Here is a 72089-nt window from a genome sequence, read left to right as displayed (position 1 = left end):
ACGGTCAAGCCAGCCGGCCCTTTACTTATGACACAGGCGCACGCTTGGCACTACTTTGTTGATGCACGTGCGGCTACTGCGCACACAATTCACAAACACAGAAAATAATTTTTTTTTAGGTTTGGACTGGAGTGTACTTTCGGGGGTTACAGCACCCTTAACGGTCAAGCCAGCCGGCCCTTTACTTATGACACAGGCGCACGCTTGGCACTACTTTGTTGATGCACGTGCGGCTACTGCGCACACAATTCACAAACACAGAAAATAATTTTTTTTTGGTTTGGACTGGAGTGTACTTTCGGGGGTTACAGCACCCTTTAACGTTCAAGCCAGCCGGCCCTTTACTTATGACACAGGCGCACGCTTGGCACTACTTTGTTGATGCACGTGCGGCTACTGCGCACACAATTCACAAACACAGAAAATAATTTTTTTTTAGGTTTGGACTGGAGTGTACTTTCGGGGGTTACAGCACCCTTAACGGTCAAGCCAGCCGGCCCTTTACTTATGACACAGGCGCACGCTTGGCACTACTTTGTTGATGCACGTGCGGCTACTGCGCACACAATTCACAAACACAGAAAATAATTTTTTTTTTGGTTTGGACTGGAGTGTACTTTCGGGGGTTACAGCACCCTTAACGGTCAAGCCAGCCGGCCCTTTACTTATGACACAGGCGCACGCTTGGCACTACTTTGTTGATGCACGTGCGGCTACTGCGCACACAATTCACAAACACAGAAAATAATTTTTTTTTTGGTTTGGACTGGAGTGTACTTTCGGGGGTTACAGCACCCTTAACGGTCAAGCCAGCCGGCCCTTTACTTATGACACAGGCGAACGCTTGACACTACTTTGTTGATGCACGTGCGGCTACTGCGCACACAATTCACAAACACAGAAAATAATTTTTTTTTGGTTTGGACTGGAGTGTACTTTCAGGGGTTACAGCACCCTTAACGGTCAAGCCAGCCGGCCCTTTACTTATGACACAGGCGCACGCTTGGCACTACTTTGTTGATGCACGTGCGGCTACTGCGCACACAATTCACAAACACAGAAAATAATTTTTTTTTTGGTTTGGACTGGAGTGTACTTTCGGGGGTTACAGCACCCTTAACGGTCAAGCCAGCCGGCCCTTTACTTATGACACAGGCGCACGCTTGGCACTACTTTGTTGATGCACGTGCGGCTACTGCGCACACAATTCACAAACACAGAAAATAATTTTTTTTTTGGTTTGGACTGGAGTGTACTTTCGGGGGTTACAGCACCCTTAATGGTCAAGCCAGCCGGCCCTTTACTTATGACACAGGCGAACGCTTGACACTACTTTGTTGATGCACGTGCGGCTACTGCGCACACAATTCACAAACACAGAAAATAATTTTTTTTTGGTTTGGACTGGAGTGTACTTTCAGGGGTTACAGCACCCTTTAACGGTCAAGCCAGCCGGCCCTTTACTTATGACACAGGCGCACGCTTGGCACTACTTTGTTGATGCACGTGCGGCTACTGCGCACACAATTCACAAACACAGAAAATAATTTTTTTTTGGTTTGGACTGGAGTGTACTTTCGGGGGTTACAGCACCCTTTAACGGTCAAGCCAGCCGGCCCTTTACTTATGACACAGGGGCACTCTTGGCACTACTTTGTTGATGCACGTGCGGCTACTGCGCACACAATTCACAAACACAGAAAATAATTTTTTTTTAGGTTTGGACTGGAGTGTACTTTCGGGGGTTACAGCACCCTTAACGGTCAAGCCAGCCGGCCCTTTACTTATGACACAGGCGCACGCTTGGCACTACTTTGTTGATGCACGTGCGGCTACTGCGCACACAATTCACAAACACAGAAAATAATTTTTTTTTGGTTTGGACTGGAGTGTACTTTCGGGGGTTACAGCACCCTTTAATGGTCAAGCCAGCCGGCCCTTTACTTATGACACAGGCGCACGCTTGGCACTACTTTGTTGATGCACGTGCGGCTACTGCGCACACAATTCACAAACACAGAAAATAATTTTTTTTTAGGTTTGGACTGGAGTGTACTTTCGGGGGTTACAGCACCCTTAACGGTCAAGCCAGCCGGCCCTTTACTTATGACACAGGCGCACGCTTGGCACTACTTTGTTGATGCACGTGCGGCTACTGCGCACACAATTCACAAACACAGAAAATAATTTTTTTTTTGGTTTGGACTGGAGTGTACTTTCGGGGTTACAGCACCCTTAACGGTCAAGCCAGCCGGCCCTTTACTTATGACACAGGCGCACGCTTGGCACTACTTTGTTGATGCACGTGCGGCTACTGCGCACACAATTCACAAACACAGAAAATAATTTTTTTTTAGGTTTGGACTGGAGTGTACTTTCGGGGGTTACAGCACCCTTAACGGTCAAGCCAGCCGGCCCTTTACTTATGACACAGGCGCACGCTTGGCACTACTTTGTTGATGCACGTGCGGCTACTGCGCACACAATTCACAAACACAGAAAATAATTTTTTTTTTGGTTTGGACTGGAGTGTACTTTCGGGGGTTACAGCACCCTTAACGGTCAAGCCAGCCGGCCCTTTACTTATGACACAGGCGCACGCTTGGCACTACTTTGTTGATGCACGTGCGGCTACTGCGCACACAATTCACAAACACAGAAAATAATTTTTTTTTTGGTTTGGACTGGAGTGTACTTTCGGGGGTTACAGCACCCTTAACGGTCAAGCCAGCCGGCCCTTTACTTATGACACAGGCGCACGCTTGGCACTACTTTGTTGATGCACGTGCGGCTACTGCGCACACAATTCACAAACACAGAAAATATATTATTTTTTTAGCACTTGGGGGGAGCACCCCTGATGGACAGAGCACCCCCTGGACAACACTACAGCACCCCTTTAGGACTGGGACACTGCACAGGACTTTGGAGTGGACACAGCCCCTATGGAGAACTGACTGCACAACACAGTCCAGCCAGCCCCTATGGACTTTGAAGTAGTGGACACAGCCCCTATTAACAACAGCAGCACAGCACAACACAGCCAGCCCCTATGGACTTTGAAGTAGGGGTGTGCACCGGCCACTTTTCGTGTTTTGTGTTTTGGTTTTGGATCTGGATCTTTCTTCGTGTTTTGGATCTGGATTGGTTTTGCCAAAACCACCCTTCCGTGTTTTGGGTTCTGGGTTTTGTGTTTTGGATCTGTATTTTTTTGAAAAAAAGCATAAAAACAGCTAAAATCACAGAATTTGTAGGTTTTTCTGCTCCTATGCTATTATTAACCTCAATAACCTTAATTTCCACTCATTTCCAGTCTATTCTGAACACCTCACACCTCACAATAGTGTTTTTATGTCCAAAAGGTTGCACCGAGGTAGCTGGATGACTATGCTAAGCGACACGAGTGGGCGGCACAAACACGTGACCCATCTAGGAGTGACACTGCAGTGGCAGGCAGGATGGCAGTTAGAAAAACTAGGCCCCAAACTGTACATAATGCAAAGAAAAAAAGAGGTGCAAGATGGAATTGTCCTTGGGCCCTCCCACCCACCCTTATGTTGTATAAACAGGACATGCACACTTTAACAAATCAATCATTTCAGCGCCAGGGTCTGCCACACAACTGTGGCTGAAATGATTGGTTCGTTTGGGCCCCCACAAAACAAGCTGGCAATTAATGTGTCCCTGCACAAACTGGCTCTACGGAGGCAAGATGTCATCCTCATCCTCCTCATCCACCGATTCCTCACCCTCTTCAGTGTGTACATCCTCATCCTCACAAAGTATTAACTCGTCCCCACTTGAATCCACCACCACAGGTCCCTCTGTACCTTCTGGAGGCTGGTCTCCCTGGAAGAGCTGATAATTCATTTTGATGAACATCATCTTCTCCACATTCTGTGGAAGCAACCTCCTACGCCTTTCGCTGACAAGGTTCCCGGCTGCACTAAACACTCTTTCGGAGTACACACTGGAGGGGGGGCAACTCAGGTAAAATAGAGCCAGTTTGTACAGGGGCCTCCAAATTGCCTCTTTTTCCTGCCAGTACAGGTATGGACTGTCTGACATGCCTACTTGGATGCTGTCACCGATGTAATCCTCCACCATTCTGTCAATGGTGACAGTATCATATGCAGTGACAGTAGACATGTCAGAAATTGTTGCCAGGTCCTTCAGTCCGGACCAGATGTCCAAACTTGGTCCTGCCTGCCCTGCATCACCGCCAGCGGGTTGCTTAGGATACCTAAGTTTTTTCCTGGCAGCCCCAGTTGCGGGAGAAAATGAAGAAGGAGCCGTTGACGTGTCACGTTCCGCTTCAGCTGACAGTGTGTTCACCAGCAGGTCTTTGCACCTCTGCAGGCTTGTGTCGGCCGGAAAGAGAGACACCACATAGGCTTTAAACCTAGGATCGAGCACGGTGGCCAAAATGTAGTGGTCTGATTTCAACAGATTGACCACCCTGGAATCCTGGCAAAGCGAATGAAGGGCTTCATCCACAAGTCCCACATGCCGAGCGGAATCGCTCCGTCTTAGCTCCTCCTTCACTTTCTCCAGCTGCTTCTGCAAAAGCCTGATGAGGGGAATGACCTGACTCAAGCTGGCAGTGTCTGAACTGACTTCACGTGTGGCAAGTTCGAAGGGCTGAAGAACCTTGCACAACACGGAAATCATTCTCCACTGCGCTTGAGTCAGGTGCATACCCCCTCCTTTGCCTATGTCATAGGTGGATGTATAGGCTTGTATGGCCTTTTGCTGCTCCTCCATCCTCTGAAGCATATAGAGGGTTGAGTTCCACCGCGTCACAACCTCTTGCTTCAGGTGATGGCGGGGCAGGTTCAAGAGTGTTTGCTGGCGCTCCAGTCTTCGGCACGCAGTCGCTGAATGGCGAAAGTGGCCAGAAATTTTTCGGGCCACCCAAAGCGTCTCCTGCACGCCCCTGTCGCTTTTCAGAAAATTCTGCACCACCAAGTTTATTGTGTGAGCAAAACATGGGACGTGCTGGAATTTGCCCAGATGTAATGCCCGCACAATATTGGTGGCGTTGTCAGATATCACAAATCCCCAGGAGAGTCTAAGTGGGGTAAGCCACTGGGCGATGATTTCCCTCAGTTTCTCTAAGAGGTTGTCGGCGGTGTGCCTCTTACTGAAACCGGTGATACACAGCGTAGCCTGCCTTGTAACGAGCTGGCGTTTCTGAGATGCTGCTACTGGTGACGCTGCTGCTGTTGCTGCGTAAGGTGATACATCTACCCAGTGGGCTGTCACAGTCATATAGTCCTTAGTCTGCCCTGTTCCACTTGTCCACATGTCCGTGGTTAAGTGGACATTGTGTACAACGGCATTTTTCAGGACACTGAGGACACTTTTTCTGACGTTTCTGTACAGTCTCGGTATCGCCTGCCTAGTGAAGTGGAATCTAGACGGGATTTGGAACCGGGGACACACTACCTCCATCAATTGTCTAAATCCCACTGCACTAATGGCGGATACCGGACGCACGTCTAACACCAACATAGCAGTCAAGGCCTCAGTTATACGTTTTGCTTCAGGATGACTGCTGTCGTACTTCATCCTCCTCGCTAAGGACTGTTGGAGGGTCAATTGTTTAGTAAAAGTAGTGGTGTTCCTACTTCCTCTCTGGGATGATGAACGACTCCCAGCAGCAGCAACAGCAGCAGCGGCAGCAGTAGGCGTAGCAATGCAGGATCCTCCAGAGGAATCCCGGATAGGAGAGTCAGTCATGCCAGTGACATGGCCTGCAGGACTACTTCCGATCCTGACTAAGGAGGAAATTGACGAGGAGGGAGTTGATGGTGTGGTTTGCAGGCGCTTGGATACAACAGGACAACGGGATTTAGGTGTCCCTGGACTGCTTACGGTCTTAGCCAAAGTTTCTGAACTTGACAGTAACTTTTTATGAACGCGCTGCAGGTGCCGTATAAGGGAGGATGTTCCTAGGTGGTTGACGTCCCTACCCCTACTTATTTCACCTTTACATATGGTACATATGGCAAGACAGTTGTTGTCCGGATTTGGATAGAAATATTGCCAGACCAAAGAGGTGGAATGTTTGGTCTTCTGCCCAGGCATGACCGTGATGGGCTTTTTCATCCCACGGACAACAACTGTCTCCCCCGGAGCCTGATTTAAACAAACCACATCACCATCAGAATCCTCCTCGCCAACTTCCTCCTCAGCGCCAGCTACACCAGTATCCTCATCCTGTTGTACTTCAACAGTGACATCTTCAATTTGCATATCAGCAAGTGGACTGTGGGTGCTCCTTTCAGCACTTGCAGGGGGCGTGCAAATGGTGGAAAGAGCCACCTCTTCCCGTCCAGTGCTGGGAAGGTCAGGCATCGCAACCACCACCACACTTGGACTCTCCTTGGGGATTTGTGATATCTTCTTAGAAAGCACAGTTCTTCGCTGTGCTTTTGCCAGCTTAACTCTTTTGATTTTTTTAGTGGGAGGAGGGCTTCCATCATCATGTGAAGCTGAACCACTAGTCATGAACATACTAGGGATCGACCTTAGCCGTTCCTTGCCACTCCGTGTCGTAAATGGCATATTGGCAAGTTTACGTTTCTCTTCAGCTGATTTAAATGTCTTTTTCAAGGTCATTTTCCTGAACTTTGCCATTTGGGATTGTATGTGCCCTCTACTATGACATTGGGCATCGGCCTTGGCAGACGACGTTGATGGCATGTTATCGTCTATGTCATGACTAGTGGCAGCAGCTTCAGCACTAGGAGGAAGTGGTTCTTGATCTTTCTCTATTTTATTTTTATCGGAGAAAGTTTGGTCCTCCATTTATGTTATATCGATTTGATATATACGTGCGGCTAAACACAGAAAATAATTTTTTTTTTGGTTTGGACTGGAGTGTACTTTGTGGGTTACAGCACCCTTTAACGGTCAAGCCAGCCGGCCCTTTACTTATGACACAGGCGCACTCTTGGCACTACTTTGTTGATGCACGTGCGGCTACTGCGCACACAATTCACAAACACAGAAAATAATTTTTTTTTGGTTTGGACTGGAGTGTACTTTCGGGGGTTACAGCACCCTTAACGGTCAAGCCAGCCGGCCCTTTACTTATGACACGGGCGCACGCTTGGCACTACTTTGTTGATGCACGTGCGGCTACTGCGCACACAATTCACAAACACAGAAAATAATTTTTTTTTGGTTTGGACTGGAGTGTACTTTCGGGGGTTACAGCACCCTTTAACGGTCAAGCCAGCTGGCCCTTTACTTATGACACAGGCGCACGCTTGGCACTACTTTGTTGATGCACGTGCGGCTACTGCGCACACAATTCACAAACACAGAAAATAATTTTTTTTTGGTTTGGACTGGAGTGTACTTTCGGGGGTTACAGCACCCTTTAACGGTCAAGCCAGCCGGCCCTTTACTTATGACACAGGCGCACGCTTGGCACTACTTTGTTGATGCACGTGCGGCTACTGCGCACACAATTCACAAACACAGAAAATATATTATTTTTTTAGCACTTGGGGGGAGCACCCCTGATGGACAGAGCACCCCCTGGACAACACTACAGCACTCCTTTAGGACTGGGACACTGCACAGGACTTTGGAGTGGACACAGCCCCTATGGAGAACTGACTGCACAACACAGTCCAGCCAGCCCCTATGGACTTTGAAGTAGTGGACACAGCCCCTATTAACAACAGCAGCACAACACAGCCAGCCCCTATGGACTTTGAAGTAGTGGACAACAGCAGCACTACACTACACTACACTACACAGCCCTAACTCCCACCCTCCCTCTTCACTGTCCACAGCCGAGTGAGAAAATGGCGCCGACGCGGGTACCTTATATAGGATCCAAAACCCGCGAGACTCGGAAGGCGGGATGATGACGTTTTGCCTCGATTTCAGATCCGAGTCAGGCGGGAAAAGTCGAGCCTGACTCGGATCGGACTCGGATCGGGGGGGCTCGGGGGGGTTCGGATTTCAGAAATCCGAACCCGCTCACCCCTACTTTGAAGTAGTGGACAACAGCAGCACTACACTACACTACACTACACAGCACTAACTCCCACCCTCCCTCTTCACTGTCCACAGCCGAGTGAGAAAATGGCGCCGACGCGGGTACCTTATATAGGATCCAAAACCCGCGAGACTCGGAAGGCGGGATGATGACGTTTTGCCTCGATGTCAGATCCGAGTCAGGCGGGAAAAGTCGAGCCTGACTCGGATCGGACTCGGATCGGGGGGGCTCGGGGGGGTTCGGATTTCAGAAATCCGAACCCGCTCACCCCTAATTTATATACAGTATATATATATATATATATATATATAAATATATATATATATAATACACACACACATAATATATTTATATATAATGTAAATAAACTTGAAATGCCAGTTTATTACATTTTAAATCAAATGGATTAAAATATTTTTAAATATATATTATATTGTTTAGAAGTTTAAATATATATTATATTGTGCGGGACAGCAAGCATCTCAGCTCTACTCTCAGCCTCTCTTGCTTCTGGCCTGAACAGTCAGTCTTCTGAGATGATGGCGTCAACTCTTGCGAGACTGTACTGTGACAGATCCTCAGCGGCCGCTGTAACAGGTAACAGCTGAGCCGCCGAAGAGATCATGGACCAGAGCGGAGACAGCTATATGCTGTACTCCGGTTTTGTATAGTAAGTGTGAGGGACCTGGGGCTGCTGCCCCGCCTGTAATACGGCCCAGCATGACCCGGGACCCTGAAGCCACTGCAAGAGCAGGTAAGTCACTGCTGGGCCACCAGGGACGATATGTCGACATTCTAACAGGTCAACATTTCATTAATGTCTATATGATTAATGTTGCCATGGTCAACATCAACATTATGACCAAGTTGACATCATACAACACATTAACATCAGAATACATAAGTACATGGAGTATATAAATTTACAAAGATACATAAATACAGTGTAAAGTTAGCATAATTATGTAAAGAAGAAAAATGGGTCCTGCTCATACAAGCTTACAATCTATATGATCACTATAAAAACTAGAGCTTGTAAAAACCTCAGCACAAAATCCACATTGCACCTGTCCTGTACATCTGTATGCTACCATACCACATGATATCTGACATCCAGGCACCCGCCAGTCATCGGACAAGGTGACTGCATAAGGAATTTCAGAGACAATAAAGGTCACATCTATATAAAGATATATCGGACCAATAAGTAAGAAAGTGGTTTATCGAAGGATTTACAGGAGGAATCTACATCAAAGAAACCTATGAGGAGCTCGTTTACATGCCATTTAGTAAGAGCATTACCAACAGGGTGCGTTTCCTTGGGCAACCATCTTTCCTAATCTCTGTGCTGGTGATAGCACATATGTCTGCCTTACCCCTCAGATTCTACTTAACATTTATCTAGCACCTTCTAGAAGATAATAGCTAGAATCTGATTGGCTGCTATGGGCAACATTTCCACTTCTAAAACTTTCACTTTAGTAAATATACCCCCAAGAGTCAAATATTTATCTACTGTATTTTACCCTCCAGCCCCAGTCAGGACAGAAGCTGCACTGTGACATATCCATTCACATACCTGGAGAGAGACAGACAGATAAATGAGGCATATTTATCAATTATTGTGTTTTAAAACCAATGATTGTAATTTCTTATTGCAGCTATTTGCAGCAATAAGAAATTATACACTGCCTGAATGTGTAAAATACCACCCACAGGGACTCTGAAAGTAGCCCGTCCCTGTGATGTGTTCGGAGTGATGTGACCACATCAGCGCTCTCTTCGCTCATCTATTGGGAGTACTGCACATGCGTGGCTTACTGATACTTATGGGGGATGTATAGGGTAAGTAAATTGTAATCTAGATGCAGTAGAGGAGGGGGGCCCAGAATGGTATCTTGTCTGGCGACTAATGGGGTCTAAATCTGGCTAGGGTTGGGCTACTGGAGAGAAATTTAGTTACTAGAGGGAGGGTTAGGCTTGTTCACAGGCTGGAGATGCGCATCACCGATTGGGTGAACCGGGGATCCTGCCACTGTTCAGTGCCAGGCATGCCCCAGAGGGCCAACTGTATGATATCTAGCGGTAGATTCGGCCCTGGAGCTAAGAGCCACCTTCAAAACCTGGAGCTGGAATGGAGATGAAAAACAAATGGGTGCTGGAGCTTAATTTCTGCAGCTGATCCGCTTTCTGCCAGCTTCAAGTTTTGAAATGAACCATAAAAGTAGATGAATATTTCTGTCCAATTATCATTGATTAGGAAGTTCCATAAAATCTACTACATTTAAATAGACACTAAACCCATAGGTAGAGATCTCCAAGACTGGCAGTGGCATAAAGCTGGAAAACTTGTATCGCCACCATGTAGGATATATTGAGAAAACCTGACACCCCCGGTTTTAGATAAATATTTGCAAGTGCCGCTTCCTGTTTTGCAAACAGATATTGGTCGAAAATAAGGTAATCTCTGGACCCTTTGCAGAGCATTGCTACAGTGACAAAATTGTAAAACATTGCACAGTTGAACACAATCCATATATGAGACCTGTCAAGCAAAATAATACACCAACCAATTTTATAGTAAAAAACAAACATAACATTTTATTGTCAATTCTCTGGGTTCAGGAACCCTAAGGCCGGCTTCTGTATTAGGAGAGTGGATGAAGCTAGAGGTCTTGATGAAACTCCTCCTCATGCAGTTTGGTAAAAAGAATGTGGAGTAGGCTGGAGAGCCACCTTGTGGCCTGGGGTAACTGAGACAATGGCTCAGTCTCTGGGACAGTCTCTAATTCAAGTAGAATTAATTGGTACATGTAACAGATAGCACAGGCTGGATCGGACCAGTGAGTGCAGAAGACACCAGAGCCACAGGATGCATGTACAAGAGTCTTAGCAAGTATAGTATGCTGCTAAGACTTGTTAATATGATCTTGTGTATAGCCAGAGATAGATGATGGGATCTGACTGAGTGTTGAAAGAGTTAGCAGGATATAGCGAACCGTATGGCATTGGTAATAGACTCTTGCTGGGAACAGTACTGGAGCAGATATTTGAGCTTGTTATTTCAGAGCACAGTCTTGAGTTGATGGGGGGAGCTTGCTGTGTCATGCACTGCCTGGAGCTGATGGTGGAGCACTGCCTGGAGTTGATGATGGAGCTTGCCGTGTACAAGTACTATTCAAGGCTGTTTTTATATCCTCCTGTCTACCCTCAACCTTGAGATCAGCAAAGACCTGGATGAAATACAGGTGATCAGTATGGATGCAGAGCATCTTTGAGCTCATGAACTCAATAATAGATAGGCAACAGCTCCAAAAGGCTTCCTTTGAGCACTCAACTAGGAATGGCTTCATCGGATAGGAGGTCATACTACCCACGTATGTGTAGGATATGTCCAGATATTTTGACAGAAATGCCAGTAGTTCTTGCTCACTGTTCAGCTCTAATGGAATGACCTCTTGGCAGAGCATGTAGAGGAATACAACATTGGCCAGGTTGATGGAGCCTTCTTCCTGCCAGTATCCAGTGTGTCATATCTATACTTGTCATCCATAATATAATATCTGTAGGTGACAGATTGTTGAACTGGTTACACCTTCGACAGATGAACTTGGCAAAACAGCTCAGGAGCTCGCTGGCGGATGCCTGCATCATTGTGCATTTTGGACTCAAGCACACTTGGTCCTCAGCTGACTCAAAGACATTAGGCATAGGCTACTTAGCAAGGATGTTGTGTGAGACCTGTGTGAAGGTTGTTATATCAACACAGGATATAGAATTCTTCATGCTCTCACTGATGAGGTGGGTAACATTGGTTTCACCGTTTTTACCTTGTCTCCTCTTAGCCATAAATCGCCTAAACCGCCGGAATAGTGAATGTCTTTCAACAGATCTTCTTGACTCTCTTCTCAACAGCAGCACGATGGGTGCCATTTGATGAATCTTCCTCATGCTGACCCACCTTGCAGAAGCACGGGAATAGGAAGCAATTCCACATTCCTATTCAAGGTCCTATTCTTTTTCCATGGTACCTGCAAGCAGAAATGTCTGTAGGAATCAAATACAGATTTGGGCTATGATCTGTGGTGGCTCTGACTGCAGGAGACAATCAGATAGGCACAATCAGTATCCAGCACTTTGTAAAAGAAGCTGCCCATTTGTAGACTAGGCAGCAACTGAGTCCAGGAGGTTGTTGACAGAGGTGCTCTGCTTACAATGGGCATTGTGACACAGAATGATGATGATTGTGAGGTATTATTTATGCTAATGAGCTACTGATAACATCTAGGCAATTTCAAAACGTGATGTTTTGTGTGAGCACACTGAATGTCCTGGTCAAGCAGCAGCAGAAAACTATAGTAAATCAATCTAGCACTGATTATCTATGTTCAGCATGTAAATATTAAGTGTAAAATCATTGTCCGAATACGTAAGTCTGTGACACACAGATAGTAAATTCCATCTGAGTAAAACATGAAATAGGTAATTGCTATAATGAATTTCAAAAACTAACTTATTATATCTGAGGTTCTGTGTGAGAATTTTATTTAATCCTAATAAACAAAGCTTTTTTAATAAACCGGTATTAAATTAAGGACCGAGAAGGGGGAAAAAATTTACATTTCACTCACATATAGAAAATCTATTTCGACAGAGATTTGTCCTGACTGTTTTCTGTGTCTGATTTAGCTTGTACACCTGGACACTTTACCCAAGATATCAGCCAAAGGTGAAAGGTATGTAGCTCTGCTCGCTGGTTAAAACTGCATCTTCACCGTGAGTTTTAGGTCCAGAACACGGCGTGGCTTTGTCACCATAGTTGGGCAGCAAGATCACACTTCAGCAGCATCTGTTTTCACACAGCTGTAATTATACACTACGTGCCATGATGTCTTCTCATCCAGGGGCACAGCTGTAATTGTACATCTACGTGCCATGTTGTCTTCTCATCCAGGGGCACAGCTGTAATTATACATCTATGTGCCATGATGTCTTCTCATCCGGGGGCACAGCTGTAATTATACATCTACGTGCCATGATGTCTTCTCATCCGGGGGCACAGCTGTAATTATACATCTACGTGCCATGATGTCTTCTCATCCGGGGGCAGAGCTGTAAACACTTTGGGGTTGGATAGCACCCCACTGTGTGTGTGTATATATATCTATATATATATATATATTTACTTACACACATAATATGTACATATGTATACACTACTGAATCAGGAAATTAGGTTTGTGATTAGGAGGTACACTGTCTGGCATGTGACTATGGACAGGGGCTGGCTGGCAATGTTAAGCCTGAGGGGCAAACAAGCATGTGGTCCTCAATTTTCTACCAAATAACCGATGGAAAAATAGCATAATACATTTCTCAGAAGCATGGTGTATCTAATGTGGGTGTGGTCAGAAGCGTGGTGTATCTAATGTGGGTGTGGTCAGAGGTGTGGTGTATCTAATGTGGGTGTGGTCAGAGGCGTGGTGTATCTAATGTGGGTGTGGTTTAAATAGCCATAGAAATTACTTGTTATGTCAAAGAGCTATTAACGAATACATAACCTACCAGCTCCATCTGACAAAACAAACTATACTCACGGAAGCTCGGCATATGATTCAGCCCGGGCCGAAACTTCCCGGTGTCCCGATCCGCCCCGCCACAATGGCCGAGAGACAGATAGAAGCTCCTCTGTCACTCTGACTGTATGAATAAGATAAATGAAGCAGTCAGGGAGCATCTTCTCACACCGGGCATGTGATGCAGCTTGCAGCTGCAGCCAGCCGGTAGCCACTAACTTAAGAATTGTAGCAACCTGGGGAGGCAGACATCACCCCGACCCCGGTAAACATATCAGGTCATTTCTGTGAGTTATCCCATTAAGGGGTGCTTGGCCGGACAGTACATCTTTGGAATGTGGCCAGTGATCATGGTGGAGTCACCTAAGAAACGCAGAAAAGCTGGAGGGCCACAGAACCACACACAGACATGTCCTGATAAGCTGGTAACACTGGGACTCACTAACTGGCCTTCTATGCAGCGGAAACTGACTACAGGTATAGCCTTATATACAGTAGGGGTGTGCACCGGCCACTTTTCGTGTTTTGTGTTTTGGATCTGGATCTTTCTTTGGGTTTTGGATCTGGATTGGTTTTGCCAAAACCACCCTTCCGTGTTCTTGGTTTTGTGCTTTGGCTCTGTATTCTTTTTTTTTAAAAGCATAAAAACAGCTAAAATCACAGAATTTGTGGGTTTTTCTGCTCCTATGCTATTATTAACCTAAATAACCTTAATTTCCACTCATTTCCAGTCTATTCTGAACAACTCACAATAGTGTTTTTATGTCCAAAAGGTTGCACCGAGGTAGCTCGATGACTATGCTAAGCGACACGAGTGGGCGGCACAAACACTTGGCCCGTCTAGGAGTGACACTGCAGCGGCAGACAGGATGGCAGTTTGAAAAGGCCCCAAACAGTACATAATGCAAAGAAAAAAAAGGAGGTACAAGATGGAATTGTCCTTGGGCCCTCCCACCCACCCTTATGTTGTTTAAACAGGACATGCACGCTTGGCTGAAATGATTGGTTCGTTTGGGCCCCCACAAAACAAGCTGGCAATTAATCTGTCCCTGCACAAACTGGCTCTACGGAGACAAGATGTCGTCCTCGTCCACCGATTCCTCACCCTCTTCAGTGTTGTGTACATCCTCATCCTCACAGAGTATTAATTCGTCCCCGCTGGAATCCACCACCACAGGTCCCCCTGTACGTTCTGGAGGCTGATCTCCCTGGAAGAGTTGATAATTAATTTTTATGAACATCATCTTCTCCACATTTTGTGGAAGCAACCTCCTAAGCCTTTCGCTGACAAGGTTCCCGGCTGCACTAAACAGTCTTTCGGAGTACACACTGGAGGGGGGCAACTCATGTAAAATAGAACCAGTTTGTACAGGGGCCTCCAAATTGCCTCTTTTTCCTGCCAGTACAGATACGGACTGTCTGACACGCCTACTTGGATGCTGTCACCGATGTAATCCTCCACCATACTGTCAATGGTGACAGTATCATATGCAGTGACAGTAGACATGTCAGAAATTGTTGCCAGGTCCTTCAGTCTGGACCAGATGTCCAAACTTGGTCCTGCCTGCCCTGCATCACCGCCAGCGGGTTGCTTAGGATACCTAAGTTGTTTCCTGGCAGCCCCAGTTGCAGGAGAAAATGAAGAAGGAGCTGTTGACGTGTCACGTTCCGCTTCAGCTGACAGTGTTTTTACCAGCAGGTCTTTGCACCTCTGCAGGCTTGTGTCGGCCGGAAAGAGAGACACCACATAGGCTTTAAATCTAGGATCGAGCACGGTGGCCAAAATGTAGTGGTCTGATTTCAACAGATTGACCACCCTGGAATCCTGGCAAAGCGAATGAAGGGCTTCATCCACAAGTCCCACATGCCGAGCTGAATCGCTCCATCTTAGCTACTCCTTCACTTTCTCCAGCTGCTTCTACAAAAGCCTGATGAGGGGAATAACCTGACTCAAGCTGGCAGTTTCTGAACTGACTTCACGTGTGGCAAGTTCGAAGGGCTGGAGAACCTTGCACAACACGGAAGTCATTCCCCACTGTGCTTGAGTCAGGTGCATACCCCCTCCTTTGCCTATGTCATAGGTGGATGTATAGGCTTGAATGGCCTTTTGCTGCTCCTCCATCCTCTGAAGCATATAGAGGGTTGAGTTCCACCACGTAACAACCTCTTGCTTCAGGTGATGGCGGGACAGGTTCAAGAGTGTTTGCTGGTTCTCCAGTCTTCGGCACGCAGTCGCTGAATGGCGAAAGTGGCCAGAAATTTTTCGGGCCACCCAAAGTGTCTCCTGCACACCCCTGTCGCTTTTCAGAAAATTCTGCACCACAAATTTATTGTGTGAGCAAAACATGGGACATGCTGGAATTTGCCCAGATGTAATGCCCGCACAAGATTGGTGGCGTTGTCAGATATCACAAATCCCCAGGTAAGCCACTGGGCAATGATTTCCCTCAGTTTCTCTAAGAGGTTGTCGGCGGTGTGCCTCTTACTGAAACCGGTGATACACAGCGTAGCCTGCCTTGGAACGAGCTGGTGTTTCTGAGATGCTGCTACTGGTGACGCTGCTGTTGTTCCTGCGTAAGGTGATACATCTACCCAGTGGGCTGTCACAGTCATATAGTCCTTAGTCTGCCCTGTTCCACTTGTCCACATGTCTGTCGTTAAGTGGACATTGGGTACAACCGCATTTTTCAGGATGCTGAGGACACTTTTTCTGATGTTTCTGTACCCTGCCTAGTGACGTGGTATCTAGACGGGATTTGGAACCGTGGACACACTACCTCCATCAATTGTCTAAATCCCACTGCACTCATGGCGGATACTGGATGCACGTCTAACACCAACATAGCAGTCAAGGCCTCAGTTATACATTTTGCTTCAGGATGACTGCTGTCTTACTTCATCCTCCTCGCTAAGGACTGTTGGAGGGTCAATTGTTTAGTAAAAGTAGTAGTGGTATTTCTACTTCCTCTCTGGGATGATGAACGACTCCCAGCAGCAGCAGCAGCAGTAGGCGTAGCAATGCAGGATCCTCCGGAGGAATCCCGGATAGGAGAGTCAGTTATGCCAGTGACATGGCCTGCAGGACTACTTCCGATCCTGACTAAGGAGGATATTGACGAGGAGGGAGTTGACGGTGTGGTTTGCAGGCTCTTGGATACAACAGGACAAAGGGATTTAGGTGTCCCTGGAATGCTTACGGTCTTAGCAAAAGTTTGGAACTTGACAGTAACATGCTGCAGGTGACGTATAAGGGAGGATGTTCCTAGGTGGTTAACGTCCCTACCCCTACATATGGCTAGACAGTTGTCTGGATTTGGATAGAAATATTGCCAGACCAAAGAGGTGGAATGTTTGGTCTTCTGCCCAGGCATGACCATGATGGGCTTTTTCATCCCATGGACAACAACTGTCTTCCCCGGAGCCTGATTTAAACAAACCACATCACCATTAGAATCCTCCTCGCCAACTTCCTCCTCAGCGCCAGCTACACCAGAATCCTCATCCTGTTGTACTTCAACAGTGACATCTTCAATTTGCATATCAGCAAGTGGACTGTGGGTGCTCCTTTCAGCACGTGCAAATGGTGGAAAGAGCCACCTCTTACCGGCCAGTGCTGGGAAGGTCAGGCATCACAACCGCCACCACACTTGGACTCTCCTTGGGGATTTGTGATATCTTCTTAGAACACACAGTTTTTCACTGTGCTTTTGCCAGCTTAACTCATTTGATTTTTGTAGCAGAAGGAGGGCTTCCATCGTCATGTGAAGCTGAACCACTAGTCATGAACATAGGGAAAGACCTTAGCCGTTCCTCGGTGTCGCAAATGGCATATTGGCAAGTTTACGTTTCTCCTCAGAAGATTTAAATGTTTTTTTTAAGGTCATTTTCCTGAACTTTGTCATTTGGGATTGTATGTGCCCTCTACTATGACATTGGGCATCGGCCTTGGCAGACGACGTTGATGGCATGTTATCGTCTATGTCATGACTAGTGGCAGCCAGCAGCTTCAGCACTAGGAGGAAGTGGTTCTTGATCTTTCCCTATTTTATTTTTATCGGAGAAAGTTTGGTCTGCAATTTATGTTATATTGATATATACGTGCTGCTAAGGCACACACAAACACAGAAAATTATTTTTTATTTGAGTTGGAGACTAGTGCACTTTGTGGGTTACACCACCCTTTAAGAAATGAGCCAGCCGGCTCTTTACTTGTGGGACACAGGCGCACGCTTGGCGCTGCTCCTTTGTTGATGCACATGCAGATACAGTGCACACAATTCACAAAGACAGAAAAAAAATAAAAAAAAATTGTGGAACGCACTTTGGGGGTTACACCACCCTTTAACAGACAGACACACGCTTGGCGCTGCTGCTTTGAGGATGCACGTACAGTGCAGACAATTAATAAACACAGAAGAAAATATATTTTTTGGAGTCCACTTTGGGGGTTACAGCACGCCCTTTACTTATGACACAGGCACACGCTTGGCGGTACTTTGTTGATGCATGTGCGGCTACTGCGCACACAATTCACAAACACGGAAGAAAAAATTATTATTTTTTTACACGGGGAGGGGGAGCACCCCTGATGGACAGAGCACCCCCTGGACAACACTACAGCACCCCTTTAGGACGGGTCGATTTCAGATCAGAGTCAGGCGGGAAAAGTCAAGTCTGACTGATCGGGTGGGGGGGGGGCTCGGATTTCAGAAAACCGAACCCGCTCACCCCTAATATACAGAGGTATGTATCAATCACTGCACTGGACCTTGCCCCTTCTTGAAATTGCATCTGTCATCACTAGATCTCTGGGTGCTAACGCTGGTGCATCCTGCACCCAATATTTTCATTTTTAATTTTAACTTAAATTGCAAAAGCTGTGCAAATTAAGAGTGAAAATGCCTTGCCAAACCAAACTCGTTCCTAATTGAATTGATCCCAAAGACTTGGTAGCATATTGGAGCAGCTGTAACCGATAACCAGCCTAACAATAACTCAAACACTAAGCAAAGTTCTTCTAGTACCACAAACTGCGAGCAAACCTTTAATCTTCTACAAAGAGGTGGCGCTGGCTATATTGGCCACGGTATGTAGTCGTTATGTCGGCATTCAGAATGTCCACATCGTGAATGTCAGCAGTCACATTCTGGTACCACACCCATTGGCCACATATATAACTGCATTTCCGGCCCAGAATATTAACTTGTGTTTTAGTATCGATAACCGATAACCAGCCTAACAATAACTCAAACACTAAGCAAAGTTCTTCTAGTACCACAAACTGCGAGCAAACCTTTAATCTTCTACAAAGAGGTGGCGCTGGCTATATTGGCCACGGTATGTAGTCGTTATGTCGGCATTCAGAATGTCCACATCGTGAATGTCAGCAGTCACATTCTGGTACCACACCCATTGGCCACATATATAACTGCATTTCCGGCCCAGAATATTAACTTGTGTTTTAGTATCGATAACCGATAACCAGCCTAACAATAACTCAAACACTAAGCAAAGTTCTTCTAGTACCACAAACTGCGAGCAAACCTTTAATCTTCTACAAAGAGGTGGCGCTGGCTATATTGGCCACGGTATGTAGTCGTTATGTCGGCATTCAGAATGTCCACATCGTGAATGTCAGCAGTCACATTCTGGTACCACACCCATTGGCCACATATATAACTGCATTTCCGGCCCAGAATATTAACTTGTGTTTTAGTATCGATAACCGATAACCAGCCTAACAATAACTCAAACACTAAGCAAAGTTCTTCTAGTACCACAAACTGCGAGCAAACCTTTAATCTTCTACAAAGAGGTGGCGCTGGCTATATTGGCCACGGTATGTAGTCGTTATGTCGGCATTCAGAATGTCCACATCGTGAATGTCAGCAGTCACATTCTGGTACCACACCCATTGGCCACATATATAACTGCATTTCCGGCCCAGAATATTAACTTGTGTTTTAGTATCGATAACCGATAACCAGCCTAACAATAACTCAAACACTAAGCAAAGTTCTTCTAGTACCACAAACTGCGAGCAAACCTTTAATCTTCTACAAAGAGGTGGCGCTGGCTATATTGGCCACGGTATGTAGTCGTTATGTCGGCATTCAGAATGTCCACATCGTGAATGTCAGCAGTCACATTCTGGTACCACACCCATTGGCCACATATATAACTGCATTTCCGGCCCAGAATATTAACTTGTGTTTTAGTATCGATAACCGATAACCAGCCTAACAATAACTCAAACACTAAGCAAAGTTCTTCTAGTACCACAAACTGCGAGCAAACCTTTAATCTTCTACAAAGAGGTGGCGCTGGCTATATTGGCCACGGTATGTAGTCGTTATGTCGGCATTCAGAATGTCCACATCGTGAATGTCAGCAGTCACATTCTGGTACCACACCCATTGGCCACATATATAACTGCATTTCCGGCCCAGAATATTAACTTGTGTTTTAGTATCGATAACCGATAACCAGCCTAACAATAACTCAAACACTAAGCAAAGTTCTTCTAGTACCACAAACTGCGAGCAAACCTTTAATCTTCTACAAAGAGGTGGCGCTGGCTATATTGGCCACGGTATGTAGTCGTTATGTCGGCATTCAGAATGTCCACATCGTGAATGTCAGCAGTCACATTCTGGTACCACACCCATTGGCCACATATATAACTGCATTTCCGGCCCAGAATATTAACTTGTGTTTTAGTATCGATAACCGATAACCAGCCTAACAATAACTCAAACACTAAGCAAAGTTCTTCTAGTACCACAAACTGCGAGCAAACCTTTAATCTTCTACAAAGAGGTGGCGCTGGCTATATTGGCCACGGTATGTAGTCGTTATGTCGGCATTCAGAATGTCCACATCGTGAATGTCAGCAGTCACATTCTGGTACCACACCCATTGGCCACATATATAACTGCATTTCCGGCCCAGAATATTAACTTGTGTTTTAGTATCGATAACCGATAACCAGCCTAACAATAACTCAAACACTAAGCAAAGTTCTTCTAGTACCACAAACTGCGAGCAAACCTTTAATCTTCTACAAAGAGGTGGCGCTGGCTATATTGGCCACGGTATGTAGTCGTTATGTCGGCATTCAGAATGTCCACATCGTGAATGTCAGCAGTCACATTCTGGTACCACACCCATTGGCCACATATATAACTGCATTTCCGGCCCAGAATATTAACTTGTGTTTTAGTATCGATAACCGATAACCAGCCTAACAATAACTCAAACACTAAGCAAAGTTCTTCTAGTACCACAAACTGCGAGCAAACCTTTAATCTTCTACAAAGAGGTGGCGCTGGCTATATTGGCCACGGTATGTAGTCGTTATGTCGGCATTCAGAATGTCCACATCGTGAATGTCAGCAGTCACATTCTGGTACCACACCCATTGGCCACATATATAACTGCATTTCCGGCCCAGAATATTAACTTGTGTTTTAGTATCGATAACCGATAACCAGCCTAACAATAACTCAAACACTAAGCAAAGTTCTTCTAGTACCACAAACTGCGAGCAAACCTTTAATCTTCTACAAAGAGGTGGCGCTGGCTATATTGGCCACGGTATGTAGTCGTTATGTCGGCATTCAGAATGTCCACATCGTGAATGTCAGCAGTCACATTCTGGTACCACACCCATTGGCCACATATATAACTGCATTTCCGGCCCAGAATATTAACTTGTGTTTTAGTATCGATAACCGATAACCAGCCTAACAATAACTCAAACACTAAGCAAAGTTCTTCTAGTACCACAAACTGCGAGCAAACCTTTAATCTTCTACAAAGAGGTGGCGCTGGCTATATTGGCCACGGTATGTAGTCGTTATGTCGGCATTCAGAATGTCCACATCGGGAATGTCAGCAGTCACATTCTGGTACCACACCCATTGGCCACATATATAACTGCATTTCCGGCCCAGAATATTAACTTGTGTTTTAGTTTTGGAAGAGAAATTAAAATTTCAGCTTTTGCACCATCTTTATGCTGTATTACTAAAAAAATTAAACCCAAAAATTCCTTCCCAATATCTTACCAGTATAATTATGTTGCAATACATTCTCTGCTTCTGTAACAAGTCTCTATTCAAAAGAAAGTGTAGACATTAGTGTTTGTCTACTCTGTCACAAATTGGCAGAGTGGGTAACAAGCTCTCTGTACAGTTACTAAACTACTTTTTAGCTGCAAAAAAAACAACAACCTAAAATACAAAAACATTTTAGAGAAACGCTGGAATTAATTGTGAAATGATGAACATAGATGTACTGGTTGAAGACTGTGGACCAGTAGCATCAGCCATCCAGTCTTGAACAGGATTGAATAATGGGGGTCCTCCCCCACCATGGTATAATCTATAATACTGGTTGTCTGTAAACATTTTAAAAAGCAGCTTAGAATATGAAAATAAAATAGAAATGGTAATTGATACAAATACCACATAACATGCAATTAGACTGACCTCCTGTAATCTCTAAAATGTGCTACATGCCAACATAAAGCTAATTTTAGAGAAAAGAAACTCATTATAGTAAAAATATTTCTTCCTACCCAGCCAAGGTCTGTCTGTATTCACACACTCTGTAAAATGTCCCCACAAAGAGTGTTTATTCAGTGCTTAAAGTTTCTTGTGGGGACCATTTTGTCTACATTTTCACACAATTTGTTCTCAAACACCGACTGAAGGTGTTTTGTGAGGACATCATATCAGTCTATTCTGGACACTCACAACATCCCCACAAAATACCTTCAGTCAGTGTTTGAGAACAAATTGTGTGTGAAACTGTAGACCATATTGGTCCCCACAAGGAACTAACCACTTGTGCGAGATGCCCTCACAAAGCCTTATTTGTTCAATGTGTGTACACAGACAGACATCGTGAGTGATTAGAATAGAGTGATACGATGTCCCCAGAAAACACCTTCAGTCAGTGTTTGAGAACAAAGTGTGCAAAAATGTAGACATAACTGGTCCCCACAAGGATGCTCCTACCTCTGGGACTGCCAGTTCAGGCAGCCCTATAGGGCTTCTCAGGGATGCAACCAATGCAGCCCCGAGAAGATGGTGTTATGCACATGCACGGCACCACCGCCGTGCATGCGCTGTTACTGGAGCCTGCCAGATCCATTGAGCAGGTGCTGGGACCCAGGCCAGCAGCATCCCCCTCAGGTAATAGGGCAGGAGCCACTGCTGGATGCATGTCATTTGTAATACACTTGTTGCAAGGTCCCCACTAATCAAAAGGGGAATTAGTGTGACCTATGGAAATGAAAAGGAGGTCCCCATCAGCCATGTTCCCTTGAGTTTTCACAAGTCCCCATTTAGCATGGTGAGAACATTACTTCATCAATTCAGATAATTGAAGTCGTGTATAAGCTAACAAAGCTATGGTTAGAGTGCATTATTTTTTCTTTCATACCTCTAGAACAGGGGTTCCCAACCACGGTCCTCAAGGCACTCCAACAGTCCATGTTTTAAGGATAGCCATACTTGAGAACAGGTGACTCAATTAGTACCTCAGTTATCCATGTTTCAGCACAGGTGGTTAAATCAAAATATCACTAAAACCAGGACTGTTAGTGTGCCTTGAGGACAGAGGTTGGGAATCACTGCTCTAGAACCTTTACAAGGGGTGTTCCCGACAGGTGATGATCAGAAAGTTGGCCCCTATCCAATGTGTGTGCATATGTGCACACACAATCCATCATGTGTGAGAGATCTATATCTTGACACACTGCCAAAGGAGGAAAGTCAGGACAGATCTGCTGTTGCAGGGGGTGACAGGATGCATTAAGAGTCTGGAGATGGCCCACTAACATTCAGGGTTGTCATTCAATATTTGTGGTGTATTCCCTGAAAATTGATAACCGCAAATATTGAAGTATCCCCTAATGTATTGGAGGGATCGCAGCAGATATTTCCAATATCTGCCGCTGTCCCTACATTTCTGCCAGCAATACAACCCCCATAGGTAAGCCGCTGTAGCCTACAAACTGCACATTGCAAATCTGCCTGGAGAGGGTTCCCTAAACCACACATGCACAAGACATTAGTGTAGTGGCTGCTGACAGTGTCACTTCTCTCCCGGGCGGTAAGATCGCATCCTGCAATGTAATCATGGGCGCTAATATGGCACCCAGATTGCATTGCAAATGCAATCATTGATAAATAGGCTCTAGTAGCCAACAGGTACAACAACCTGAGAGGGAGGCCAACCCCAGCACCACAGTGGCTGTATAGACAGGGATTGAAGGTCAGTCAGGCAGCACCCTGGCAGGTGTCACAGGAATCTGCTTCATCAATGCACCAAAAATTGAGCCGGTGAGTAGTGGTGGCAGTGGTGGTATACATTACTAGCTGCACTGGGGGGGGGGTGGCAGTGGTGCCGCTTGTACATTGGGGGGGCGCGCTGCTGCTGGAGAAGGCATATGGTGTCTGATGTACCTGCTGCTGATCCCAGGATTTGATAACAACAGGCAGTGACACCACAGGGGTGACAGAAGAGCGAGGAACCCACAGATGCTCATCTGCTGTCCAGGCTGGAGCAAAGTGTGTAAACACTGCCGGCCAGTATCCACCTACTTATTGTTCAGTTGGGGGGAGTACAGGGGTAGTTGGAAACTTTCCCTGTACACTAGAATTAGTTAGGGAAAAAAAAAAAAAAAGCAGATTATAGTTTGTTCCCCCACACTGGGCGATTCTCGTTCCAACCAGCCAATTAGTTGGCTGGTTTGGTTGATAATCTAGTGTATGGCCAGCATTACAGCCAAGAACAAGGTACCATCAGCAACAGCTACTTTTGTTGAAGCTCTAAGGGTTAATGCAAAGGCTTTGCTAGATTTCAGTATAGAAGAAAACATGCTAATCAGGTGGAGAAAAAAAAAATCTATGAAGAAATGATTGAGGGCAGTATAGGCTTGATACACGATAAGAGCAGAGTCAAGGATAGGACAAAGCAGGGCGTTCAAAGGTAACCTGAGGAAGCAGACTAAAAAGCCATGTAGCATGAAATAATGTATTACAATTTATCCATTTGTATACCTATATTTAATTGTATAGTTTGTTCACCATTTTTAATGGTCTTATGCATTTTACACTCAACCATTAGTGAAAAATCCATTAGTTTACTACAGCTGCTCATTTTGACTGCCATAAGCAGCTAGAGTACCAGTAACTTTGCCTCAGTCCATTTGTCCATTCATATTAAACATAATAGGTAATAAAGTATTCCAGCAAACAGACAGCGTTATTACAACTATAAAAAGGTTCAAGGCTTGTTGAAAACTACAGTAATCCATTATTTTAATCAAGTGATCGCCATAGACAGATACCAGGTTGCACTTTCACATCTCACTTTAGGAGCAAAAACAGATCTTCAAATAGGAGAAATTAGAATATCCAGAAATTTATTTAACACTTTTATAAAACTCATGTGAGCTAGATGTAACCTCCGTGAGTGATTGTTTTTTTCCTGTGTGGAAAGTGGTGGTAATATGAAATGGAGAACTAGAAGAAAGTTAATTATACTGTATATACAGTAGCTCTTACTTAGGACTAACCTTAAGCATGGGTGGTCTGGCAGATTCTAAAATTTAGCAGTCATGGTTGGCTAGCTCTCAAACAGCTGGAATTTCCATGTGCAATCCTTCTCTATGATAGATGAGCCTGAATTTGCCCAAGTGTCCCACGGACTGTTAGCTTCCAAACTAGATAAAGCCTGTTTACATGCTATTCTTATGATACACATATAAAAGACAAGTTGCGCTACTTATGTAATATGGGAGTCTGATTGGTAATTTAAGCAAACCATACCCCTGAATTCCTTTCTTGTCAACAGTGGTGATATCCCCCACATAAAATGGTCTGAAGTGTCAAAAATATAAAATTTGCGTAAGTGTTCTATGATAATGTAGTACTATAGTGTAGACATAATAGTAATACCAACTCTGGACAGTTTCCTACTCCAGGAAAATACCTGGGATTACCACACTTTGTGGCACCACACATGTTGAGAATATAGAATAGAATCACTAAACATAGCATTAATTCACAAGTGTGCATGCAATCTGAAAGCATGGAACTAATGACAAACTGCAGACTAAGAGTTTATGATATTTAATGCTTCAATGATTCATCTGTAAACAGCATCAGTACAGTCTGCTAATCTGAAGAAACATTGACCAACACAAAACCATAATGTCACAAAAATTATTGCATGATAAATCCACCATGAGGTTCCTCTGGCCAGATTTATACGACTTAATGTCCAGTTTTGTAATGGATTTCTCATTGCTCTGCACAGGCAGCACACTACAAAAACAAAAATTATATATATATATATATATATATATATATATATATATGTTTTTTTTTTTTATAATTTTTTTTTTTTGGGGGTTAGTTAAGATATAGTTGAAGCTTCAGTAAGAAAAATAATAATAAAAAAATATATATATATTTTTAGAAGGTTTACTTTATAGAGTTTGTATAAGGGAAAACCCCCAAGCATAATGGGAATGCAGCTTTAAGGAACAGTTAAAATGATAGGTTGGGAGCCCACTTCTAGGCTCTGCCAGAGGCCCAATTTCATCAGTAATAACTCAGAGTTAATAGGCCTCAGGGTAACTCACTTCAGACGACAATTTTTTTTCTCTCAACATGGTTGTGTTACATCACACCACCTAACTTGTAACATCTGAGCGTAGGAGACCAGGATGAAGACATCCCAATAGCCACCAGTATCTTTTGGCCTTGTAAGACCCCAGAGGAAATAAATAAAATATGTTTTACCAGTGTGTGTATGCATACTTTGTTTAGGAGGACTTCTAACAGTAGTAATGTACTTACTCTATCTTAATCTGTTGCTTTATCAGTCCACTGCCATCTATTGTCAGAACAACATCATCAACACTCTCAGATAATGGATTGAAGAATGTGATCTCTACATGAAGAGGTTTATTAACATAGGCTTCATCAATCACCTAAAACACAAAAACTGTAAAGTTAATCTCCATGCAAGGTGTAGAAATAAGCAAGAAGGTTTGTAGCAGAAAGTTTGTTTAAAGACAGCCATTTGTATTTCATTTTATTTTTTTTGGTGTTTGAGTTCTTCTAGCACTATGGCAGGGGAACCCCATGCTCTGCCCTTCTGCTACAGCGTCAGCTGGTATTGAAAATTAGGTGATGAAAATGGCAGTCTAGGCTCAGAGGGCATGGGGTGATTGATTTCAAACCAATATTCTGCCAAAAATCTGACAAATTGGTCAGTGGTATCAATGGCAGAACCCCCCCCCCCTTTTTTATCTATACACTATGCATAGTACTGTAAATAAGAGTTATGGTATAACATACCTTGGTTAACTCTTTGTTCGAGGTCCATGGAGTCTACCTTGGGGTATGTAGTTGGAGCAATCCAATGCACCAAACAGCAATAGCTTTGGAGCTCCCATCATGCACTGGTCCTCCTCCCTAAATTCCCCACCCTCAGCCACAGGCATAGTTTGTAAACAAGCCTAATGGCAAGAGATGGAGCATGGAGAAGTGCAATGTACACAAGCAACACTAAACATATGAAGAGGGAATCAGTGTTACAAAGAGGCTAAAGAACAGATCCCAACTGCGGCCAGGTGCGTTTGAAGTCCACAGGGCACCCACCCTAAGAAAAAGTTGTTGCATAATAACCAATTTTCTTCTTCAGGATCCATAGGATCTACCTTGGGGGATGTTCTAAAGCATTTCCCTTAAGGGTGGGGATGCTCCTGCGCAGAGAGGAGAATCAGCCGCCTAAAGGAAGCATCCTGGGAGGCAAAAGTACCAAATGCATAGAATTGGATAAAGGTCTGGATGGAAGACCAAATGGCTGCCTTGCACAGCTGTTCAGCCGAGGTGCCATGTCTAACCGTCCATGATGGTCCCACAGACACTGAATTGTGCTGTTACCTTGCTAGGGACAGGGAGATCAGCTTGTGTATAGATTTGAGAAATAGTCATACGCAGCCAGTGAGCCAAAGTTTATTCGCTGACCAGCCTCGCTTGTGAAATCCATATAAACACAAAGAGCGAATCAGATTTCCTGATGGAGTTGGTACGATCCACGTAAATACGAAGGGCTCGAACCACATCCAGGGAAGCTTCACCTGTAGACAGGTCTGAAGGCTGAAAGGCCAGGACTACAATTTCCTCATTTATGTGGAAACAACCTTTGGAAGGTAACCCGCCTTAGTACGGCAGACCGCTCTATTTTGCTAAAAATTCAAATATGGAGAATGACATGACAGTGCTGCCAAGTCAGAAACTGAGCTGAAGAAATAGCAAGAATGTGTGTCTTCGCTGTCAGCCATCACAAGTCCACTGTATCTAAAGGGAGGAGATTGCAGTGCCCTGAGAACCAAGGATAAATCCCACAGTGCCACCGGTGATAGAAATGTAGGTTTGCAGCCGAAGAACCCCCTGTAAGAATGTGCCAACATCCGACAAAAAGGCAATCTTGCGCTGGAACCAAACTGTCAAAGCAGAAACCTGAACTCTCAAGGTAGCCAGGCGAAGACCTAAGTCTAATCCAGCCTGAAGAAAAGCAAGTACTCTCAATACCTTGAAAATCTTATAGTCATATTTTCTATGAGAACACCTAAAAAAAAAAAAAATAAATAGATATATGAATGCCAAATTCTGTGATAGATGCGGCTGGAAGCAGGCTTACTTGCCCTCATAGTCTGGAAAACCCTTGGCCTTTAAGACTGAAGACTCAAGAGCCATGCCATCAAAGCCAGCAGAGGTAAATCCTGGTATAGGCAGGGACCCTGCCTTAGCAGACCCAGCCGTAGAGGCAGTGGAAGTGGACTGTACATGGATAGACATGTCAGGTCAGAGAACAAATGCCTCCTGGGCCAGGCAGGGGCTAATAGTATTATCCTGCCACCTTCCTGCTTGAACTTTGACGACTCTTGGGAGGAGGGAGATTGGCAGTGAGGGGACTTCAGGTTAGCATGCATGTTTTCTCCAGAGTGTCCACAAAGGCAGCTGATGGGTCCCTTGTTCTGGACCCATACCTGGGACCTTGTGGTAGTGACATGACGCCATGAGATCTGCATCTGGTAATCCCCTACTTGTCCACCAGGGTTTGAAAGATGTCCTGATGAAGAGCATACTCTCCGGCGTGTATGTCCCGCTTCCCAGTTGAGAACACCTGGGATGAATATTGCAGAGATTGCTGGAAGATGGCAGAAATTCTGTTGTGAGCAGAATGCCACTTCCTTGGCAGCCAGACTTGGTGTGCCTCCTTGATGATTGATGTAGGCCACTGCTGTCGCATTGTTAGACAGACCCTGGACAGGCCTGCCCTGTAGGAGGTCCTGTGCTAGTATGAGCACTGCACGAAGCTCCAATATATTTATTGGTAGGTGACTTTCTTGGAAGGTGTGGTGACCCGTCACCGCTCCCCATCCTTGCCGACTTGCACCTGTGGTGAGAAGTACCCATAACAGATGACCCTTATTTAAATGAGTAGTCTCCCGCCACCAGGCGAGCGAGAGCAAAACCTCTGGCGAGATGCAAATCATCCAAGACTTTATCAGATGATACTGACCATCCCATTGAGCCAGGATCCATTGTTGCAGGGACCTGGAGTGGAACTGGGCATAGGCCACCAGGTTGAATGTGGAAGTCATGGAGTCCAGCACCTGCATTGCCAAGTGTACCAACACAGTTTGCATGCAAAGATTGTGCACACGATTCTGTAGTGCCACAATCTTGTCTTCTGGTAGAAGAATTCTCTGTCCCAGAGAGTCCAGCATCGCCCCTTGGTTGACCAAGATTTTGCCTGCAGCTTCTTCTAGGAATGACTGTCTCGAGGAAGACTTTATTTGCTCCTCCCTGTGGGCGAAAGGACAGCTGACTCCCTAACTTTAGAGGTAGCCATGGATGGCAATGCAGCTGACTGGTGTTGCCAAGGAAGTCATTATGTGATTCAGCTCTAGTCCAAACAGTACCTTCCTTGCAAAAGGCAAGGATTCAAGAGCCTTCTTAGATCCAAGAAGGATCCAGGGTCCGTGGGCTGCAACTGAGTTTGCAGACACCCTAGAAGCCAAGATACCTGCGTCAATAACAGCTTCCCCCATATACACAGCTGCTTCTTGCATTTGAATGAGTAGAGATTGTTGTTCTCTGGTTGCATCTGGCATAGTATCTTCCAGAGTGGTCCATTCTTCCACAGCTTTGTCTACCCAGGCTACAGCTATAGCTGGTCTGGTAATAGCGCCAGATACTGAAAACATTGTTTTGAAATTATTGTCAAGTTCTCCATCTGTAACCTCTTTCAAAGAGGACGCTGCCTAATAAGTCTTGTCACATGAGTATCTACCGTTGGGGGGGCGGGGACTTCCCATTTGTTACACTCACCAAGTGCAAGTGGTTATCGAGAGGTTATATTCCTTGTAGCATGGAAATGCTTACCAGGAGTGTCACGTGATCAGACTGAGGGAAATAACTCTTAGGCCACTTTGACGTCTAAAGACCAGAGTCTTAGGTTTCACTGGCATCTCTTCCTCTATACAGGAGGAGAGCCCTCACCGGACGGAACTTCCACTAAGACCCAGAACTCTGAGTATCAGAGTATGCTGAGGAGGCAGGGCCAGACTTCAGGCAATGACTGAAGAGAACCTTTTATGCCCCTGCTTTACCTAATAGGTCTATACCTGCTGAGAGGCTATAGACAGAGGATGCTGCTGACTAGAGTGAGCAGTAGAATTAACCCAACAGGAATTCATGGGGGACATACACATAGGATACACATGCTGTGAACACCCCATAGCATGAGGTAATACCACTGCAGCAGGAGCCCGTGCTTCTGCAGCCTTGGCTACCTAGTATGACAAAATCTGAGGCAACATGGCCACCCAGGGTGGCTTTGGTGCAGGTGTACCGGATGGCCCAGGTATCTGTTTACAACAGTTACTACACAATATATCCTGTATAACATCCTGCTCCGACAGGCCTGCCGCAGAGGACTTGCATGTCTTCAGCACTGGTGGTTCAACCATCTCACCTTTAGATTTGACAAATTAGTAAATGGTATACAATGCAATATGACTATCAATTAAACTCCCCACACACCTCTTCAGAGGGATGAGAAGAAACAGCGATAGATATAACTGACAGTTTAAAAAACAAAACACAGGTGGCACACACACAGCAGCTAGCATACAATGCATAAATACATACAATTGCTATTGCAAATGGACTATCAACTAAATAGCCCCGAGGGGGTTGTGGTAGGATGTAGAGTGCTATATACCAGACCCAGGGGAGAGTTATACAGAGAGACAGACCAAAACTCTGAGACCAACAGCTGCAGCCGTACAAACAAACACTTACTGCGAGAGTCTCTTTACACGAGGTGTTAGATATAGTGAACCAAATGTGGGAATCCATAGTGTCTGGCGGGGAGGAGCACCCATCTCCCCTAGGCTGCGATTTTGAGGGCCAGGTACGCTGACCTCACAGTACTAAGATGTTGACTAGTCTGCCTCTAGTGCATCTTTCCACCTGTCCCCGGCAGCAGGCAATATGGCACCGGCCGCCTTAGTGAGGACACATCACACAAGGCCTTCACCCACAGCTGCCTCTGAATCATCTACATCGGAAACCCGGATTGCCAAACACTATTCCCCGTGAAGAATCGCTTACCCATCATCTCCATGACCCGACTGCAGTCTGGACCCCAGCGAAGGCCTATAGCCAAGCCATGCTGAGGCCTGCCGAGAACCTCAGGGCATATAGCGGTACTGTGTCATCATTGGCGCTGGTACCGCTAAACTCTAAGCTTTCAATGAAACTAAGTTTTTTGTATTTGTTTTTTTTTAAATTTAAGAGGCCTGGGACTGCCTAGGCAGTCCTGCTGTATAACTGGTCGCACAATAAAAAAAAACACCACAATGCCTGTGGCTGAGGGTGGGGTATATAGGGAGAACCAGTGCATTCTGGGAGTGCCAAAGCTGCAGCTGTTTGGTGCATTGGATTGTTCCAACTAAAAACCTCAATGTGTATACTGTGGACCCTGAAGAAGAAACTGTTTTAGGCATCAATGGCAGATTGGTTTTTCTGTTAACTGGAAATTGACTGCAAACATTGTATATACTCTGAGATGGTGAAGTTTGACTCATCATCATCAAAATTGGCAACATTCAAGCTGTTCATTGCCCTTTTAAGGTTTATTTCTAGTTTATTTTATTTAGCACAATTTATATTTAGTATGTTTCCTTGACACGAAAACCCCATGTCTAACTCAGACTGCTGTTTATACAGTCACATGTACACTACTGCAGACTGCTTGATTGTGCTAAATATACTGGGTTAAACCTAAAAAAAACCATTAAATACCAGTCTTATGGTGTCAGTCACTATTGGGGTTTGGGCTTTTGGACCATTATTCTAAATCAATTCTGTAACCTGTATGAGAGGTGAGACTCAGGTTGCAAGAGATCATTTCTACTGTGAAATGTGCAGTAGATGACAAGCTTCAGCTCCCACATTCGGTAGTCTTGAAGTTTGGAATGATGCATTTCGCCAGCTTCAAATATTCACTTTGAACTCACCATTTCAAAGCCTACCATCCCTACTCCTGAATTTCCACTCCTCCCCTATAATTTGCTCCTCTACAGTTCAACCCTCCTCTTATGCAAGGACCCCCTTCCTCATGTTCACCTCTAGCACTAGCATTGCCTCCAATGCTCCTCGCATCCTAGCTAATTTCAGCAACTGTGCTCACCCTTGGTAGGACACATGCTCATTGAGTATGTAACTGCCTTCTCCAAGCAATTCACCTCCACCGGCCAATAAAAATAGTGAGTTTCCCTAACAGTCACCTCTAGGCCACATCCTTCCTAGTTTGGAACAATAGAGCAATAACCCAACAAAGATATGTCAACTTAACATTTACTGTACCATTGTCATGTTATATTGTTTTGTATACACCCTTTGCAGAGCAGGACTTTTCATACCTCTATATGAATTGGTGGGCTCTTTAGAGTGATCACTGTTCTGGTCACAAAATTCAATCCAGCATCATCTGCACATTATTATTATCTGTTGTCAGGGTGTCTTTAAACTGGGAATAAGATATAGAAAGCTCTAGGTTTTTCTCTGGAAAACAAAATTAGCAAGTCAACAACATAATAGCAATTATGTAATAAGTTTACTACAAAAAAGTTCAGAAACATAAGGGAGACCTGAGACAAAAAGGTAATGTCATTGGTTTCTATTGATTGGATAAACTGGTCAAAACATGGTTCAGACCAGAAAATGGCTGCCTCTTTAAAATTAGAGGTGTGGTTTGGTTTTCCTGAAAACCAAATACCCCCTGATCTTTGGGGTCAAATAGAGTCCGGTCTCTGATCACTTTTAAGGTTCCAAGAAGAACAGAGTCCCGGCTGGGGTTTCCTGCAAGTTCGGGATTTAAAAACAGAATGTCTGGTTTTGGATAGCATGTAAACTGGTCCAAAATACATGATTTTACCGGTTTTATCAATTTTAAAGACATCAGTAACTATAGAAGAACATGAGGGTATTTTTGCCAAAACACGGGGGTCCGCAAACATTGACTTTAAAGTCAGCACACTAAAGAACAGCAGAAAAGTTACATTGAGTTTGTCATTTATATTTGAAAAGATCTAAATTACAACATTTTTGTAGTACAGCTAATAAACTACTTTAAAGTTAGTAATAAATTATGGGTGAAACAAATCTAATGTTTACCACCTATTATTCTGAACTTTTTAATTGAATTATTGAAAATTTCAAGGAGTCTCAGGCTTCTTTAGAAGGGTGTAGTAGGTATTACCACCGGCCGCAGCCTGGCAAGAGTGAAGATCCGATCATCCCTTAGGTAAGTATCGCTAACCTAATTCTACCCCCTAACCCTCCCTTGGGGGTGCCTAACCCTAACTCAGAGTTTGACGCCTGTCATTAGTCCCATGCCGGGATTAGAGAGTCTGAAAGCCGGCGGTCAGCATTTAGACCATAGACTTCCAGACTACATCCCCTTTAGAAGTGTTAAAGTGCTCCTGGAAATTTTAAGTGTTAGTGTATAAAAACCATGGGTGGAAGCACACAGATCATACACCTCATTTATACATACCTTCATGTGGCTCCAGTGTAGCAGACTGTGCGTCAGTTAAGATTTCCTTCACTGCGGCTCTAGTGTACACAATGCCGGTTGCAGTCATTTTGATACTTATATTTTTGCTACTTGCACATTTATTTTTCAAGTTCAGGGAAAGGAGGACATCCTGACCAACCTGCGTCTCAGGGCCCTGGTTAAAAGTAGCAGAGAAGTCAGGTATTGGGGCAGAGCCTGTATGATGTACAAGGTCTTCTCCAGGTCCAGATGTTGGGCCATGTGGCCTTGTGCTGATGCTAGAATCCTTTAGTTTTTCCTGAGCCTTCTTAAATATGTCTCTCTCTTTGCCAGAGCCTGATAATGGAAGATATGGGTTAATTAGACCTATTAGGACTGAAGTTCAAAAATGTTTTTTTTTTGTGTTACTCAGATGTTTAGGGTGCTGCTAGTTTGAAGTCTCCTTTAGAAGAGGTCACATCTAAAATAATTTGCACGCATGATCTGGAGTTGAAGGCTAGAGATCAATACAGATAGCATCAGGACTGGCAGGCAAACTTGCACAAGCCCTCTTAACGCCGACAGACAATTTTACCATGGGAACAAGTATCCCTCAACTTTTTTGGTAATATTTTAATGGCAAGTTGGGGGGGGGGAACTTTGCCTTCAAAACTGCATCAATTCTTCTGTCTACACTTGCAGTTGAAGGAACCCGGCAGGAAGGTTGTCCAACAATCTTGGAGAACTAACCACAGACCTTCTTTGGATGTAGACTTGCTCAATTGTTTCTGTCACTTCATGTAATCCAAGACACTCAATGTGCAGATCAGGGCTCCATATCAATTACAGAACGTCTTTTACTTCTTTACGCTGAAGACTGTTCTTAATGACATTAGCTGTATGTTTGGGGTCGTTGCCCTGCTGCAGAATTTGAGCCAGATGCCTCCTTGATGGTATTGCATGATGGACAAGTACCTGTCTATTTCTCAGCATTGAGGATACCATTAATCCTCACCAAATCCCCAACTCCATTGGCTGAAATGCAGGACCAAATTTGTAAGGAACCTCAACCATGCTTCACCGTTGCCTGCAGTCACTCATTGTGCTGCTCTATAGTCTGTCAGCAAACCACCTTCTGTTACAGCCAAATGTTTAAAATTTTGACTCAGTCCAGAGCACCTGCTGCCATTTTTCTACACTCCAGTTCATATGTTCTTCATGCATAGTCTAGTTGGCCTTGTTTCCACATTGAAGGTATGGCTTTTCAGCAAAAGTTATTCCATGAAGGCCACTTCTGGACAGACTTCTTCAAACAGTAGATTGTGTACCTGGGTGCCACTGGTTTCTGCCAGTTCTGAGCTGATGGTACATCTCAGAGTGACTGTTCCTCACCCAGTTTTGAGCCTCCTACACAGCTGTTTCAGTTAATGACTTTCAACCTACATATGAAAAAGGATCATCACCTGTTTGGTATGATTGGTTACAAACACCTGACTATAATCCTACAAAATCCCTGACTTGGTGCAAGTGTACCTAGAAGAATTGATGCAATTTTGAAGGAAAAAAAAAAAAGGGAGGTCACATCAAATATGGATTTCATTTTGATTCCTCTTCTCTTCACTTAGAATTTTGTTTATTTTTATCAATTAAATCTTTCTTGTTTTGAAGCATTTTTTTCCCCATACCCGCCTAAAACGTTTGCACAGTAATGCAAGTATATTATATATTCCACCCAAAAAAAAAAATAATAATATTCAGAAAATTCTCACCAAGGCCTTTAAAGCCCCCCCCCCCCCCACTCCCCCATCTGGGACACTGTACTGAGCGCTGCTGCACTCTGGACTGACAGCGACATGACCAAGACAGCGATGCAGAGTCTTGGTAGACCATGCTGCAGTTTACCAGATTCTAATTTTGTTGTATTTCCAATAGTAATGTACATCATTAACCTTCATTACTAGTACTACTATTTTATATTTAGTATTGTATATAGCCCCTTTTGTGGAACCTGGTTCTGCTGCACCATATGGTCCACTGTAAATTCAGCAATGGAAATTTGTGCTCCCCCCTACCTTTCTATGATTTCCTAGGCCTGTGCTTGTTTTGCTTAAAAGGTTAATCCAGCCCTGGCCTGTATTGCAGCTGTAGTAGATGAGCCAAAGAAACTGAAAATAAGAAAGTTGTAAAACCAAAACTGACAACATTCAGCATTTTAAGTTCTAAGTGAGGGGGAGTACAATATAATAAACAAAGTTACTAGATGTGCACTATATACCTTCAGGATATTTATAATTATTAGTCACATCTACACGTTTGTTAGAGCCAACTGCCTTGGTGCTGTTGAATTGCCCAACTGATCGGGTGTTGGAGTAAACTTTTCTGGCTGATCCATCAGGATATACCATCCAGTTTACAATATCAGCATTCACTTCTGCAAATACAAATGCTGTATCAAACTGCAAATCCACATCTCCCTCTTTAACTGCATTCAGCGAACATGGTCCAAGACAGTACAAGCCAGATGTAGAGAAGAAAAAAAAAAAAGTTATATTATAATTATATATATTTATAAGAATTAGACTGAAATCTCCATTTGTAATAAAAAGGTCAACTAACACTTGTGGTGACAACTGCAGCAGCCTGCACTCTGTAAACACATACTTCTGGTGGGCTCACCTGTCATTTCCTGGCCTCACAGCCAGAGTTTGCTGCGAAATTAGGTTTCAACAAGCAAGGCCAAGATACATTGCCCACTTCTCCCAGGAACTCCATTCATCAGCTCCTTGCACCCAAACCTCCCACTCTGGTAAGCCCCAAGTCCAGTGATCACATACAATACTGTAGGTTTGTGCTTCTAACAATCAGTTACTGGAGTCTGCAAGGAACACTGCAGGGATGTAGTCAGAACGCAGACACCTGAAATTAGGGTTAGGCTAAAACATTGTCGACATTCTGATGTTTGACATTCACAATGCGGACATTAAGAGGGATGACATTAACATAATGTCATCCCTCTTATTGTCCGCATTGTGAATGTCAACATTATGGTATTGACATAAGGAATATAGACATTATAAATACCATACAAGGTGTGGTCAGTAGTAATTTCAGCTCTAAACAGCCCCAATCTGTTTGCTTGACTTTAATTCAAATAGGCTAGTCGCAAATTAGAAAAACCAGGCTTTGAAAGTTCAATACAATGAGCCAGTTTGGGAACCAAACCATAACAATCAGAAGCATAGATGCTGGAAAATTGCATCAGCCCCACTAGGTTTATATGTAAGACTGCAGAGTGAGTAGTATGCAAGTTTGTATTGCACATGCCAAGAAAGCAAATGCGTTCACAGCTATGCAGCCCTGTTCACATCCAATGGAGTCACTGGGTCAGTGACACCCAGTGCAACCAGTACACCACCAGAAAGGGGGAGTGACCTTGCAGCACACCTCTGGTTACATCACACTGGGGGCATGCCCAGCACTCCCAGAGATGCCATGTTGCCCTCAGAGGTTCCCTGCACATCAGAGCAGCACCCAGATGAATGAGGAGGAGCCAGAACTTTGATGCTTCACTGTGGGGGTTGACACCAAACTCTACAAAAAGAAAGGTGGAATGGAATAGGGTGGTGTTTTCACATACAAAGTTCAGTAGTTGTAATTTACACAGATACAGGACTAAGTAGGGGTGTGTGAGTGATGTCATTGCACAGTGCACTGGGGCCAACCCATATCAGCACCTACAGCCAGTAACGCTGCTGCAGAGCTGCCCCATTTGGCTTGCAGAGTGCTTGGACATGCATCCAGCAGAGCCACCTAAGGAGCAGTGCTCCAATTCCTGGTGGCCTGTGCCCTCTCCAGCTATGCACAAATGCAGCACAGCAAGTGCATATTCACAGATTAGGAGCAGTTTTTCTGCACCTTCTAGGCAAGTTTGTAAACCAGGCACATGTTACCAATTCAAAGACATACACCATTTTTCTGCAAACTTCTAAGCAGTAAATGCCCACATTGGTGCCATTTGTGCCTCAGCACAAGTATGTGGACTGAAGTGGTGCATAGTACAATATGACAATGCAGGGTTTTGATAATTTAAAAGTCATCCATTCAAGAACTTCTGTATGCAGTTTATACCTTCACTTTGTTCCTGTGGAGTTGCATCCAAAACCTGCCATCCATCATAGCTTGAACTGATGCTCTTTCTAACAAACCAGCCTTCATTCCACACATGGAAATTCCTGAATAGTGTACAGTGAAAAATTCAATCTATAAAACATTGGCAGACAACAGTAGGTTTTACATATTTGCTGAAGTGAACTCAGTGGTCAATACACAGACAACCTACAAAGCTTATGCACCCAGATTGACTTCCCAGTGCATGCCTACTTTCACTTCCAGGAACACCTACACTAATGAGAATTGTGCATAGCTAGGTGGAAAAGTATTAAGGTGCCCAAAAATGGTGTAAAAAAGGACATGTGTTCAAAGCAGAACCTTCAAGTATTCTAATTAAATGGATGCATCTAAATGCCTGCTCTATAGCCTCATTTATGGCTTACATTGAAGGAATACTGGCCTGCCTTTATTACAAAGTGCTTGCTTTGCTTCTCCTAAAACAAAGCCTCACATGGAAAAAAAAAAAAAAGTCAAAAGTTTAGATAGGACAGTCCTGATTTCATTAGATTGTGCCACAGAAAGTTGTTCTCATCAGCATCAATTGAGAGATAAGGATGTCCCATAAATCCTGTGCACCAGCGGCAGGATTAAGCAGCATACTTTATCCTTAAAATGTTGGCTATAAAACACCTCTAGAAGTCCCCATGTCACCTCAATTTACAGTAAATGATCAAAATAAGATCCTGGTAAAGACACCAAAGCACAGGTTACCAGAGCTAGATGGGAAAGATCTAGGGACAAATTGGCGTAGCCAACTTCATAAATAGGTGTACTATACACAAGTCTTCCACTCCATGAAAAGCACCATGTTTTGCTAAAAGTAGGTTGACTCCAGTGTCCACTGTTACATAACAGGGCTTGGCCATTGTCATAGGTCCTCTGGGTGTTGGGATAAGCCTGTCAACATATACAAGGGTCTTTAGCAAGTGGAGCTTTCCTAGAAATGAAATACACTCTGGCTGCATATTGAGAGTCAACCTGACCATGACAGGATCCTGACATTGGTGGGTATTATAACTTTAAAAATGCTGCTTACTGATATCTTTAAATTTACAAGACCACAAATTGTTAAAATGCTCCAACTTTAAACATGCTGCTTACTGGCATCTTTTCATTTAGAATACTCATGCAGTTACAATGCTCCAAGTCACAATACACCAGTGTTTGATCTCGGAGCCAGCAGGGTCAGGATGATATAGTCACTATGGGGACAGCAAGTATATCATCCTGAAACATTGCCATTTTACCTCTAGTGGTTCGGTATGAAGTAAAGTAGCAATGGAATTTTGTTTGAAGCAAAGTGTGGGTGCTTTGTAGTGATAGTTGAGTTCTAAAGAAATATGGTGCTGCAAGGACTAAGTGGTGGACTGCACATATTTGCATAGGTCAAGAAAGATCCAGAAAAGATAAGCCAAGCTGTAGAAATATTCAAAAGTCCAAACAGTGTGCCACAGAGGCAGGAGTTAGTGTGAGCCGTGAGAAGCTGCATCCAGCCAGAGCTGTAACTAGGCTTTGGTGCCCTGTGCCAGAGAGAACATTGGTCGATTCCCCCCGCCCCCCATTTTTTTAAATAGGGACGCAAGATCTGAAAAAGTCCTCATGAGGAAGGCTAAGGAAGAGAGGGATAAAAAAAAAAAAAGGAAGGAATGAGCGAGATTGATCATAAATCGGGAAAATTGATAGGCCCAAACGGCACAGATTGCACCACCCTAGTTATGGCCTGGCATCCAGCCATGTGTCTACAGTATTTGGTGAGACAAAGCCAATTGTATTTGCTAGCAACGATTTACCATAAATGTTGCCACCTACTACAGTTACAGCACTGTAATGAAGACAGCCCCAGAATACATTTATTTAAGAGTCCCAACAGTGCTCCCCTCATAATGGCCTGGGCTGCCATGGTAAAAGCTGTAACAGGTATCCAGCACTGTTAGGTTAGAGGACACCAACTGTTCGAGGATCCAGTGAGCACTGTAGTTTGGCGACTACAGTATACTTGAATGCAGCTGCATATTTCAGTTTGTAGGAAATATCACCATAATCAATAGGTCTGTAGAGTCTCAGTAAAAATAACTAATATTTGAAGAATCAGTTACGACCAGTGGTGTATTTTACCTAGGGGCTGCAACCCTCCCAGTACCATCTGCCACCTCAGTGAGCCAGTTGCTGTCTGACTGCACTGACAAGCAGTGATTTCCCTTCAGTGATTTAACCAGCAAGAGGGGGGGGGAGGGGCAGGGGTTGATGTAACCAGCTTGCCACATCCAGGAGCAGCCAATAAGTCAGATTTTTATTGGCTTCCGCACCCAGGGCGTTCCTCTGCCATTTGCCCACTGAGATTTTGTTATCAGCGGCCGGCCAGCAGCTACTTCCCTGCTGCCGGAGGCTGGAGCTCACTCCTGAGCTCTGCCTTACAGCTAGTGCAATGGGTGAACTGAGAGAAGTCATTATGTCTACCATATTGCTCAGTGAGAGGACAGAGGAAGGAGCAGTCAGATGACGGCAGGAACGGGGCTTTAGGCAAGTATAGTATTGTGTGTAAGGGGCACTGTATAAAAAGGAAATACTACTGGGGCACTGCATAAGGAGCACTACTACTGGGGGCATGAAGGTGCATATGGAATGGAAAGGAATGTTCCAAGAGTGATGAGTAATGGTGGAGTGTCATGTTGACACCCCCCCTTATTTTTCAGGGCCGCGGGCCTTGGGGCATGTGACCACTTGTTTTTTGGCATGCACACAGTTGATGGGGGATGCGCGCGTGACACTTAATCTTGCCCTGTGCTCCAAAGAACCTAGTTATGCCACCGCGTCCCACTGAAAGCGCTACCTGCCTGATACAGTACAGGCAGTCACAGGGGGAGGTGTGCTACCCTGGGACTACCAGTCCAGGCTGTGATAAGCAGAACTGTACTTCTAGTGGTAAGCCTCTCCCCTGCCTTTCAGGCAGCCCTATACAGCTTCTAGGGGCTTCAGCTGATGCAGTCCCTAGAAGCCAGTGTTATTTGCATGTGTGGCGCCATTGCCGCTTGCAGATATGCCGGTGCAGGGACAGTCTCCTTTCCTTGGGCAGTCCATCATCCAAGATGACGGAGCCGCTGCTGGTTATGACAGGTTGTCTTGTAGAGGGTGTTATTTATCATAGAGAGATAGTGTAGCAAGTCTTTATTACCACATTATTGCAATAGAATGGTGTTTGATAACTTCAGTAGCCAACTTTTTTTGCTATTATAGTGAAATAAGTTTTAATCTACCTACCAAACTTAATTGAAGGGAACCCAACCAAGTATCCTTCCTGGGTCAATAATAAAAATCTTGTATTTACCATATCCAGACTACTTACAGGACACCATTCAGTAATGCATGGCAATGAAGCCCTTACAAATACCCCTTTTACACTGCTGCGATAACCCGGGTTATTTTTGGGTCTACCTGGGTCGCAGCTCATTGTAAGTGACCTGGCAATCTAACCAAGGTAGCTACCAGGGTCAGACCCAAAACGGACCTGGGTAATGCAGTTTAAACTGCGCAACCTGGGTTATCTGACCTGGGTCATGCCTAAAATTAGCTGATTGGTGGTTGTGGAACAGTCATCTCCCACTTTATGACCTCACAAGTTTAGCAGGGCAAACCCAGGTTCAATGTGAACAGGGCTGACCAGGGAATAACCCAGATAGATGGTGCTGTGTAAACGGTATCTGACCTGGGTTGGAACCATGTCTGAAAACAAAGGTTGGACCCAGGTTTTTGGTGGGAGAGGTTTTCTTTGCATGAGGACTGGTACACAAGCAATTCCACTGAAACTGGTAGTCACTAGTCAGACACAAAAATTGTGGCCTTTCACAGGCAAAAAAATGCAAATCATGCCATATTGAGCTAGCCCAATAGGGATAGAGGCCCCAGTTCAGTAGTGCACTGCTGACTGCAGATTCCTGATTGTCGGGAATCTGCGCATGTCTAGTATAGGTCCTGCATGATCGCACACAGGGCCCGATTTAGAGATGTACGCAATGGTTAGCCCACATCTATGGTTGGAGGACTGCATGTGCAGGAGGTGTACTCAGAGCCTCACAACTGTGCATCTACCCCGTTTTCCAGGAGAAGCCAGGCAATGGTCTGCGAGGGTGCTTGCAGACTTCCTAGCCTCGCAAGCTGCCAGGACCCGCTCAGGCTGCAGTAGGCTTCAGCTACTGCAGCCTGACCGAAGGGACAGCAATCACGCAGATGTGGCAAGGAGGCCCCTGACACCTTCTGCATTTGCATTTTGAACAGACGGAATTTCAGCCACTTGTGCACGCTCAGTGTTCGACAGTCTGCTGCCACCATTTGTGGGCAGAAAGGGGTGGAGACTGCCTCAGTTTCATTAGACGGAGGCACGTCGCCGCCGAGGGGGTGGGGCGGGGGTAAGATTGCAGGATTGGCTGATTGAGATTTCCTGGCCCGTTACATTTTCGAACCAGCCAGCTGAGTGATCTGCGATCACTCAAGATCTGATAATCGGCAATCATATCAGCCAGCTGTGTACTTGCATGCATTACTTATCCAAGCTGCGTTCAAAAAGGTGTGATGCCTTCTGCTGCATTACATGATTACTACAGGTGCTGTGGTTCCTCCAATTAAAACCCCCACTAATCTATAGTTACCTACAAACACACTAGGGTCTGTTTTGTCAGAAGCCAATTAACCTAAGCTCTACTGTGGCAGGGACAGATCTGAAGAATTTACAACTGAGTGCACCCTCTGCAAATATGTCAAGTGATACAAGTCCTATTGGAGAGAATGGCTTGCTTTAAAACGCTTGTAAAGTTTAAAGGCGATTGCTTAAACACCAATGAGTGATTTTCAGCTGCACTCATTCCTAAATTTTATTGCATTAAATTTTTCTAAGAATCTTTGGTTAAAAAAACTAAATAAATTCACACCATCTAGGACATCATTGGGTGCGAGGTGCTGGAGAAATGCACAACCTCAATAGTAGATATTGCCCCCTAAAAGTGCATTTGGCAGACAACTTTGTCATAAGCCAGAGCCATCTGTTCTGAAGTGTTGCCCCTACTATAAGAATGTTTGAGCACAGTATTACAACAGGCCAACAGCTAGCAACTAAAGTTCTAAATTAAATTGTTCAAGATCAGGTTAAAATCCATCTGCATGACATCTGACTCAGATTAACAGAGGCAAGAAGTATCTTTCAATGACATGCCATCTTATAAAGTACAGAGGTTGTATGCATTTCTAAACAGTATTATAAAATATGCGATGATATTTAAGGACGACGACAGGGAATGACAGCTATAAATAGAGTAAGATAAACAAACTGATCTTGTGTTCGGTTCCTTCATAAAAGCTTGTGTACTTCTAATATATTTGGCCATAGCACTGAATAGGTTCTTGGTTTTATCCCTTTTGCTTGGTATAGTAAAAATATAAAGATTTATGTGATCTCTAATAGGTACAATCAGATGCTGATAAGTGAGGCTTGTCAAGCCAATGGCACAAAATCCAGAGGAGCATACAAAATGAAGCATGGACTATGCTACTACACAAAGATCTTACCACACACTGTCTTCTGTGTCAGATGTTTCTCTTCCATCACTATCAACATATCGATCCACAATGAGGTTCCCATCAGTGTCATGAGCAGACTCAAAGTTGGAGACTGCACGCGCAGGAATCCCTAGGCAGCGGAGCACTGAATACAGATACACATTGTTTAATGTATGGAATGCAAATGAACTAAGGGCAATAGTCATGCAATCCAAGAGATACTTTCTGCACAGCTTACATCATTGCATTCACAATATTTTGGATGCACAATGCTCACCTACTTAATGCCCATTCATATTGGGGCAGTATACTTTAAATAACCATTACACTTAATGTACAGTAAATATTCACATTCTGTAAGTATATACATGCTAACACATTTTACCTACAGTTCACTTGAAGAGTTTACCCTGAGTGATAAATTGTGTAGCAACACTGCACCTGTTAAATCAAGAGGGTGGAACTGTATTTATTATGAGAAGCTACTACATAAGTTTTGTAACTTAGGGCCTGATTCAGACCCACTCGCGAGCGGCTGTCCGCTCGCAAGTGGGTCGATGTTATGGATTGAGCATGCGCACGACGGAGGGAGCTCCGTCGTGCGCATGCGCCAGACGCGACGAGCGAAGGAAAGTCCTTCGCTCGTTGTGTCTGATCAAAGGGGGCGTGCTGTCGATGTTGATTGACAGCACGCCCCCTTTGGTAGGCGTGCCGGGGGCGTGCCTCCCTGACGGGGGCGTTCCCACGGGAACGCCTCCCGTCAGAAGCCGGCCCACTGACATCACTAGTGATGTCAGTGGGAGTGATTTTGGCTCTGATAGAGCCAAAATCACTCTGGAGCTTGCGGTTGAAAACCTCAACCGCAGGCTCCGGCTCGCAATTTCGATGGTCGCGATGGTCACGACCATCGCGGCCATCAAAATGCACGCTCGTATAGCCTGTGGGTGGTGACCCACAGCTATGCAAGCGTCCAGGAGGACTCTCCATTTTCATGGAGGCCGGCCCTCATTCAGAGCGTGCGCTCTGCTCAGAGCGTACGGCTCTGAATGAGGGCCTTAGGCCTGTACTCAATTGTCATGGAAAGGTTTTGCCTATCAGACTTTCTGCCTCCTTCAGAGCGTGTCCCTGCTTTCTGCCTAATTCAATCTGGAAATAGACATCGGCAGAAAGTGCAGGAGGATTGGGAGAACCACTCTGTACCTCAGGAAAAGATGGGCTGACAGGAAATCATTAAGGATGTGTACCAATAGCCCAACTGAACTATTTAGGGTACTTAAGTGGTGTTAATTGCTTGCTATTGAAGCATATGGAAAAGAGGTGAAGACTGGCATAGAGCAGTGTTTGTGAAAATAAGTAAGCCAGTCATATTTAGACTACTTGACAATATGCTAGCACCCATTTTCAGGTCTCTAAAGTGAGCTTTTAAAAATGTGAAAAGCCACCCTCCTACATGCACCTGCAATCCAAAAGACACTTGGCCTCTCCTTACAGCACCCCATTTTGCTAGTCTTTATACTTTTAACATTTTTGCCCCAAAAAGGACATGTGTTTTGGGGGGGTAGAGGTATTTTTATATTAACTGATTTGTCCCAAGGGTTCTGAGTAGTTTCCCCATGTTAGCACCACAAAAAGATTCTCTACCTCATCTCCTGCTATTCAAAGCAGATCCTTTTATTTCAATGCATTGAGTTTCTGCATAGGTGAAAACCTGGAATTGAATTTGGAAATCTGTTTTCAGTTGAAAAAAAATCTCTAAAAGCCAGGCAAAGATGGCCTTTTACCTGTAATTGAATATGGCCGTTCATGTTTTACAAATTCTTTACTTCAATTTGGAGACACTTTCATTCAAACAATACATTTTATTGTAGTTACAGCAGCAGTTATATGTAAATGCCATTTTCTCTTTTGTAAGACAATAGTATATTTAACTAGAAAATCAATTCCCCTAACAATTTGAAATCATTTTTCTTCAACACTTGGATTTTTTTTTACTTATTTTTATATATTGCTGTAAAACGTAGAAGTCTTAAATGGACCACCCTGATATTTTACCATAATAAAAGTTTAATTCTCATCTTAAGCATGGTTGGTGTAATGGTTAGTATTACGGCTTTACAGCACTGAGATCTTAAGGCCGTGGTGTGAATCGAACCAAACTACGGCGTTTGTACATTTAGTGCTTGCTAGGGTCTCCTCCTACACTCCAAATAAGCCTGTAAGATAATTGGCTCCCAACAAAACTGAATCCTAGTATGTGCATGTATGTGGTAGGAAATATACTGTAGATTGTAAACTCCATTGGGGAAGGTACATCTGTGGATGACTAAATCTTCTGTAAAGTGTTGCAGAATATGATTGTGCTATATAAATAACTAGTAATTTGTGAATTAGAGTCTTGGTGTATCCCTTTTCTCTGGAGTTCAGCAGGTAGTGCTGCCTGATGTCTGCCATCCGAGTTATGCAGACTTTACCCCCTCCCTCACTTTAATTCTGCCTTGAACACTATGGAGTGTAATTAGATCTGCACAAACCTGTACAAAGTACTCCTGCATAAACCCAGCACTGCCCATATTTTACTGGTCCAGCCTTATTCCATTGGCGTAGGATGGGAACACTTCCATTCCATTGTGTGGGTTCTGTGCCCCCAGAATAGTCTGCACTCCAGTTTCCAAAAACCACCCCATGGTCATCATTGCTGTTAACCTAAAAAGTGAGGAAATAAAACAAAGATCTTTTCAAATCTGGGAATAAAGTTGGATCTGTATCTGCAGTAGGAAGAGAAGGGGAAGGAAATTACACCTCCCCTCTTAAGCTAAGCCAATACTATCGATTCAGAATTAGATATATCTAGAATTTTGCAGTCATGAAGGTTTGAGTGACAGTGCAACACAGAAATTGCCATATGCAAGTCACATTTAAATAACTACTGTAGTGAAGTAGCTGCAAACTATAACAAGTTCTATTGGAAACTAATGATTTTACAAACAAAAAAGGGTCCCATAAAGCAGATAGTTGCTAAACCTCAAGTAGCAGTGCATATGTTAAAGACACAAGTAACATTTCACCAATAGTTAAACCTTTGCTAGGATGGAAACTTATGCAGAAATATCTGTAGTCTTACCAAACTCAATTTGAGAGAGATTTCAGACATAAGCAAAGAGTTAGGTTATGCAAGCAAAGGTGGAGATTCAATGGTTTTACCTGTGACTTTCTTGTGGGTGCCTGACGGAGTAATTAAATTTTTGCTCTGTTCAGCTGCAAATCACTGCTGGAGCACAAATCTGCTTGCAGCCTCTGAGGCGGTGAGCAGAAATGTGTACTTTAGACACTAATGCAGCACTTATGCCCTATGGGGAGGGGAACAATTTAATTGCTCTGATGGGCACACACAAAACTGAATCACCTCCTTAAAGTCTAACAGCCAACTACACTTCAATTGTAGTTCACAAAACATGGCATGAAATAGTGTTATTGTTAATGAGTAAACCTTAGTGGTGGTTCAAAGGAAATTTGAGGATTCCATAATAAAATCCAACAACTATTGCCACAAAACCTCACTTCCTTCATTAGTCTTACCCAGTGAAATTAATCTCCGACCCACAGTGATGAACACTCCCTTGACCTGGTCTTCCCTCACTTCTATTCTCTCGTTTCCTACTGTCCAACCACAACCTCCTTTCATACACACTTTACTGTATTTGGGCATGAGGTAACCTCAATACTCTTGACCAAATCAATAGGCCATTTTCATGAATACAATTACTCAGTGACCAACCTGTTCTGCCCAAGCAGTTCTCATTTACAAGACACTTCAGTCCTAGACAATGAAGCTCCAGCCAACAGTTTCCAATAATCTAAATCCTTAACCATGGTACACTAAATAGACCCACTACCTGCAAAAATACACACACTTTTGAGCACAACTGAAGGCAATCTCACTCCACAAAGAATTCATACTCATATTACATACTGCCAGTGATTGATTTTAGCTAGGGGCTGCATCCCACTGTAAAATAAATCACTTTCCTGTGAGCTCCTAGGCTACCACTGTGTTCCAGCAGTCCTTTGGCTGCTATAATAAAAGCAGAAGTGGCTTCTCATTGGAAGGGCTTTCTGCTAATCAGGCAGTCTTGGGTGGGGGGGGGTAGGGTAGGATTATTCCCTCCCTGGAACTGCCAGTCTGGTCTAACATTAGCAGATGAGGCACTTCAAATTTGAAGCACTTCATTTTATTACAGCAGCCCCTCGCGCCAGTGCTGCTTTTATTGTGCTTTTTTTACATGCTCAATGTATAGGGGCTGGACCACAGCCAATGGGATGCTGCAGCCCCTCCATGGTATTAAAGTTGGGAACTGCCAATAAACATCACTAATTTGAAAAGCATACATTCTTCCCTCCTCCAAAATCCACCATGTCTAACCCCCAGTGTCTTTGCAAACCTCAGCTAGCTTCTCTGCACACCTGGACTTCTTCCCTCAGACAATAGTTTGGTACCTACTAAAGACAATCATTGTCTCAAGATGTTGCATCATGTGAAATCTTACATTGTCCTACACTCCCCAATCCACTTTCAGTTAATTCTTTCCAGCAACCAAACATTAAAGGGCTGATTGGGAGTCTGAGCCATGACCCAAGAAGGAATGACTGACCATCTTCAGTAGATGTGATCATTTGATGGCCCTGGTATTCTGATACTACTACTGATAAGGGGCATCTCCTAGGTGGACAGCAAATATTCAAGGCATATTTGCTTGTACTTCTATGATTACCCAGAACTTAAGCTAGATGAGTCACATGTTACCATGGCACTAAGCACTCTTCCCACGTAAACTGGATCATGTCTGAGTGAAACATCTTTAGCAGAATTTTTCTTGTAGTTTGAATTTTTATCCAGCAATGAGAGGGTTATGTCCAATATATCATCTTCAAACTGAAAACAGAAATAGAAAATCATTACTATAAAAGCGAGAATGACCACTCAACCTATAATTAAACATTGGTTCCTAGTGTTAGGGTAAAGGTAAACTGGGAGGCACCATCCTTTTTTTCTAGAAAAAGTGACCAGGTAAGTCTACCTAGTCTATTAGATATCTGGAATGGACTAGTCTGAAATCCAAGTTCTAGAACAGTACTTGCCTGTACAGACACTTCACCGCTTATTTTTGAAGGCAGCCCAATGCGATTCCACTTTACGGTTGGTAGAAAAGCAGATTTCATGCAAATAACCATTGTTGACATAGAAAGTGCTCAAATATTAATGAGACATCAGCACCATGAACCATTTTGACCCTCTTTTTAGATTGTACACTGGCTGATCTAGAGCACACAGTGTAAAACCAGATCTGGTTTCAGGTTTGGCACTCCAGCTGGATCAGAATTTGTGTGATCAAACTACACTGATGTGTTACTGAATTAACCATTTGCCCCAGTCAAAACAGTTGATTGAAATACAAATCCATGCTCATGGAAGTTTGTGTTCAAAATATCTCAAACATTGAAACACCTAAGCCACAAAGTACATTTTTACTCTGCCCGTCTAAACCAGGGTGTCTCAACCAGTCATCAACAAGTCATTTTGTGAATTTCTTTAATCATGCACAGGTGAGCTAGTTTATTTTGCAATAAAACAGTGATTATCCCACCTGTTTCCACAGACAGAAATCCTCAAGACATGGCTACTGTAGTTGGGAAAACTTGTGGGTTGAGGTTGAGAACTCCAGGCATAAATTATCAAATCCTTTGGCCTAGTTTTTCTAGATCCCCCATAACTTAGAAACAGAACACCAGAAACTACATCTTATCAACTTTCTTGATACCATAAACCCTACCAGTTTCCTTTTTGGTTCCAGTTACAGCACAACTTTAAGACCCAAGACTATGGGGTTTATTTGTGAAGAGCAGCACTACTGACCATGTTTATGCCAGATATTTAAAAGGGTAATTCTTTTACTAGCAAGACATGGCTAGTAAAAGCATTGCCCTTTTAAATATCAGTCAAACATAATCAGAAGCATCGGGTTTTACAACTTTATGCTTTGTAAATAAACCCCTATGGCTATAAGAAGGAACCAACTTTTTAAAATTTATGGGTGGTCACACCATCTCCCTTCCTAATGACTGAAGCGTAAAATGGACATCAGCTTCCCTACAACCTTTGGACTGGAATTCACACTAGTGCACCAGAGATATTAAACAAAGGACTCTTAAAATAATTCTACCTTATATGTTTTGTACCAGTAGGGAATTATTGAATAGAAAACATAGCATTCTATTACTTTACTGTTTCCATCCAAACTGTGCAGTTTTAAATAGTTTTTTGACAGAAGTTACCTTAATATAAGTATATAACTACTACATGTTATAGGATTGACCATTTAAGACCTAAATTTAAAGACATTAAGTATGTGAATATTCATGTTTAAAACCATCTACCCATCAAGGGATCTTTTCTTTTACACTATTTGATTATTAAACTCCTGACAGCTTGGAAAGAGTCACTAGTAACCTGGGCAGCATACAGGGATGATATCCCCTAGATCATATACTCCAAACCACAAAAGCGAGTGCAGGATACACCACCAACTAGGATTTGTTGCCATAACTAACCATCATCCTCCATTGCCCTAGTTTCCTCCTATAGTCCAAAAACACTGTTGGTTAATCTTACCAAGTTAGTGTACTTTACACAGATCTGTACAACTGATTGAGAAATTTGACAGCAAGTTCCATGTAATATGTGGACACCATTAAAAAACAAAACAAAACAAAAACGACAAAGAAGTGTATAGCTTTAATATTAAGCAGCCAAAGTTACCTGGCCATAATCCCAGTAACGAGATTGTTGCTCTGTGCATTCCCAATGAAAATTAGCCCAGTCTCATTAAGAACATACTCTCTCTTCTCATGTAGACCTCATCACCTGGATCAGAAATATGCACATTAGATGTAGGCTTCAACAACATAACAGATACACATATGGGTCTATTCATTAAGCCTTGGAGAGAGAGAGATAAAGTACCAAACAATCAGCTCCTAAATGTCAGTTTACAGGCTGTGGGGTCTATTTAACAAGCCTCAGATGGAGAAAAAAAAAAAAAAAGTGAACCGAGATAAAGTACCAGCTCCCAACTGCCATGTCACAGGCAGTTTGAAAAAGTGACAGGAGCTGGTTGGTTTGTACTTTCTCCATTCACATTACCAATCAGCTCCTAACTGTAATTTTTCAAACACAGCCTGTGACATGGCAGTCAGGAGCCAATGGCTGCTACTATCTCCATCCAAGTCTTAGGGGTTATTCAATTTGGGAGCGAAAAGTCTGTGCTGGACTTTTCGCTCCGCTTCGCAGCTTTTCCTGGGAAAAAGTATCGGGGGCGTGCCCGCTTTATCCCCGTATTCAATTAGGAAGCAGTGAAAACTGGAACCTGCAGAAAGGTAAGCATTGCTAAAAATTTGTGAATTTGGGGGTTTTGTTCCTAGGGCCCCCTAAAGATGTCCAGACATGGGGTTCACTCTGGGTACCCCTGTTTAGCCCAGCAGTATATTCTGCATTTTTAAATAGCCGCGGCAGGTGTTCCCCCCCCCCCGACATTAGAACAAGTGACGCAGAAGTGTTTTTTTCACTGCTTTTAAGTGGTTCCATCAAATTTGTATGACATTTTTCAATCTAAATTAGAACAAAACCTATAACTAAAACTATCTACACTGACCAATGATCTGTTCTGTAACTATGAATACTACGATACATAAAAATATTAATACATTTTCCTTACTCATTTATATATAATATATAATTTATTGAATACTATCTATATCCATCTACTTCACTATATTTAATTAAGTTTTTTATTGCATTTCACCAATTATTTTATCTAACACTATATATTTTGTTATATTTAATAAAGATTTTATTGTTTTAATTAAGATCTAGTTATTAATTTGTTAGCTATATATTTTGTATGCTTTATTTATACATAATTTTAAAAAGTCTTCTGGACTAACAAATACAATAATCATCTCTAAGATGTTATATTTCTTTGTAAAGAAATTTACAAATGAAACAAGACTGAGATAAAACAGTGGATACAAAGTTAATTGCATCTAATTAACAGGCAACAAATGATGTTCTAAGCTCCACATCTGTAAGTGATTACTATCATTACAGGAGCATAAAAAGAAGGCACATACTGTAGGAGTGAGATCCATTACCTCTGAGGAAACAGCCAGTATATGTGAGGCCGAGAAACGCATTAGGTTCTCTCACCCACCATTGCCTTAGCACCAAATAATTACTGGCAATCAGCCCCACACCACTCACTTGGATTTACAAATTTTTAAGTAATATACGGAGGCAGACTGCATGAATGGCTCTGACAGCTCTCTTCACAGGCGCATAATGGTGCATACACACTGGGCGATTTTCACCCTGAACGATATTGCTGAACGATTTGGATGATCTTTGATCGTTGAACGATCAACGATCGTTGATCGTTCAACGACTTTATGCAAACGATTTTCAAACGATTTTGTAAACGATTTTCAAACGATTTTACAAACGATCAGCGATCAGCGATATCGTTCAGATTAATAATATTATAGAGGCTTTATTATTTTTAATGTAAAAAAATGTGGGCAGGGCTATCATGAGGTGATAAAATTGTGTTGGCCATTTTAAATCACTGCATTTATGCTCTGTGGCTAGTTTGGTTTGGTGTATTCCTTGCTGAACGCTGTTGCTTAGCTATTTGCTGTGGTTTGTTATTGCTTTGGCTTTAAACTATCTGTCGTGATGGATACGTACTGTTATCGATTGATGGTTGCTTATGCAGGAGTGGTGGTGATAAGTGACTGGGAGAGGAATGAGAAGAGGAGAAGGCTTCGTTCATGCTGGACGAAGGAGTGGTTGCAGCAGAGGGATTCGTTCTCTCATATGCCGCTGCTCATGCAGATTCGCGAGAACAACCCGGATGACTTCCGGAACTTCTTGCGAATGGACGATTCTACATTTCAAGAATTACTGGCCTTGGTGACTCCATGCATACAAAGGCAGGACACCAGGTTGCGTAGAGCCATTCCTGCAGAGGAGAGGCTCATTGCGACCCTGCGTTTCCTGGCTAGAGGGAGATCTTTGGCCGACTTGAAATTCGGGACTCTCATCTCACCGCAGGCTTTGGGTCTTATTATTCCGGAGACCTGTAAAGCCATCTTTTACGTCTTCAAGCTGGAGTACTTTAAGGTATTTAAATTTTAATAACCCTGTCACAAATCTCCTAAATCTGTTACTTCTTTCTATATGTCTTCAAAAATGTGTTTATATAGGTGCATGCCAGTTGTATGTCCCTGCTACTGCTCCCAACTATATCTACTCCCAAATCTATATAAATAGCTGTTTATCCATCCTCTGCCTTTGCTGCTGCTGCTCCCAAATTATATCCCAATTATATACCCCCCAAAAAAGGGTCTCCCCTCTCTCCCGAGCACCACAGGCTTACACTGAATCCGGGGCTTATCCCCATACCCCTGGAGTGGTTGGTATGGTGGTAATAGGGGGGCCAAAATAATGTCAAACTATTGTACTTTACAGTGGAGCTACAAGTGCCAGCATGCCTGCCATTTTGCACTTGTGGAACTACAAGTGCCAGCAGACATGCGGCACCTGTAACTTCACTTTAAAGTACAAAACTTAAAAAAAGTCAAAACACACACCGTGTCAACTTAAATTTTATTACACACACCTACCCATTCACACATACTTACCTATACCAGATGTTTGGTCCCCTTGTCCACGTAGTATTTCCCAAAACCATGGCCCTGCAAGAAAGATTTCATACTCCCTACATCCAGCGCTGGTCTCCACAGTAATCCTTGGTTTTGTTAAAACAAAAAAAAAACATTACACGACCCACGGAACACAGCTATCTTTATGTGTGTTCAATCGAAAAATCTATTGATTTGAGGGTCTCATTCAGACCCTCTTGCGAGTGCAGGACGCTCGCAAGCAGGTTGATGGTACCCAAATGCGTATGCGCACGACGAAGGGAGCTCCGTCGTACGCATGCGCGAGACCCGGATAGCGACAGCCAAGCTGTTGCTCCGGGTCTCGCACCAAAGGGGGCGTGTTGTCGATGTTGAGTGACAGCACGGCCCCTTTGGTGGGCGTGCTGGGGGCGTTGCTGCCCAGACAGAGGCGTTCCCATGGGAACGCCTTCCGTCTGGATCCGACCCCACTGACATCACCAGTGATGTCAGTGGGAGTGATTTTGGCTCTGATAGAGCCAAAATCACTCCAGGACTTGCGGCTACGAGACCCTACCACAAGGGTCTCGTTCGCAAGCCCGATGGTCGCGATGGTCTTGACCATCGCGACCATCATCATGGACACTCGCATAAGCTGTGGGTGGTAACCCACAGCTATGCGAGCATCCAAGAGGCCGCTCCATTTTTAGGTGGGACGGCCCTGATTCAGAGCGAGCGCTCTGGTCAGAGCGTCCGGCTCTGAATCAGGGCCTGAATATGGTGTTATAGCAAAACTAGCGAAAAAGATGTCTTCGTTTAAAAATTTTAACTTAAGAGAATTTTTCGCACCAAAATGAATACCCCCTATAAATGTATTAATGTAATGTTTAAAATATGTTATGTTTTTTTTTCTGTTTCTAGTTCCCTTCGACTGTCGAGGAATGGCAAGCTATTGCCAACGATTTTGAGACCCGGTGGAACTTCCCAAATTGTGGCGGCGCCATAGACGGGAAACACATCCGCATAACACAACCTGCAAACACTGGATCTTTGTACTTCAATTACAAAGGATTCTTTAGTATGGTTATGATGGCGGTCGTGGATGCCAATTATACATTTTTATTTGTTGACATTGGCAAAAATGGAAGGTCTTCCGACGGTGGCTCTTTCCGAGAGACCGTCTTTTTTGAGAGACTAATGAAGAATCAGTTAAACATACCTTCGGGGTCGCAAACGAAATATGATTAAAATTTTGTATTCGTTGCCGATGAGGCATTTGGCCTTAATGAAAATTTAATGAGGCCTTTTCCTCAAAGGGCATTAACACCGGAAAAGAGAATTTTTAACTACAGACTATCGCGTGCGAGGCGCACTGTTGAGAATGCCTTTGGCATAATGGCGAATAGGTTTCGCATTTTCCATACTTGTATAAATTTCAGGCTTGACAAAATCGAGTGGCTTGTCTTGGCATGTTGTGCCCTACATATTTTGCTTCGTGCCAAAAAAATTGGACAACAGCCTGCCACAAACTCATTGCATGAAAATATTGACCATAGTGAGGAAAATATTGTCCTCACATCTCTAAATCCCCCAAGATTTCCCTCTGCGGCCTCTGCCCGGGCAAAAGAGGTCAGAGAGAAATACTTGAATTATTTTAATGGTGAAGGTGCCGTTTCATGGCAGGTTTAAATATAATCTGGAATTATGTTTCTTGATGTTTTTAAAAGCTGAAAACTAATAAAAAAAATGTCACCTTGTGTTTTTTTTGCATGTTAATATTTAACATAACTTTTTGCAAAATTAGAATAAGAAATACTATAGTGGCCATTAAACCGAATTTTAATAATGAAAGTTAAGTATTCAGTTTTAGGGCCAAATTCAGAGGCGGTCATAGGATGCAAGCTTTCATTCGGAAACAGGGCGGCCGCTTGCATCCTGAATGGCCACCTCTATGTCGCCGGTTAGGCTGTGGGTCAACACCCATCGCTGTAACGGCCTGCTATTGGTGATGGTTGCAATGGTCAAGACCATCGCGACCATTGGGGCTAATGACTACACCGTAAGGCAGGGTCTCATCAACCTTAAGCCCCAGAGCAGGAAGCTCCCCAGTGACATTACTGATGATGTCAGTGGGACCGCCCCCAAACGGCAAGCGTTCTGGCAGGAATGCTGCCGTTTGGCCAGGCACGACCCCGTACCACCAAACAAACGGAGCAAGCTGTCACTCAACATCGACAGCTTGCCCCGTCAGCTAGGAGACCTCTAACGACAGATCACCTGTCGTTAGCCAGGTCAGGGGCATGTGCATGACGGAGCCGGCTCCTTTTGTACGTATGCGCATTGGAGCAACATCCACCCAATTGCAAACTTGTAGAGCTAATGACCGGGTGTGATCAAGCGCCATTATGAGGCATAGGGGTCCATTTATTAAGGATCGCATTTTGCAATGCGATCAGGGCATGCAGTACCGCCCATGATTGCATTGCAAAATGCGATCATACCGGTCGAATGTATGACCCGGCACATGCACAGAGACGGGCTCCGAAAAGAGCCAGTTCCTGCGATGTGGCCGGAGCGCATTCCAGGCTGCTGCACATGCGCAGTCCCGCGGACTGCACATGAGCGGCGCCCATTGCCGGCGGAGGAATCTGGAAGATCCCTCCGCCGGCTGAAATGCGGGTAAGTGCCCATAGGACACAGCGGCTAACGCCATCTTCAGATGGCGTTAGCTGCTGGTGCCAATATCGGGAATGCGAAGCATTCCCGATATTGATACATTTGGCGGCATTTGGCAACATCGCATCCCCCATAGAAACCTATGGGGGAGGTGGCTGCTGGCGGCAATGGAGGGATCACAGCAGGTATTGGAGATACCTGCTGCGGTCCCTCCTTCATACATTCGGGGGATACATAGTATTTGAGGTAAACCCCCGAATACAGGTGTTTATGTAATATAAAAATATCTGTGTTCGATAAGCCTAAGTACCCTAAATAACACATTATTACATTACAATTTTATTAAGCCGTTAAGTAAGAGACCACACGAATTTTTAACTTCAGTAAAAAAAATTTTTTTACTTTTTGTACAGGATTCATTGAGTCTAATCAAGACTTTAAGTGCCTCTGGAGACAAGATTACACAAATAGAGTGTGAAAAATAAGGCATTTGAAGAATACACCAATACAGTACAGAACAATATTCCTGATGTGAACATTTCAACAGGTTCAAGAACAGAATCCAGGATCTGGGCCCCGGTTTTGAGGGAACACAAAAAATACTTTAGAATCACAAAGAACAAGAAACCAGGGGCACATGAGGTGGAGTAGCCATCGCTATTGTTCTACAACCATGCTACAGTCCACCATGAAACAAAGAGCCAAATCAATACAAGGAGTGATAAGTTTTTAAAAAATGAAAAAGAAACAACTGCCAATTTTATAATAATTGACATATTTAAAAATTCATCTTCGCCAAATACAGTGGTGCGAGCACTGCCCAGTGCTGTGTGAACACCACTGGATGAAGTACTGGGGAAATCAGAAGGGGGCGAGGGGGTACGCGACAAAGAAAAGGGGTGGGACTGTAACAGAGAAGGGTTTTCATGTTGTGGATCCGCGTAAGTTTCTTCTGGGACGGTGAGGTTGCCTGATGTGGCCGTTGGGGTGGGCTGCTGTCTGTTATTTAAGACAATGGTACTTGCCATACTCAAGTGTTCCCCTCAATAACATGTACCAATGCCTTATAAACCAGACGCTTGAAAGGCTGGACCTGTTCCGGAGGAATCGTCCGCATTTCATTGGCGAGATTTTGGCCAAATATTTGATTTTCATCCGGGGCTTTGGAAAGAACCTCCTCCGCATGTTTTAGAAACGTATCACTCCTTGACGTTCCCGAAGTGGATGCTTGCGTTGTTCCTTTCCGCTTCTTAGTGGGCGCCTTGGATGGCGTCTTGGCCACACGCACAGGGACTTCCACTTGTTGGGGCTCGCAGGACACCGGGTCAGGATCCTCTACTGCCAGCAGTAACTTAAAAGAAATGAAAAAAAACAAAATTATATCAACAATATAAACATTAAAAAAAAGAATGCTGTAATAAAAAGGCAAGGTTTTTTTAAAAAAAAAAAAATTTTTTACCAATAATAACTCACAAACCTGCAAAATATAAAACTCTCTGGTCCAAAAAAAATCGAATAAATGGCAGTAAAAAAATATTACATAATTAATGTTATGGTTAACACATGCTTAAATTATATTCAACATAAATGACCCACTCCTGCATTTCTGGTGCCATAAATAATAAAAAATCCAAAACAACAGGGATTAAAAAGTCAGAATGTTTATAGTTGTAAGAAACCCTTTACATTTACCCGACCTTACCATTCCTTTAGGGTGCCTAACCTGAAGCTCCCCCTTTCCCCAGCCTTACCCTATACCCAGTGCCAGATTAAGGTCCACATAGGCCTGGAGCTGACATTTATGAAGGGCCTATTGTGTATCTTTGCATGGGCTGTGACTAAAGCCGAGGCGGTGTGACTAATGACATGGGAGCGTGGACAGCACAGGGAGTTTGGCCTGTGCCATGGTGTGTGCCTAGTTCCATGGAGGGCCTTCCCTTAGCCTAACCCTAAATCCCCCCGGGATGCCCTAAACCTAACCCTCCTATGAGGACGCGTGGACCGTACATACCTCGTTCGGTCCCGCGTTGTTCTAGATTGCGGCGTCATAATTATAATAGGCGTCGGTATTTCTGCCATCGGGATTGTGATCGGCGGCCGCACATGACAGCATCCCCTAACAGTAACGCTAAAGCTCATTTTAACCCTCCAGGAAATGTTGACCTTATGACAAAGTCAACAGATCTTATATTGACATTCTGTCAAAGTCGACATTTTGCAGGTGTTGACATTAATGATGTTGACATTTTAACCATGTCAACATCATCAATGCTGACCTGCTGTTGACATTGTGAATGTCAACATGTTAACCACTGACATAGTGACTACATACCGTTCAATAACCAAAATGATTATTAAGCAGAAACTGGGATGTAGTTAGGATACCAGTGGGCGCTATCCTGCCCGCCGACATCCCGACAGCCACATCACGGCATGGGACTAAAGATAGGCATCACCTTGAAAAAGCTACCAGGTGGTAGTGAAACGCGTTGGTGTTCTCCCTGAATCAGGCACTTATTGTTTGGACACTTCCTAGGATCTGTACTGGAGCACTTTATTGGACTTGGGACATTACTTTAGGTTCCAGCATAGAGTTTCCAGTGGTACTTCCTTGCGTTGGATGTTCGCCGGTTGTGATACCATCGCTAATTTTGGGATCCTCGTTTCATCTGAATCCAAGCTGGTAAACCGTTTCCCCATTGTTGGATCTACAACTATACTCCAAGTTCTTTTTGAAAGATATTTAAATCAGTGTCCATCCCTTTATTACTGCTGCAGCAATTAGTGCCTACAGGGTCAATATCATGCATGATTCATGAGGTTTCATGTCATCGGACCTCTATTAACATTTTGCTGTGAATCCATATTCATTTATTCATGTTTTTAATGTGTTTTGTTTGTATTGCTTTTGTTTTAAGTATTAAATTGTATCAAATTTGTTAGCGCTGCACACTCATTCCTTTATACTGTCACATAGGAGGCTGACTACCTCCCTTTCGCAGCTGCTAGGAAGACCTCTCATCACAGCGCCCTATATACTATATCTTTATAGTTTCTTTTCGTCAAAATCCTGATGCCTATTATTGGCCCCATTACTAAATTCTGAAACCAAACTCACCGAACAAAGGCAAATCGGGTGTCTTAGTGTGTAGCCATGGGGGGGGGGATGTTCAGCATTAGGGACCCCCGGGGGGACTTAGGGTTAGGCACCCCCCTGGGAGGGTTAGGTTTAGGGTGCGGGGAGGGGGGGTTAGGTTTAGGCACTAAGGGGGAGGTTAGGGTTAGGCACCACTAAGGGAGGGGTAGGGAGAGGGGAGGGTTAGACTACTTACCTGATGCAGTCGGGATTCCGACCTGTCAGGCTGCTGCTGTCGTTATTTGATCCGGAGCTAAACAGCCACCGGCATTACAAACTGATTCCCATAAACTAGGTGTTAGAGCTATACCTTGCTTTGTTGTTATCAATATATTTTTTCATTGCTGGCACCAGTCCTATGTTATATTATTGGTATTGGAGCACCCATCTTTTTTAACAAATATTTTATATAAATTAATATATTGGAGCTGAATAGAGCAGCATGGGGGGGGGGGGGTGTAGCAGTTAAAGAGGAGATGGGACAGAGCTGGGAGCTGGATAGCCAGGTGATGCTGGGGGAGCCTGGGGCAGATGCCAGGACCCTTTACTTATATATACAAACACACACACACTTGCCTACTTTGTTTAACTCCTCTCCATGAGAAGCCTATATATATATATATATGATCAGTATATACACACAGATTCCCAGGGTAGGTCACACATACACATCAATCACACACAGAGCAGCACACTAGACTTTACACCGACCTGCTGGGATGCAGGTAGACTTCAGCTGCCCTCTGTCCATGTGTTCAACTTCCTTAGGTCGGTATTTCCCCTGCGGCTCAATTTTTCTAATAATGTCACAGTGCTCACTCCAGCAGCCAACTCAGTTGCTGAGCAAGGGAGAGGTGAGTGGGTGGGGATCCATCTAACCGCAGGTGAGTCAGGCTTTGGCTGACTTCGGCTGGGGAGGCATCGGCGGACAGCGGGTGGGCGGGGCTTCATCCGACTGCAGGTGGGCGGGGCTTCAGTGGTCATAAGTAAAAGGGCGGGGCTATGTATGTGTGTGAACTGAATAGACAGGGGCTTCAGACAGCCGGGAAGTGAAGGGGCGGGCCTTTGCATTGCAGAATGCAGATGTTGGTGATGCACAGGATTTTTTTTTCCCCTGTCACTGACTGTCCAGACCACAGCAGATGCTGTGGGCCTATTTTTATGGGAGGGCCTGGAGCTCCAGCTCCACCCGCCCCATTGTTAATCCGGCCCTGCCTATACCTCCCAACCCCCCTCCCCCCAGGAACCCTTAACCAATCATTCCCCCCCCCACAACTATCCCTGCCCGGCTTAGCAGTGACCGGGATACCATGTGTCTGGACATGCGTAGTTAAGGCATCGGGATTACGACGCCTGGCTTTTATCCACTGCAGGGTTTAAACATTTGGATAGGCGATGGTTGGCATTCCAACCATCGGCTTCCCGACTGATTACTATTTAAAAAACGTGACTAAATTTAGATTTATTAAAAAATGTGACATTTTAAAAAACAAACAAAAAAAAAAAAAACTTACAGCATCCTGACTCACGGTGTCCTGTGGTACCACATCTGGTGACTGTGGCACCAGCGAGCTCCGGGAACTTTGACTTGGCTCTTTATCCAAGGTAAACTGCAGCAGGTCGTAGTACCATATCGATGGCGTTCGCACCTCAGCTGCCCCTGCTCCTGATCTTTGCGATTCCAAGTATTTTTTCTGTTCCTTCAAAAACACGTTTCGCAGACCCTGGATTCTGTTCTTGACCCATTCAATGGTCACACCATTCTATACTGTATTGGCGTAGTTTCTCAAACGCCTCATTTTTCATCACTCTATTCATGTACTCTTCAGTCTCCAGAGGCATTAGCTCAATGAATCCTGTCCAAAAAACTGTGTCTTTGGATGAAGGCATTTTCTGAAAATTTAATAATAATAAAAAAAAGACAAATTATTTTTTTTAACACAAAATAAAGATATACCCCCAGTAGTAATGCTGCCCCTCCCCCCTCCCATGCTGTGCAATGCCCCAGTATAATGCCCCCAGTATAAATGCAGCCCCCCCAGCACATGCTGTGCAATGGCCCATTAGTAATGCTGCCCCCCCCATTTCCCCTCCCATGCTGTGCATTGCCCCCAATATAAATGCAGCCCCCCCAGCACATGCTGTGCAATGGCCCCATTAGTAATGCTGCCCCCCCCTTCCCCCTCCCATGCTGTGCATTGCCCCCAGTATAAATGCAGCCCCCCCTGTGCAATGGCCCCATTAGTAATGCTGCCCCCCCTCACCCCCCACATGCTGTGCAATGCCCCAAGTATAATGCCCCCAGTATAAATGCAGCCCCCCCAGCACATGCTGTGCAATGGCCCCATTAGTAATGCTGCCCCCCCTTCCCCCTCCCATGCTGTGCATTGCCCCCAGTATAAATGCAGCCCCCCCTGTGCAATGGCCCCATTAGTAATGCTGCCCCCCCCTCCCCCCCACATGCTGTGCAATGCCCCCAGTATAATGCCCCCAGTATAAATGCAGCCCCCCCCAGCACATGCTGTGCAATGGCCCCATTAGTAATGCTGCCCCCCCTTCCCCCTCCCATGCTGTGCATTGCCCCCAGTATAAATGCAGCCCCCCCTGTGCAATGGCCCCTTTAGTAATGCTCCCCCCCTCCCCCCCACATGCTGTGCAATGCCCCCAGTATAATGCCCCCCAGTATAAATGCAGCCTCCCCTGTGCAATGGCCCCATTAGTAATGCTGCCCCCCCTCCCCCCTCCCATGCTGGGCATTGCCCCCAGTAAAAATGCAGCCCCCCCCTGTGCAATGGCCCCATTAGTAATGCTGCCCCCCCTCCCCCCCACATGCTGTGCAATGCCCCCAGTATAATGCCCCCAGTATAAATGCAGCCCCCCTGTACAATGGCCCCATTAGTAATGCTCCCCCCCTCCCCCCCACATGCTGTGCAATGCCCCCAGTATAATGCCCCCAGTATAAATGCAGCCCCCCCTGTGCAATGGCCCCATTAGTAAAGCTGCCCCCCTTCCCCCCTCCCATGCTGTGCATTGCCCCCAGTAAAAATGCAGCCCCCCCTGTGCAATGGCCCCATTAGTAATGCTGCCCCCCCTCCCCCCACATGCTGTGCAATGCCCCCAGTATAATGCCCCCAGTATAAATGCAGCCCCCCCTGTGCAATGGCCCCATTAGTAATGCTGCCCCCCCTCCGCCCTCCCATGCTGTGCAATGCCCCCAGTATAATGCCCCCAGTATAAATGCAGCCCCCCCCCAGCACATGCTGTGCAATGGCCCCATTAGTAATGCTGCCCCCCCTTCCCCCTCCCATGCTGTGCAATGCCCCCAGTACTTATGCTGCCCCTTATGCCTAATAATGACCCCAAAAACAGAAAAGACTCAGTTGGAGTGCCACCATACACTCCAAGCCCCTTGCAAGATTTTGGGTAGCCATAGCAAACATTTTGTAGTTTCCACACGTACAAGTTTTATCAAGTTAGATTCTTACCAAGTTGTCAAAACACATTTTAGACCATCTAGGTTGGCCATTAGAGCCTCAGTTTGGAGTTATGAAACATTACAGTACTTTGTTAATTTGAGCAGCAATCTTATGATGCTCTTTTAAAGAATATCAAGGCTCCATTGTCCTCAAGCCTGATGGTTCCACTGTCCTAACAGGCTAATACAATACTCTTTATAAAATTATGCCCACTCCGTACCAAAAAAATTCCAAGATGATTGTGTAATGCATGGAAGATTGACACTCCCTGAATGCACCAAATGACTTACATAATGCCTCATCCATGACAATACATCTACCTCATTTGTTAAACCACAACACCAATCATGAACCGAAATTAAGGAATTCTAAAACATTGTACAGACATTTATAAATCCAAATAAGAATGCTCTGGGCTCTGCTTTCCCTGTTAGCAGAGATGGAAGGCTAAGCTACAGTAGGTTCAACAAGGGAGGAACCCTGCATAATGCCATCTCCAGAGTTATTGCAGGGCTCCCTCTTGGTTTTCTCACAATTTCTTTTAGTAAATCTGAAACAGATCACATTTCACATTAAAAGTATGGGAATGTGATCTGCTCACTAAAAAGGATGTGAATTTAGGTTTTTTTTTTTCTAAAGAAAATGGCTACAAACATCAATATGCCCGAATGCTTCTAAAGCTGCCCATACAATAGTGTGTTGATTCTGTATGTTTATGATGCGCATCCCCAGTCGTATAGCTGTATTGTACTGTAGATCTTATGGAAAAACCGTAAGATTGCGATCTATTGTGTACAATGTGATCCACATTAGCATCTGTATCGTATGATCAATCGTACACAATTTGAACACATCGTATGGAGAATGTCAAGGGAAGAATCTCAAAAGGAAAATCATACAACACATCGTGACGTTCAGTATCAGTGTATGGCCGGCATAAGGCAGCCAAACTGTAAGATGTAATGCCAAGGTTGAGCAGTTAGTAACCATGATGAATGTAAGAGGAACATCAGCTCCAGTAGACTGACTTATTACATCACAGTGGATGTATGTACATGTAGGAAGCACATAACAGCTGCATTCCAAGAAAACACTTTTTGGAGCATCCTTGTGTGAAGCATCTTTATTGATTATGGAACAATTCACTATTTAGCACAAAATCTACTTTAATATTCCATGGACATGCAGCTTAATATGTGGTTTTCCAAGTACTGGTGCATGCATCAGTTAAATATTGTGGAGTCTAATTACCAAGCTGTTAGGAGATAAAGTTAACAGTGATAAGGTACCAGCCAACCAGCACCTAACTGCCATGTCACAGGCAGCATTTGAAAAATGGCAGTTAGGAGCTGATTGGCTGGTACCTTATCACTGTTCACTTTATCTCCTAACTGCCATGTCACAGGCAGCGTTTGAAAAATGGCAGTTAGGAGCTGATTGGCTGGTACCTTATCACTGTTCACTTCCTCCTAGCACAGCTAGGTAAATAGACCCCTGTGTCATGTAAAAAGGCCTTAGCCAGTTTACCATACAGTAAAAGTAACATTCAGGAGCAGAGAAAAGGTTCTGGATTACATTACCTGTTTCAGCAGTTAGAGAGAGCGAGTCTATAGGCTGAAAGGCACTGTTGAATGTGAGCAATACATTGAAGGGCTGTCCTCTTCTAACAACATGAGTTTTGGTGGAGAAATCATTAGTTCTGTGTGCCAAAGAATTTTCGCTGTGCTCAAAGCGTGAATTTAGGAGCCGGCTCCGTCGTGCGCATGCGTGAGACCCGGATAGCGACGGGCAAACCGTCGCTCCGGGTCTCGTACCAAAGGGGGCGTGCTGTCGATGTTGAGTGACAGCACGCCCCCTTTGGTGGGCGGGCCGGGGGAGTGGCTGCCTAAACGGAGGCGTTCCATGTGAACGCCTCCGTTTGGGGGCGGCCCCACTGACATCACAAGTGATGTCAGTGGGAGAGATTTCGGCTCTGTTTGAGCCGAAATCTCTCTTGCTTGCGGCAACGAGACCCTACCACAAGGTATCACCAACGCGACCATCTTGGTGGCCGCTTGCAAGGAGGCCGCTCTAAAAAACAAGAAGGCCGGCCCTGATTCAGAGCGAGTGCTCTGTCAGAGCGTCTGGCTCTGAATCAGGGCCTCTGTCCTCATACAGCTACTATAGTCTATACCAGGGCTGCAAAGTTGAAAACATTTAAAAATTAATTTCCAAGAACACTGCTGATTGGCTGGTCTAAGTGGACCGATGTGCAGAATTACAAATTAACACGTTAAGCCCTAAATTATAATGCTTAGCTACCAGATTTTCAAGTATGATGGTATTTAAAGCTGAACTGAAATCAATAAACATCATTCTAACTTAAATACCGCTATCCTCCAATTGATTTAGACCTGATTCAGAGATGGACGCTATTCTGATGTTTCCGCAACTGCCTGATGTTTTGTCTACTGTGCATGTGTCTGTGCCGCAGTACGCATGTGCCATGATGGCCTTGCAACAGCAGTCGTAGTAAGGATTTATTTGCAAAGTCTTTGACAGACAGAGACCGTTTGTGGCCGGCAACATGGGTGGTGGTGAATCAAACACAGGGCGTGATTCAGTTATGCACGCTAAGGCAATCGCAGCTGCGAACCTGTACGCAAATGCTGTGCAAAAACATGTTAATGCATGCCACCACCTGCCAATTAATTGAGACGCCCACCGGCTGCTTGACAGATCCGAGTGTGTACAAGCACGCAGCAGTGGACGCAGATCTATGGATAATCGACCATCTGAGTAATCCTATGCTCACGCAGAATGGCCGTGAGATGCTGGCGCCATATTTTCTGCGTATGGGATCGCAGATGTAGGCAGACAGATGGCCCAAAAACGGTTATATGCCTCAGTTACTTCCCACAAAGTGATCTCTGTCTGTCAATCACTTGTGAATAGAACCGCACTACAACCGTAGCCACATTTCATCGCAATTGAATCACTGCGCATGCACATTGTTGCAACGACGCATGTGCAGTCAGCCGATAATCGCTCAACAACGTAAATATCGGCATTGCGTCCACATCTGAATCAGGTCCCCAGGCATGTCGCAACCATTTCAGGGGCATATCACAGCTTGTGACTGTGATCGCGTACGCGTTCAAAATGGCTCCGGCATCTTAGTTTTGACGTCCATTCTGCACAGCCAAATGGTTACTCAGATGGTTGACTATCGGCTGTTGTGTACCCGATGGTTGCGACCTTATACACAAGCGGTGGTGAAAACGCAGGTGAGTGTATCAATGCAAATTGCGGTGGTTGTTTTTTTAACTTAAACATTTTTTTTAAGTATATGACCTTTGTTATGTATTTAAGTATGTTTGTTACAGTCCCTTCTAGCCATTTGAGAATTAATTTGACAAATTTTTTTAGGTTTTTGTTTTTTTATTTTTCAAAAAATAAATGGTCACATTCTTTAATAAATTTGGCTTTTTTTTACTTCAAAAATATAAAGTAATGTAAAAAAAACAAAACAATTCACAAGAAAGGAGAGGGAGGTTTTGAGGTGCAAAAATATGGGGCAAACACAGAGATGGAATTTGGGGAAATTTGCCAGTGCTGTCAACGCCTTCTCCCCCGCTTGGCTTCATGTTGGAGGGAGCATGACTTTGTCCGTCTGGTCGTACGCCTTGCCTGGCCATAGGTAGCTGGTGTTTCCTCTGGCCTAGGCATAGGGCTAGGCACATTTGGAGGGATGGCCGATGTTGCGCCAGAGGTGGAGGGCCCTGATGTTCCGGCAGGAGACCGGCTCCAACATGCACAGGCGGACGAGCTGCTCCAGGGCATTAGCTATTCTGACATTGGCCGCAGCGTTTTCCTCCAGGGCGTCCGCCACCCATAGCAGATTGGCGTCCATCCTCATCAGAATCTCTGTGTTTTTATCCATTTTCTCATTGAGATCTGAGAGAAGGGCCACTGCCTGCGAGGGGGAAGGCCCTGGACTGTCCGCCACAGGGTCCCCAGCCGGAAATACTGCTTCCTCCCCTGTGGAGCCAGCAGATCTACTGCGACCAAACCTCAGTTCTGGAGCAGACTCGTCCTCTTCTGTGCCTGTGTAAAAAAGAGAGATCATGCAAATATTAGAACATTTTTTAGTTTTCACAAAAAATTTTTTAAACAGTTTTATCTCAATTACCTGCGGGAACATGTGGAGCCGCAAAGTCTGGCATGTCTGTGTCCATGTTGGACACGCCAAACACCTCCTCTTCCTGCACACACCCCTGTGCCAGCTCCTCCAAATCGGTCAGCTCCAGTGACACAGGGGTTGGCCCACCACCTGTCCCCCCTGCATGCCTAGCCCTATCAGCCAACTTTTGCTTTAGCCGATATTTGAAGTCACTCCATCTGTTGGTAAAAAAAGTAATTTTAGATTTGAAATGTTCCTCCACATTTTGGAAATTAGGTGAGAGCATTTACGTACCGGCGTTTGACCTCTTTGGTTGAACGGACAAAGTCACCAACCCCATTGACAGCACTGGCTATTTCCTCCCACAGTTTCCATCTCTGCTTGCACCCATATTTCGGGGTACCTGTGCCAGGTTATCAACGCACTTTTGCACCAAAGCCTCCATCTCCTTTCTTGTGAATTGTGGCTGCCTTTTTCGTTTGGCCCTGGCCTGGGTACTAGGCCCCGCAGCCTCCTCATTGTCAGTCTCAACACCTTACAAAAATAAAGAAAAAAACATGATTTTAAAATTTATTTTTTTTGTGCTAACTTTCATTTTGGAGCTACTTACTGTGAGGTCCTTGATTTTGGTTTTGCTGCTGTTCAGTGGACATGATTAAACCCTTGAATTCAGCAGACCCATTGTGTGCTCTCTTGACGTTTTTATAGATGCGTGTGCATTATACGGGCGCATCTATTGTGCGTCATTGATTTGAGCTGGAAAGTTCGGTCTATTTAAGGCTTTTTAGTGGCCTTGTTTGGGGTGGGTTGTTTGTAGTGGTTGGAGTTTGAGATTGATTCGGAGTAGTGGTTGGTTGCGGAGGTTGTTGGATTGTGTGAGAGTTTTCTGTTGTTTTTTTTTTCATTCGCATTTTTGCATTTTTTTTCTATCATATTTTTGTGGGGGTTTTTTAGGTAAGTTTTGTGGGTCGATTTTTTGGTCAATTTAAACTTGCAAATATTTTATTAATTTTTAATGTTAATACGTTTGCTTTTTTTTTAGTTTTTTTTTTTTTCCTTTCGTGTTGTGGATAGCGTATATTTTGTTGTGATCGTCTTTGTGCGGTAAGGGTTTTTTGTCATACATTAGACCCTGTTATTTTTATTAATTTATCATGTTTATTTAAGGGGTCACACTATGCAGATAGGTGTATGTTATTTTTTTTTATTTTTTGAAAATGTTTTTTTCACAATAATAAAAGCAAAATGTATTGCGTATATTTTGCTCATCTCCTGTCTGTGGCTTTAGCGTACCATTTAGCGTTATTTTGTCACCTCTATTGCGTATATTTTGCTCATCTCCTGTCTGTGGCTTTAGCGTACATTTTAATTTTCTTGTAAAAACCTAGAATAACAACATCATCTGTGTAGTGCATGCATTCTTTATCTTTTAGCCTTAGCCTGTCTTTATTTTGTGTTATTTTTTACATTTTTTTTATGGAAAATCTAATTCGTAGGTTTACTTCAAGATGTCACTGCCTAACCCTGTAAGATTCTTCTTAATGTGTAAAAAAGATAAGTATATTTTTTCATTGTTAAATGTTGGAAAAATAACTACATTGTCTAACATTTCAGATTGATATTGGGCGAATTATAGTGGCGATGGTCCACAACCCCGACCATCCTGAACATCCTCCTAGGCATAGGCATCGCAGGCGTGCAAGGCCCCAGATATTTAGAACATGTGTCACCCTTTTTGGAATGCCTGATGATGTGGTTTTAAGGTGTTATCGCCTACCACCCCAAATCATCCTAGACACTCTTTCATTAATAGAGAGTGATCTTGAAAGGCAATTTAACAATCCAACAGCAATACCACCACTTACGCAGTTAATGTCGGTGTTACATTTTTGCGCCTCAGGATCCTTCCAGACCACAGTTGGCATTGTTGCAGGCATTTCCCAATCCTCCTTTTCAAGGATCCTGAGGGCGGTAATGGATGCACTCTTTAAGCACCTCCATCATTTTATTAATATGCAATTGGATATGGGGTCACTTAATGTGGTTAAGCAGAAATTTTTCGAAATTGCAGGCTTCCCACACATCATAGGGGTTGTGGACGGCACTCACATACCACTTCAGCCTCCAGCAGCACTGGAGGCAATATTTAGGAACCGCAAACATTTCCATTCAATGAATGTAATGGTGGTATGTGATGCCTCCCTCCAGATCCTGTCCCTGAATGCCAAATTTCCAGGAAGTGCACATGATTCATTTGTCATCTGGCAATCAGAGCTTTGGCACAAATTAAACAACCTACAAGCTGGTGAAGCGTGGCTTCTGGGTAAGTGGTACCCTTAATTTTTAAAACAAACACTGTTGACTTAGAAATGGTACTGAATGTTTTTTTATTTTCACAGGAGACAGTGGTTACCCTTGCACGCCCTGGCTGCTCACTCCTTATTTGGTTCCTACACCAGGGCCACAAAGTCAATATAATTCCGCACTTACCGCCACCAGGCAGGTGGTGGAGCATTGCATTGGCCTTTTAAAAGGGCGATTTCGATACCTCCACCACTCTGGTGGCGACCTCATGTATTTGCCGGCTATGGTTTCCAAAATTGTGGTCCTGTGTGCGATATTTCACAACATCGCCATAAGGAGTGGTGTCCCAATGCAGCCAGAGGATGCCTTGCCTGAGGATGGCCCCCCCCCGAGGTTGGCCGGAGGAGAGTGTCAGGGGGGGCCATACGTGATGAGGTAGTTACACGCTTTTTCAGGTATTTTCCTTTTTTTTCATTTGTTGACATTGGGAATAAGGAAAATTATGTGTGTTAACTATCCTATGTTTTGAATTTTAACCTTTTTTTTTTTGCAAAATCCAAACAACAACCTGCTTACTTCCTGAAATTGATCGCCTGTGACAATAATGACTCACAAATGACCTTTACACCTGGACAAATGTGTTTCTTACCTGATTTGGGACAACATGTTGGCATGCACCATCTTCAACCAGTTCTTGATATTTATTTTCAACTATCTGTGTGTATATTTTTGGGATTGTGAAATAATGTCTATTAAACAATTTTGATATTTAATAGTTTTTTTTTACATGAAAAACTAGCAAATGGACAGTACCTTTTAAATTAATTTCCAAGTGTTTTTTTTATTTTTTTTAAGAAAATAACATTTAACAACATGTTTGCATAGTTTGCCCAACCTTTTTCCTCTTTATTTTCCTATTTTGGGAATTGCATTGATAATTTTTAAGAAATTAAATAACTACATAAGGGTATTCTAGCAAAACATTATGGATTTAATGTCGATTGTCCCAATTAGTTGAATGACAAAATATGTATTTAAATTCTTGGAAACCACTCTTTGTTTTTTTATTTTTTATTTTTAAAGAATAATGAATCAAAAAATTTAATCTGGCACATTGTTTGCATTTTCATATGCAAATTCAAAAAAACCCAATTTTTTTTAAAAAACAAGCACATTGATTGACCTTGTGAGCTAATGTTTGAGTCAATAAATTAGATTTGAGTCAATAAATTAGATTAGATTAAATAAACACATTTTATTAACAAAAACAAAAAAAATATTAATGGTGCAAAAATACAATTAAATGGTCCATTGACACCAGCAGCTGGACCAAATGGCCCCTCATCTCCATAATATGGGCCAAAATCTCCTGATCCTGCCTCCTTGGGTCTGTTGAAAGACAAATATATGTTTTAATTAAATGTGAATTTTTTTAATAAAACATAAAAGAAAAACAGTATGATTTACAAATAAAAATAGTTAACATGCCATGCTAATTTTTGAGCACAAATATAGTGGTAACATGAATTTGCCTAAATTACCAATTGGCACAAAAAAAACTTAAAAAAACATGAACATGAGAATAGTGGGTTGAACAATCACTTTGGCATCTTAAATAATCCTTACACAATTTGTACATTGATTTTAGACAAATTTTAAAAAGCACAATGAAAATTGTATTTGGCTCTGGCATATGTGGTTATTGTAAAGTTTATTTTGTTATGAAACATGAATAAATTTGGCAAAAATTTAGTTAAACAAACTCAAAAAAAAAAAAAAAAGTTAAATATTAAATTTGCTACGAAATTTTACATAAACTAGCACCCAAAAAGAAAAATGATGCTTCAACCCAAAAAACAAAACAAAAAAAATTGGACTTCCCTAAGATTGTAAGCAGGGATACCACAGTGTATGCATATAGGGCACATTTTAACAAAATAATTGCAAACATGAAAAACAAAATACCTGCAGCTTCAGGGCCAGGTTGGCCCAGATCCTCTTCCTCTGAAGAAGTGGGCCAGTGGACGACTGAACAAGGTGGGGAAATTTCCAGTGGGGATAAAGGGGAGGGAGTGGAATCAGGAGTGGGTGCATCAGGGGAGGGTGTGGGAATGTGGATGGGTAGGACAGGGGAGGGAGGGGTTATTTGGATTTGGGGAGCAGGAGAGGGAGGGGAAATAGGGATGTCCAGGTCAGGGGAGGGTGGAGAAATTTGGGAGGAGTGGGCAGGGGAGGAGATGGTGGGAGTTGGGGAGAGGGGTCGGGCAGGCCTCCGACTCTGTCTCTGGATCCGCTCCTGACCTAAATGATATATAGTTAGTAATATTAGCAAATATGTATTCCAAAAAACATTTAAAATGTAAAACATTAACCCGAGAGAAAATAATAATTAAATTAAACAACATTAACAAGGTCTCATTTAGCCCGAAAAAAACGCATACTGCACACATGCACACGCATTAATGCAAATTTACATTAGCAAAGACAAAAAGTAAAAACAGATTGTTATAGATATATAAACATTCAAATATCCACTTACGCCGATGGATCCTCATCCGAAGATGTGCAAGCAGGTGTGGGGACCGGCGGCGTAAATCAGACTACCGGCGCTCCAATTGGCTGATGGTCCTCCGAAAGCCCAATGCCCGCAGCCTGCGCCGCACCTCCGCGTACGCCCGTCGCTTGAGTAGGTTGGTGACAGGGGGGGCGGCATTTCCGTTATACGCCGATCCAGTACTTCAGTGAGCACCAGCAGCTCATGCCGTGTAAAAGCACTGGCTCTCATGATGGCAATGTTTTTTTTTTTACACAAATCAGTTTTATTACAGGGACCCCTAAATTTTGATTGGCTAATGTACTTTCATAAATAACATGAACAATTCTATTGGTTAATGTGTGAGTCATGTGAACAACCCCTAAAAATATATTGTGATTTAGGATTGGCCTGCTGCATTTGGATGCGTTAGCAACAAGCCGGAAATAAAACAATTTCTAAATTATAAACCAAAATAAAAGCTATTAAAAAACCAAACAAACAGCCTTTGGATTTAAAAAAAACAAGTTTGCCGTTAAAAGCGGACGGATTCTACGGACCAAAATGAACACAAAACAAACAATAAAGTTTATTGACATTCAAAAAAGAAACAAG

At 43.9% G+C, this 72089-nt stretch overlaps 1 protein-coding gene and 2 pseudogenes across 2 annotated transcripts; 1 reads left to right on the top strand and 2 right to left on the bottom strand.

Moving 5' to 3' along the window:
• Positions 1-11124: 11124 nt before the first annotated feature.
• LOC148512607 (cyclin-dependent kinase 5 activator 1-like) lies at positions 11125-12017 on the bottom strand (annotated as a pseudogene).
• Positions 12018-25236: 13219 nt separating this feature from the next.
• On the bottom strand, positions 25237-51722 carry LOC148512606 (protein-glutamine gamma-glutamyltransferase 6-like; annotated as a pseudogene). Its single transcript, XR_015880185.1, has 12 exons — positions 51716-51722; positions 50270-50366; positions 48257-48385; positions 45987-46158; positions 43465-43600; positions 37868-37970; positions 36014-36257; positions 33760-34095; positions 32624-32765; positions 26475-26608; positions 25856-25937; positions 25237-25344 (listed from the first exon to the last, which is right to left on the bottom strand). The product of XR_015880185.1 is annotated as a protein-glutamine gamma-glutamyltransferase 6-like (transcript).
• Positions 51723-52240: 518 nt separating this feature from the next.
• Positions 52241-54435, top strand: LOC148512605 (uncharacterized). Its single transcript, XM_088481956.1, has 2 exons — positions 52241-52687; positions 54109-54435. The coding sequence occupies exons 1-2, from the start codon at positions 52241-52243 to the stop codon at positions 54433-54435; spliced, it is 774 nt and encodes a 257-aa protein (XP_088338082.1).
• The last annotated feature ends 17654 nt before the right edge of the window (positions 54436-72089 follow it).

This window comes from Taudactylus pleione, unplaced genomic scaffold, assembly GCF_031769625.1.
Source record: "Taudactylus pleione unplaced genomic scaffold, aTauple2 ptg000279l, whole genome shotgun sequence".
Lineage (NCBI taxonomy): Eukaryota > Metazoa > Chordata > Amphibia > Anura > Myobatrachidae > Taudactylus > Taudactylus pleione.
The sequence above is the reverse complement of the archived record's forward strand: the minus strand, read 5'-3'. Positions and strand labels throughout refer to the sequence as shown.

What these genes read in the sequence shown, in the direction of transcription:
- LOC148512605 (XM_088481956.1), top strand. Translation starts at nt 52,241, where the DNA reads ATGGATACGTACTGTTATCGATTGATGGTTGCTTATGCAGGAGTGGTG. An exon ending in TCAAGCTGGAGTACTTTAAG is followed by an intron (nt 52,688 to 54,108) that starts GTATTTAAATTT and finishes TTCTGTTTCTAG; the next exon opens with TTCCCTTCGACTGTCGAGGA.